The sequence below is a fragment of the Nymphalis io genome, chromosome 17 (assembly GCF_905147045.1).
Source record: "Nymphalis io chromosome 17, ilAglIoxx1.1, whole genome shotgun sequence".
Lineage (NCBI taxonomy): Eukaryota > Metazoa > Arthropoda > Insecta > Lepidoptera > Nymphalidae > Nymphalis > Nymphalis io.
In genome coordinates, this window is record NC_065904.1 from 6,211,934 (window position 1) to 6,272,881 (window position 60,948).

At 31.4% G+C, this 60,948-nt stretch overlaps 1 protein-coding gene across 2 annotated transcripts; it reads left to right on the forward strand.

Moving 5' to 3' along the window:
• The first annotated feature begins 32,678 nt into the window (after positions 1–32,678).
• On the forward strand, positions 32,679–53,939 carry LOC126775120 (diuretic hormone receptor). Of its 2 annotated transcripts, XM_050496897.1 has the most exons (10): positions 32,679–32,813; positions 38,569–38,662; positions 39,003–39,105; positions 39,899–39,979; positions 42,630–42,709; positions 45,942–46,073; positions 47,303–47,491; positions 50,451–50,617; positions 52,237–52,351; positions 53,443–53,939. In XM_050496897.1, the coding sequence occupies exons 2-10, from the start codon at positions 38,609–38,611 to the stop codon at positions 53,488–53,490; spliced, it is 969 nt and encodes a 322-aa protein (XP_050352854.1). In that variant the 5' UTR covers positions 32,679–32,813; positions 38,569–38,608; the 3' UTR covers positions 53,491–53,939. The 2 variants fall into 2 exon arrangements, with proteins under 2 accessions (XP_050352854.1, XP_050352855.1); XM_050496898.1 differs by lacking the exons at positions 52,237–52,351; positions 53,443–53,939 and adding an exon at positions 51,680–51,866.
• The last annotated feature ends 7,009 nt before the right edge of the window (positions 53,940–60,948 follow it).

A 60,948-nucleotide genomic window follows, 5' to 3' on the forward strand; every position in this document is an offset into this window, starting at 1 on the left:
ATTACAAAATACTAATGAGTAGGCTTATATTGTTCACATTTGTACATATATATTATTTATTTATACATACTTATATCAAAGCATATTTAACGTATAATAAGGTAAGTTTGTTTTGTCGTATTTATTTGTTATTAGTTTTAAAATTACTAATTACAATCTATTTATATAAGGTTTTATATATTAACAACATATTTTATATATATTTTTTTGAATTTTGAAAGTGCGATTATATTGGGGTTGATATCTGTACTAAAACAAATTAAATGTTGTATTTGGCCCCAATAAAAGTTAAATTAAGGTTTCTAAAAAATTATTTTAATAATTACTCCTAAATTATTCATTTATCGCACGCTTTCTATTTTTTTTAAGTTAGATAAAAATTAACGGTGAATTGATTGAACTCGTTATACCGAGTACAGGTTATGACATTGAAGACAAATTATGATGGATATAGTGACTCAGCGCCCTGGGATGGGCCGAAGATTAACGATACAATACCGGTTTCCGGTTTTAATGCTACCGATTTATTTTATGAAAATATTCTTCACTCATTAGAATGAGTTTTGAAAATAAAAGATAATTCAGGTATTATAAAAATGATGTTTATATTTTTATGATTATTTATAAAAAATACGTTATTTATAGAACAATTGTATTCTGAAAGGAACATTTTCTGTATGTGTAATATTTATATATATGTATAAATCTTAACAAATAGCATTGTTTATTTGGTTTTCTGTTCAAACAATGTCCCTCTTGGGGACAACAGGTATTAGAGATAAGTCGTAAGATGATTGTTTCAGCTGCAACTACAACACTAAGGCTATGTGATATTCCCGTACTTAAAATCCTAAAATTGCATTAACAAATGTTTCCACTTAAAATTTCTAAAATTCTTAAATTACCTTAATAGATGATTACATTTTAAGTACATATATTATTTATTATGCTGATGCTTACTACCTGGATCTATAACAGAAAAGCATAAATGGTTCCCATCAAGTTATGTTATTACCTTCTCATAGAGCTGACTTCCACCATCACTGTAATATAAATCATTTTTTAAGGTACCGTCAATGCACCACCAATAACGAACGAGATCTTAGATAGCATGTCCCTTGTGCCTGTAATTACACTGGCCCACATACCAATAAAATCGATACGTATAAAACAATATATATTATTGTGTTAGAACAAAGCAGCAAATGAATGGGTGGTACCCAAACAGACCTGCACAAAGTTTTTTTTTGTAGAATAAGTAAGACCCACTAAAACCATAATACTACTTGCTAATTGCCTTCTACTACCAATTTTGGATTATGCGGATGCGTATTACCCTGATTTGTCAGAGGAACTAATTAACAAGTTGGAGCGCCTGCAAAATATTTGCATAAGGTTTATATTTGGACTGAAGAAATTTGACCGTATTTCAGAGTATCGTTCTACCCTTAGGTGGCTTACAATCAAAGATCGCCGCAACTTATATGTTCTTTCGCTCCTCTATTCTATTCTATTTCACCCCTGTACTCCTCCCTCTCTGAAGGATCGCTTTAATTTTCTTGGTTCGGACTCAACTTTTCAACTTAATCTTCGCTCCCAGAGTGACAACAAATTAAGTTTGCCTATATGTCACTCAAAGCTATATGCTAACTCATTCACGGCTAAGGCAGTAAGACTGTGGAATACAATTCCATCAGATATCCGTCAATCCTCTTCAATTTTTATCTTCAAAATTCGTACTAAAAACTATTACCTATCTCTGTAACTTATCTACTACCTTTTTACCTTTCACACTTCATCTGTCCACTCTTAATGTTATAAATGTTTCTATTGTAAATAGATATAAAATGTATATATTGTAATAGATGTATGTATGTATTTATGTATATTATATTGATATATGTTTTATAAATGTATATATGTATCTTTGTGTATGTATTGTTTACATTTATATATATATGTATGTACAATGCACTCGCCCGTTAGGTCCTGCCAGCATCTTAATGCAGGGTTGTCTAGAAGAGATCACTACTTGAGTGATAAGACCGCCTTTGCACGCATCATGTAGAGGTCTACAATTTTTTTTTATATAACATTGCTTCTCTTGAACTTTTGTTTTTCTTTTTTTTTTACTTGTGTTTGTCTTTTCTTTTTTCGTTGTGAGTGTGTAATAAAGTTATTTAATAATAATACGACTTCATCTATCTCATCTTCCTATACAATCACCTAGACCCTACTCGCGCTTGGCTACGGCCCGTGTGTTTAGGTTTTTGTTACCTCATACGAGAGGAAATGTAAAATAAAAATATGATAATAATAATAAGACGAGAGGGACGAACATATGGGTTATCTGAAGGTAAGTGTTCACCAACGCCCATAGACATTGGTATTGATAGAAATGTTAACCATCGCTTACATAGCCAATGCACCACCAACCTTGGGAACTAAGATGTTATGTCCCATGTGCCTGTAATTACACTGGTTCACTCAACCTTCAAACCGGAACACAATAATACCAATATCAAGAATAGCTACTTGCCTACTATACATAGAAAAAAAATTAAATTTCTTAATAATTTCTAGAAGCGATACCTTTGTTTTGTTCTTGAGTTGATTCGCACTTTGTAAGTCTTATTTCATTTGAATTGAATTTGAATTTATTAGCATAAGGCGTGCACAGTTATTTACAGGTTAAAAAATAATTTCTTACTATTCAATCTTTATCTAGTGTATTTTTTAGTGTTAGTTTTTATAATATTTAATGTACTTTTGTGTGTTCTAATTTGTTATAATATTTCGGATAATTTATTTATTTATTTCGTAACATTACTCTATTTCATACCGTTTCTTCTCACTAGAAGCTGCTTTTCGAAATCTTTCGTGGTAGAATTAAAATTATGATGATATAAAAATTCGGGGAAATTAAAGTAGTTCTACTTTTACTTAATTAAATTAGTATGGTAGATTTTATTTTTGTTCGGGGTATGTATTGTGACTGTGACTTTGACTGCGTAATATTTAAACAGATTAAATAAAATACATTCTAAAAAAAAAAAAACAATATGGTACGTTGATTAAGGTAGTTTTTTGCAAGAGTATGTATATATTTTTATTATTAATTAGACTGCCTCGTTGATCTTGATGTAAGGCCGCAGACCCGGAGTTCCTGGGTTCAACTTCCAGGTCGGGCCAATAAAAGTTATTGGGTTTTTCTGTCAGAAAATTTTCAGTAGCATCCCGGAATCTGGAAGTTGGAAGTGTGTACGCTCCCGTGCCTCGGAAAGCACGTTAAGCCGTTGGTCCTGCGCCTGAACTCTTTCCGGTCGTGTCGGATTGCCGTCTCATTATGAGAGTGAGGGAAAAGAGAGTGCACCTGTATTTGCGCACACACTTGTGTACTGTAATATATCCTGCGCAGTTGGCTAATCTCTCTTGAGATTGGCAGCTGTGGCCGAAAACGGTCTGAAGGTCATTATATTTTTAATTAGGAGGTTAAATGGATTATGTGATTGATTTTGTTGTGTGACTATCGAAATAACTCTATGTACTCAAAAATAATTTAGTTTATTTTCTTGAGAAGACATAAATGTTTATGATTGCTCATATCGGTCGACGGTAGTAAGCTGTGTAGAATGTGGGAATTTCAGGAACAGTTTCCGAAGTATATTGATAATACGGTAGTGTGGACGTGTAGTCTTTTCAAAATACATATATGCCTTTTAAGTAGATTTTTGACAATAATTAAGAAAGTATAATGTAGACATTGATTAATGATTTTGACTTTTAAATAAAGAACAGTGTATCAGTGTAAAAATATAATGTAATAATTATCAAAAGTATTTTAAATGTATTTGTCAGTAAATTCAATTCGCTTTTTTAAAGTCTTTAAAGGAGCTTACTTAACAGAGATATTCGTCTTCTTTTATTCTTTTAATTACAAAACTTGTTAAATTTTTAATCTCAGAATAAACTCAAACCAGATTAAAAATAAATTTTATGCAGACTACAAAATTTGTGTTTCTATTATTCATGATTGTTTTTTTTTATTATTCTATTGCGATCTATTAAAAGACTTAAGCCTTTCGTACGTTCTTATATCTTGATTGGAAGAAATAAAACATTTTCAATCACACCTCTTCAGTTTTATTGCTGTTAGTAACGTATTTTATTTCTATTTTACGATATTGAAGATTTAATCTGAAGAGCCGGTTGGCGTGGTAGACAATTGCTTTTCGCCCCGCAGGTCGTTGGTTCGAATCCCACCCAGGACAGTCATTTGTGTGTATAAACTTGCATGTTTGTCCTGAGTCTAGGTGTAATTATGTATATAAGTATGTATTTATAAAAGAAAAGTATTTATTTTTTATTTTATTTTATTTATATTTGGGAAACATACAGTGTGTTATTACATAGAATTAAGGAATTATTACTAAATCATAAACCAATAAAGTTTCCACTTAAAAATAGTACAAATGTTAGAGTATGCATGTAAAAAAGACAACAGAAAGAGACAAAAATACAATGCAATCTACGAGTACAATCAAATCGACTAATTACAAAGTTAAAAAAAAAAAATCAAGAAGTTAAATTACAATAATATTAATGAACATAAATATAAACAATGTCATTAAAAATATTTAAATTTGATTTCAACAATTAAAGTAACATCATAAATCATCAATTTATGGCAAGTAATTGATTCAATATACATACACATTATTAATTTACAAAAAAATATCAATTTTATTAATTATTTATTAAACAAGTATTCTTTCAATAATTTTCTTATTTTATTAACATTCTCTGTTGTAAAAAAATCAATTTCGCTAAATCGTTTATTGTAATCGGTGCAGGCTCTGTATACAAATATATTTTGCGCATACTTGCTTCGGGTGAGTGACGGATTAAAAAGTAAGCACTTACGTGTGGTGATTCGAGAGCATCGGAAACTAATACAACCTAAGAGAAACGGGGAATCAACTAAATTATTAATTAATTTAAATAAGAATATTTGATCTCTGATCGCTCTTCTGTCAGCGAGTGATAACGTAATTAAGCATTCATTATTATGTATAAATTCCTTAAAACGCACAAATCTTATAAATTTATTTTGGACTCTTTCCAATCGGTGTATGTATGTTTTGTAATGCGGATTCCAAACAGTGGAAGCGTATTCGAGGATAGGTCGTACAAAGGAATTATATAGAAGAGTTAGGGTACTAGTTTTCTTGAAATCTTTCGACGTTCTAAACACAAAACCAAGCATTCGACAAGCTTTAGCCACTGTCTTACTTATATGCAAACCGAAGGTCAACTTATTGTCCAGATGTATACCCAGGTCTCTCACCTCGGTCACTTTATTAATCTCAACACCGTCTAGACGATAATCATATATAGTAAGATCGCGTTTCCGTGAAAAAGGAATGACGCTACATTTATTTATATTTAAATATAGAGAATTGTGTTTACAATATAGACACAATCTGTCTAGATCCTCTTGCAAAAGTGAGCAATCCAACGGAGTCGCAATCTCTCTACAAATTTTCATATCGTCTGCGTATAACAGAATACATGAGTTTTTAATTATGCCATTGACGTCATTAATATATAAATTGAAAAGCAGGGGGCCAAGGTGAGATCCCTGAGGTACACCTGAAGAGACAGGAAAGAAGGATGAGCAATAACCTTTGATTGTCACAGCCTGGCTACGGTTTCGAAGGTATGAACTTATCCACCGAAGCAAATCGCCGTGTATACCGACTTCTTTCAATTTTTTAAGTAATATGTTATGTGAAATTTTATCAAAAGCCTTGGAGAAGTCGGTATAAACTACATCTACCTGGTTGCCCTTATCCATAGATGAAGAAACACGGTGCACTAACTCACAGAGGTTGGACTCTGTCGATCTACAGTTAACAAATCCATGTTGTTGTTCAAGAATAACTGGACGTAATAAAGGAAAGATAGAATCATAGATAATTTTCTCAAAAGTTTTCGCTATGACGCATAATTTAGAAATAGGTCTATAATTCTTTATGTCGTGCTTATTACCTGATTTGAATATTGGTACTATATATGATCGCTTCCATACAGAAGGCATATTACCAGTAGTCAACGATTTATTGAATAACAAATAGATCGGATATGATAGAGTAGCGCGACATGATTTTAAAAATAAAGGAGGAATGCCATCAGGCCCGTATCCCTTTCTGATATCAAGACCTTTAAGATAGCATTCGACCATCTCTTGTGTAATAGTTATAGAGCAAATACTTAAATGCGTCTTGGATGATACATTATCTAAATCATGATCAGAAATGCCAGAAACTGTCGCTTCATAGACCGAATTAAAGTATTGGCTGAAAAGTTGACAAACATCATTGCCACCAGTAGCAACTGAATCATTATAAAACATAGTTTCAGGGAAGCAATTAGAAGCATGTTTCGATTTAACAAAAGTCCAGAAAAATTTACTGTTCTTTTTAATTTGAATTTCGGAATAATTAATGTAACTGTCGTAGCAATAAATCTGAACCCTTTTTTGTCTTTCCCGCAATAAACAAAAAGTATCATAGTCCATATTTCTGTTGTACATTTTCCATTTTTTGTGATATTTAAGTTTTTCAGCAATAATCTTTACTAAGGATTTTGAGTACCAGAATGGATAATGACGGTTGCATACAACAGTTTTTGTTGGCACCATTTCACGTATAACATTGTTAACCGTTTCATAAAATAAATCTACTGCTTTTGTAATATCTGATTCACTAAGGAGATCAAACCAATCAATGTCACCCAGAGCTCTATTAACTGCTGTATAATCGGCTATATGAAACATGCGTATGGTGCGAGAAGCCTTAGAAATTGCACGCGGTACGGTTATCTTAGGTAAAATGAGTAATGTAGGATGATGTGAGTCTTCGGGTACAAGTGGGTCGCTGTGTCTTACTATTGAACAATCACAATTACTTATAACTAAGTCGAGAAATCTATTATTAATATTAGGTACTGTATTGTATTGCTTTAAGTTATTAAAATTCAGAAAATGGTATATAGAGTCAATAAGAATGTCATTGTCAGAAATATTCTGAAGATCCATACTATTCTGGCAGTAACTCCATTTAGCATTTGAAATGTTAAAATCTCCCAATATTAAAAAAATGTCGTCAGGATTATAAATGAGTTCTGACGATACTAATTCAAAAAACTCGCATAATGTTTCATAGTGGTATTTACCATGAGGAAAATAACAACAGTATATATGCACTAATCTAGATGTTGGTAGCAAGTTAATTGATAAGCTAACTTTGATCACTTCAGACGCAGAATTTGTCAAATTTATTTTAGATGAGGAGTGAATATTGAGATGAAATCTTATAGCTATCAGAACTCCGCCACCTAAGCTATTTCCTCGTAAAGTGTAATCACGATCGCTTCTGTATACAGAATACCGTGTGTCGAAGAATTCCGAATCAAATAGAGACTCATTCAGCCAGGTTTCGCTAAGACATATAATATCACAGTCAACATGAATAAGGTTCCTATAAAAAATATTAGTTTTAGATCTGAGTCCACGAACGTTTTGATAAATAATACTAAGATCCCTAGCCATTATAAGCGGAAAAGGCAATTGTGCACAATAAAATATCATTTAAAATATTTGCTAATTGTTAAGCAAATGTACTAGTAACACCTGATAAGTGATTACCGCTCTCTTGCAAATAATATAATTGAATAATGTAGCTGCGAAGTGCCCAATACGCTCTTAGCAATATAAGCATTAAGTATATTATTCTAGAAGCAAGTACAGCGAAATACACTTGGAATAAACATAACAAATAAGGATAATGATACATAAATAAAATGCAGTATAAGAATATTGAATAGCCATACAGAGCCTGCCTTATAACATACAAAATAACAACAAGAGAATACAACAAAACGTAGGAAATACTTTTTTTGCAATATACGATAGTACTTAAACAATTTTTTTTACATCACAAGAATTAACTATATGTAAAACCGGACTGGTATCATTTCGGCGTACCATTATGCAACAATTTTTAACCCATACGTATCTATAGGATTTTTCTTTACAAGTCTTCTTTACCAATTGTAGCAGTAACTTATTTGTACTTGTAAGATGATCATTGAAATAAATATTCTTGTTATTTGATAAGAAGCCGATGTCATGGCATTTCAATTTAAGTTTTCTCACTCGAGACAGAAAGTCATCTTTTTTCCAGCGACAAAGGAATTTTACAATAATAGGTTTAGCTCTTTTAACATCTTTGTCCTTAGAAGCAACTCTTGTGATGAAATCTATGTCTGTATTAACATTGAGGTTGAAGTCGGCCTTGCCAGCGATGTCCTGTAAAATGGTGAATAGGTTTTCGTTTTTTTTTTCGGGTATTCCATATATCTCTACGTTGGATCTACGGGACCATTGCTCGCGGCTATTGTTTTCGACTTCGATGGCTTCTACCTTTGACTTAAGAGAATTGACTTCCAGACACTGCTCAGATATACGTTTGATTTCAGTCTCGCTGTTATTTATTCTTTTATTAAATTCTTCAAATTTGTTATTTAAGAATTCTAAGCAGTTTTTAAAGCTGGAAACCTCTTCTCGTAGATTTTTTAAGTCATTTTGCAAAGGAGCAATGGTAGATTTAAGCTCGGTTCTGAGGATAGCGATTTCTGAGGATATTATTAATTTCACTTGATCCAAAAATGAAGCATTGTAATCATCGGGTTGGTAGGATATATCCATAGTAGAGGTCGAACCACCTCTGCGCAGTGTGATGTTCTCGTTGTAGTTTAATGTTGTATTTTGTTTGTGACCGCGTACAGGTGTATTATCACTGTTTATTTGTCTGGGTAAGGTACGCAAGCAATCCGGGCATATCCATTTGTTTCTATTTTGCGTTAAGTTTTTATTTGTACCCGTAGGATTAAGACAATTGTAGTGATAATTTTGACCGCAACTGTCGCATGTAACTACCTCGGTGGCGCCCCCTGACGTTGATTTGCAGCAGGCGTACTTCATTTAGATAAATAATTATTCACAAATAAATATGAAAATATTTTTTTGCGCTTGGCTGAGGTTTGAACCTAGAACGCACGAGATGCGTTCAAAGGGCGAGCGCAAAAAGCAGTCACAGTTGCCACAGGGCCATGCGGTGTTTGAGTAAACGGGCGAAATTGTAGACCTCATGTGACGTAGAGACCCACACCAACAGGGTTCAATGACCAAGACCGTATGATTGCAATCAAAGTCAATTCAATGTCACTGATTTGTTACCACTTGCCGTTTTTACTCGTAAATAAGTAAAGAATCCTTTCACAAAGCACTTTGGATTGATTATCAAGGTTCAAGTTAACACTAAATAATATAATTAACGAAAAAACATTAAGAATTAATTACGAAAATACTGGATTAAAATTTTTAAACGGGGAACAAAAAACACAGCACCAGCTCTAACAGACAGCGCGCGCGCAACTGTATATGTAGTATATCAGTTGTCTGGTTTCCATAGCACGAGCTCTGCTTAGTTTGGGATCAGATAGCCTTATGTGAATAATGTCCCAGGATATTAATTAAAACGAGTTTTAATCTTTTTTCTTACTTTATACCTGTGATCGATTGAAATCCCTCCGTCTAATATAGATGACACATATTAAAGAATTCAGTTCGTTTTAATTTTAAATATGTATTACATGCAAAAAAACAATACCGCCGATCGTTGTAGATATAAAAAGCATAGAAATAAGATCACGTATCGTGGAGGGGGGCGTGTTAAGGGGATGAAATCTGAAATTCCAGAAAGGAGAAAAAAATAAAACACTAATTGTCGCGGACTTCTCAATACTAGCTTACCTATTTAATATTTATATTATGACAGTGAAATATTCCTATGCGATATTGGGCTTTTTATTTAAAATAATTATAATTTTGGAATTCGGAACTGGAAGCTCCAAACGATCAAAATATTAAAAACAAGAATAAAGATAAAAATCGTAGCATTTCCGTTGTTCAAACGTAATGATGACCACAGTATCGGGCGCCTTTGTTCAGCAATGTCATGTTTATTTTTCGGTGTTATTATTTCATTTTGATTTTTCCTTTGATGATGAAAATGAACTTTCATTTCACAAAAATAATAATAGAAATATATTAAAAACATGACATATATTTTACAATAACAATTATTAAGTATCATTTAACTTAATAAAATAACATAAGTGTTTTAAAGTACTACTCAAATGTACAGTAAAAAATTTCAAATAAAATACATACAAAATTTACATGGAAAGCGATCAACCTTTTCATAATAAAGTTCCGAATGTTCAATCTTTAAACATACAGATATCATATGACAATATTATTATTTCTTTATTTTTTATCTCACACTGTATACAGACCTCCTTTAATTTTTTTTTAATAATGTAATTTATGTAATATTACATAATGTTTACTTACAAATATACTAATATCGTCTGCTCCAACGGCCATCGGTCCTACGACATACGTGACCAGCCCACTGCCACTTCAGCCTGCTAATTTTGCAAGCTATGTCGGTGACTCCGGTCAGAGTCAGACGAGTCCTAGAGTGGAGACCGCGAATCGGCAAGCGCAGCGTAAGGCGCCCTCAAGTCAGGTGGACCGATGACCTTAAAAAGGTGGCGGGCACCAACTGGATGCGGAAAGCGGAGGACAGGGAGCTTTGGCGCACCTTGGGAGAGGCCTATGTTCAGCAGTGGACAATGATTGGCTGTTGATTGATTGATTGATTGATACAAATATCTGTAGACTTGTAGATTTTTATCTACAGAAAATTATATTCTGACGATTTGTATGTAGATATTATACCATAAGTTATGTCGTATTTTAATAAATACTGAATTGAATAACAAGATCTTTCTAGTAAATAAAAACATTTCTCTAAAACGAATTTCTGATTGAAACTTTGTAATTTTGGAAAAGTACTGCACTCACAGACTTAAAAAGATGTTTGAAATAACAGATAAAATAGGAAGTGAACGTACATTAAGATGTATTAGCACTTAGTAAACTAAGCAATTGCTGAGCAGTACCGAGTATACATATATGAAACCACATACAGTACAGTAACAGTGAATGTCCCACTGCTGAGCTAAGGCCTCCTCTCCCTTTTTGAGGAGAAGGTATGGAGCTTATTCCATCACGCTGCTCCAATGCAATAAAACCACATATCAGGGGCTAATTCTACTAACAAATTGTCACTCTATCTATTTTATCTGTTGATAGGGCTTCGCGCACGCCCGTCTGGATGGGTGTCACCCACTCAAATAGTCTGCCGCTAAGCAGCAATACTTAGTATTGTCGCGTTCCGGTTTGAAGGGTGAGTGAGCCAGTGTAACTGCAGGCACAAGGGACATAACATCTCATTTCCCATGGTTGGTGGTGCATTGGCGATGTAAGGAATGGTTATTATATCTTACCATCAGATGGCCCATTTACTCGTCCGCCTACCTATAACATAAAAAAGCGAGTCTAAACGTAATCATATTTATCAGTTTTTTTATTCTACTGATACAACGAACAAACGATTTGTACGAAGTTGAATGGGGTATAATGTTTATATCGTAACCGTAATCAAATATTAGAATTGATTGAGATAAAATAGTAGAGAAAATATCGCAGAGTTGATGCTGAAAACGTGATAATTATTTTACTAGCGAACAATTTTGCTTTGTTTCAATTTCATACAATAAATCGAACTGATTTCATTTTAATTGTAATTTCATTTGACACTTACCTACATTACATTTGGTTGTATATATATTTATAATTAGAATTGAACGATCTTTAAAAACAAGTACCGTGTTTTAAGTTTTAAATAATAATAGATTCAGTTATGAAGCTGTGTTCAGTTAAACGTATGGTGAGCGACTGATAATAATTAACTGATTAAGAGAGTAATAAGTTTTCGTAGATCTTTCATATAAAGTTTAAAAAGCACTCGCTAACAGATAAAGAAAATATTTTTTTTAAATTGAATATTATTCAATTTAAATGATGTAAAATGGTTTACAAAACATTCTATATAATAATAATAATAATATATTTCTTTTAAAGGACATCACTGTTGTACTTTTAGAAATAAATAACTATGATTTAATAATTTTAATTGCATCATTAGAACATAGCCGAATGAAAATTAAATGTATTTGTATTTGAAAATAGAATGTGCTGCGGACTTTACCCTGTTTACTAGGACTCAACTTAGCTCATCTCTAAAGTTCCGTTAGTAAATAGAATGCGTAATGAACTAGCTGACGTATTTTAATAACGAGCTGAAGTGTGGTATTTGTAAACAAAATAAAGATTATAATATTAAAATATATTATATAGTTATACCGGTGGTAGGGCTTTGTGCAAGCCTGTCTGGGTAGGTACCATCAACTCATCAGATATTCTACCGCAAAACAGCAGTACTTGGTATTATTGTGTTCCGGTTTTGAAGGGTGAGTGAGCCAGTGTAATTACAGGCACAAGGGACATTACATTTTAGTTCCCAAGGTTGGTGGCGCATTGGTGATGTAAGCGATGGTTAACATTTCTTACAATGCCAATGTATATGGGCGTTGGTTACGCCCATAGCGTTGGTACGGTTATATGTATATGTTCGTCCACCTTCCTATTCTATAATATATATATACTACTCACCAGGTACATACAATATAATAAGTATCAAACTAAGCAATTTCTCCGCCGCTTTTTACGTTCATTCAAATAACGTGGCATATCTCCGACAGTACTTGCCCAATTAAGATAGCATAAGCGTTAAATGCTTTTTACAAAAACGCTCAAAAATCATACATTTTTTATTTCATGCATATTTATTACATTTGTAGTGTATGAAAAATACATGCATTTCAATAATTGTTTTCCATTTTTTAAAGATAAAAATATTTTATTTGACAATTTATTAAAAATTCACAAATCTTCAACATGAAGCTCATGTGTGTATTATAGTGTGTATGTGTGTGTATGTATATTTTGGTTTTGACAACGTTCGATTGAAAAGCGCCAGACTTTCTCATAGACTGCGTTTTACCATAAAAAGTTACATCTATGCAACATATGAACAGACTGCACAGCCTATATCCGTCATTTATTAATTCACTATCATAACATAACAGTGAACTTTATAATTCGATTAGAAAGTTTTATGTTAATTTGAAAAATTAAAGTTTTGGTCTTAAAATTGAAACGGGTATCTAACTATTAATGTTTCAGGTTTAATCGTAATGTGATAACGAACAGTCATACAGTTATTTTCGAAGAATTATTTTAATATACTAAGTAATTCAAGTCATATAAGCGAGTGGCATATAAGCATGTTTGTATTTTAATTTAGCTAAATCTGAAAACATAAGAGGTTCCTAAGCACCGACGTCTTGAAGCAGTCACGTTTCGCAAAGGAAACTTAACGTTCTCACTGACGTACCCTCAACAAATATGAACTCCCTGAAACATTCTGGAATTGCGCAAATAACTTGTTCAAGTATCGATATTTTTCGTACACAGAAATGAAAATTACATTAAGCATTTTCGAGGAGTAATTTTCGTAGTGAGTATTCGATCGTATTCCGCGAACGTTTCCGTCGCAATACGATCAAATGTTGAGTAGGAGCTTATAACTTTATGACCCAAAAATTTTAAGCGCATTTGTACCCAAACGTTAATTTTTTGCTTGAAGTATTTTAGTAAGAAGTTAGTACGTAGAGGATTTATTAAGGATGCGTAAATTATATGATGATTGTAATTTTACTTGATGGTAGGTGTAAGCTCATTTGGGTAGGTACCACCCACTCATCAGATATTCTGCCGCTAAACACCAGTACTTAGCGTTGTTGTATTCTGATTTGAAGGGTGAGTGAGCCAGTGTAGCTAAAGAAACGAGGAACATAACCTCTTAATTCTCAAGGTTGGTGTTACACTGGCGATTTAAGGGATGGTTAACATTTCTCACAATGTCAATGTCTATGAGCGTTGGTGACCGCTTACCATCAGGTGGCCCATTCGCTCATCCGCCTACCTATGCTATAAAATAATATAATTATATATATTATTTTATATATAAAAAGCAGTAAAGGGGCCTACCGCGTATAGTAAGTACGTAAATAATTCCAACAAATGAAATTGTTCCGACCATTTATTTATTTATTTATTTATTTATTAGGGAAACATACAGCATATCGTATATTACAACTTAATATAATAATCATATTTTAACACTTATGCCAGTTAAGTTTCCACTACTGTTTTAACAGGGAAGTGGACTAATTTTGATGTTACATAAAATATAACTATTTATGACAAAGTAAAATTTTAACGTAAATATGGTTATGGTTAATTACTAATAAGTATTTTTCACAAGATTATAAAATTTACTTAAACTATTTTTAAACAGATCAATGTGGTTGTATTTTCTATTATGACTATTACAAGATCTTAGAATAAAAGAATTTTTGAAATAATTAGTTTTATAAATGGGTATTGAAAAAGTATCCTGAGAGCGAGCGTTAAAACGAGGACACTTAAATAAAATCTCACTGAGCAGATACGGAGAATCAATTAAATTATTTAATATTTTGTAAAGAAACATTTGGTCTCTTTGTTCTCTACGTTCTTCAAGTGGCATAAAAACAGAGTCAGGAAAAGTAAATTTGTATCGCAACCTCCTGATAAATTTGTTTTGTATATTTTCAATTAAGTTGACATATTTTGCATATTGTGGATTCCAAACAGTTGACGCATACTCTAAATGTGATCTAACGAAAGCATTGTACAAAATTACAAAGGTATGAATATTTTTAAAATCTGCCCCTTGCCGAAAGATAAATCCAAGCATTTTATACGACTTCATCACTATTTCCTCAATATGCTTATCGAATATAAGTTTGTTGTCTAGTTGTACCCCAAGGTCTCTCACCTCGGTTACCCTTTTTAATTTAGTATTAAATATGGAATAGTCAAAAATTATTTGTTCTTTTTTTTTCGAAAATGTAATTACACAGCACTTGTCAACATTAAGCTGCAAATTATTAGCAATGCAATATTGTCCTAATTTATTTAAATCCTCTTGTAAATGAAAACAGTCTTGATTATTTTTTATTATCTTAAAAATTTTAGTGTCATCAGCGTATAATAAAACTTGAGAATTTTTGAAACAATTAGTTACGTCATTAATAAAAATGTTAAAAAGTAAAGGGCCAAGGTGAGAACCTTGTGGTACACCCGATGTTACAGGAATAAAACTAGACGTATATCCTTTAATAGCAACGGCTTGAGATCTTTCGCGGAGATAAGATGTAAGCCAACGTAGAAGGTCACCATGTATACCGATGTTGTTAAGTTTTTGTAATAACAAATTGTGCGATATCTTATCAAATGCTTTCGAGTAATCAGTGTATACGACATCTACCTGGAAACCAACTTCCATAGCACTCAATACTGTATGCAAGAACTCACACAGATTGGACTCAGTGGATCGCTTATTAATAAAACCATGTTGGTTACAGGTAAGTAGAGGCCTTAATAATGGAAATATCGTATCATAGACAATCTTTTCAAAAAGTTTTGGAATAACTGACAATTTAGAAATACCGCGATAGTTTTTTATATCGTTTTTATTTCCAGACTTATAAATCGGCGTAATTAAAAATTTTTTCCAAATAGTTGGTAATAATCCGTTGTCCAATGATTTTTTGAAAAGCATTGTTAAAGGCACACATAACACTTTACTGCAGTTTTTTAAGAAAATGGGATGTATTCCATCTGGACCATAACCCTTGGATTTATCTATGTTCGATAAATATCGTTCTACTTTTTTGTCAACAATCTCGATAGAGCTGACTATCAGTCTGATTTGCGCTAGTAGAATAGTGATCCATTGTTTGATTTCCACTATTATCCTCAAAAACTGAATGAAAATAAGAATTAAACATATTTGCTATATCGTGTCCATTGTATCCAACTTGAGAGTTAAAATACATTACATTAGGTACAGATGTATGACCTTTTTTAGTCTTTATATAGTACCAAAACTGTTTTGAGCTAAAACGAATATTATTCTCTGCTCGTTCCAGAAACTCATTATAACACGTTCCTTCTAAGTTTTTTGATTGTAGTCGTAATTCAGAGAACTTGTTATAATCGTTTTGTTGGCCATAAATTTTCCATTTTTTGTGGAATTTTAATTTTTTATTAATTAATTTTATCAAGGGTCGCGTAAACCAGCGTGGATATTTATTGATCTCATTTATACACTTAGACGGGACAAATGTCTCTATAATGTGATTTACGATAAGATAGAACGTATCAACTGCCTGACTAATATCTTTGTTTTTAAATTCGTGTTGCCAGTTAACTTTAGCTAATTCAAAATTAATTTTATCATAATCAGCGCTGTGAAAGCGACGTACAACACGAATAGCTGGATTTAAATTTCGCTCAATGGTATTCATATCAACTTTAATACAAAGGGAAGGATGATGTTCATCTTCAGGTTCTGATAAAGGGTCCACACGAGATATGTTACAATTCAGATTGGAAAGTACTAAGTCTAAGAGCCTGTTATTTAAGTTAAGAATATAATTTAATTGTTGTAATCCAGTAAAATTCATAACAACAAATATTTGATGTACAAGGAGACATTCCGAGGGATTTAAAATATAAATTGAATTATTATTATTTAATGACCAAACAGCATCTCGTATATTAAAATCACCTGTAATAATTATATCATCTTGTGAATTTTCTATAATCAAATCAGATATAAATTCAAAAAAATTAAGCTGTGAATCCGTTTGAGAATTATTCTGTGGAAAGTAACAACAAAAAAGATGCAGAATTTTCCTAATAATACCGCGTTTGGTTATAATTTTTATATAAGTGACTTCAGCACTAGGAAAATTAGGCAACTGAACATTTCTCACATCAACATCAATTTCGCGACGGACCGCTATCAGAGTACCACCTCCCTTTGTCATTTCTAACTGCTCGTAATCACGGTCGTTACGATAAAAATTATATCGAGCATCAAATAATTCACTGTCAAAGATTCCAGGTAAAAGCCAAGTTTCTGTTAGGCAAATAATGTCATAATCGCAATTAAGCACGTTTTTATAAAATTGATTAGTTTTAGTCCGTAAACCTCGGACGTTTTGATAAAAAATATTTAAGAACATGTTGAATACTTAAAACACAAATAATAATTGTAATATATGCTACAACTATCCCTAATGGGATATATGGATATACTAAGTAATCTTAGTTACCGAGTTATTTATTGTGTCACTATTGCTTTGAGTGTTAAGTAGAAACAGAAATTAGTATAATGAAAGTCATAAAACTTGCGTTAGCTCAGCAGTATTTTTTGTTGGCTACCGTAAATATATTTACGTTAATTGAATTAAAGAGTGTGTAGATAGAAGAACACCCGTAAAAGAGAAAATTTATATCGAAAATAAAGGTTTTATGTAAGATTTTGGTTTTATGTATTTGTAAGCGAAAAGGAAACAGTTTTAAAAGCATATTTAAAATAATATATTTAAAATATATAAAAAGTATTTTATACAAGACGAACTTATCTCCAACGTGTCCGAGTACAAAAGCTGTCGCCACCATCTGCGGATGTTGTAGAAATTTTTATAAGCACCAAGAAAACATTTTAAGCACTTTTCATTTTAAAAGCTGTTGAAGCTTTAAAAAAGAAATATTTAATTATTTTCTTTAAACACGACAAATAAATGAAAAACTAAATAATAATTACTTATCATAGCTAAAATATTGAAACGGATTTGCTCTATTATGATTTAATTTATTTGTGTGGGTTTTGCTTTCATTTTTAGCGGCGAGCCTAGCCATTCACTTGTGGTAGAGCATTCCTAGGTAATTCCAACTAATCTATCCCTTATCAAAATTGACTAAGCTTCGGTCAAGAAAGTAGATTCTTCCGAGAAGAAAAAAAAAGTATATTTCTGTTATGAAATATGTACATAGACAATTAAGAAATATAATTTAATTTATTTGTCCTCAACTATTACTAATGCTTATCATTATTACTATATACATATATAATCCTTTAATTGTGTAATTAACCTTAATATACTTTATTTCAACATGAAACTGAAATTGATTTGTTGGCAAAAATAATTGCGAAATATAATTTTACTATTTGCCTACCTGCTTCTTATATTAAATTAATTTAAAAATGTACGCAAACTGACTATATTCAATTTGTATTAACTGTAGTTAAGGTTGCCAACATGATTTGAAATAAGAAGGAATGAGATCAATCAATGGGAAAAATCCACAATTATTTACTTACCCACAACATATTATACCAGTTTCTCGCTGATAAAATCTTCATTGTGAACTAATGGCAACTTCAATTAATCTTAAAGAACATAAAATTCGATTCGATAACATTAATTTATTGTAACTATATGAATAAAATTAATTTCCATTTTGTATTTAATTTAATTTTTACCGTCATTGTTTAAAGCACAAATAATAAGCATAAACAAGTTACTAAAACAGCAGAGAAAACCGCAATCTGGAGTTAATACAGATAAGACTGCGAAGTTTTATAACAACGATTATATATGATGAATTTAGCCAAACGTTGTTTGTAAAATGAATATATATTTTTTTTATGAAATGATTGGTCACCGATAAATAAAGTTATTTAAATGATTTGGTTTTTAAAAATAATAGCTACTATATTATGTGTTTGATAAAGCAAATTAAATTAATTTAAAAATGTACGCAAACTGACTATATTCAATTTGTATTAACTGTAGTTAACATTGCCAACATGAAATAAGAAGGAATGAGATCAATCAATGGGAAAAATCCACAATTATTTACTTACCCACAACATATTATACCAGTTTCTCGCTGATAAAATCTTCAGTGTGAACTAATGGCAACTTCAGTTAATCTTAAAGAACATAAAATTCGATTCGATAACATTAATTTATTAAGTTCGAAAATATTTCACTTACAAATGAATGTAAAAGTTAAACTTTTAAAAAATACAAAAAAAAACTTGAATAGTCTTTATTTATGTCATTTTATTACATAGTAGCACCTGCTGTTTAGAAGCTAAACAAAATAATAACTATAAACTCTTAAAGAGAAAGGATTTCGCAATCCGAATATTTAACGAACTCTGGATTACAACTTGAAAGATTTGAGATATTTTAATACAGATAATTTAAATACATTTTAATGTCATTTTAATCCAATACTTCGTCAACATTTAAATTTTTAAAGTTAAAATAACAGAATTTAAGTGATAAAAAAATAAAAAAGTAAAATAACTTTATTAAGGCCAAAATCTATAGGTATTTATTGGTTTGGTAGAAGTTATTCCGAAACCTCATGGACAGACTATTTTCTCTCCGACTAGATTGACATAATGAATTTTATCTTATAAAATATGCAACATATTAACATACTAAATCGCCTATATTTAAATCGGATTATTACTTTTTACATGAATCGGCAAAACAAAGAAGTTATGTTTCTAACTTACTTTATAATATTAGTTTCATATGCTTCTTAGAAAAATCTACATCTCAAACAGGTAGGTTTATATTTTAATGTGATACATGATGATTCAAAAGCTATTAAGTAAGAGCGTACTTGAATCCTAACTAATATTATTAAGATGTTTGAGAGACAGTTTTCCATGACAACACGAATAACATGAATAATAGAGAGTTTTATCCATAGCAACACACGAATGACATACATCACAAATACAAATCATCATCATCATCATTATCAACCCTTCGTCGTCCACTGTTGGAAATAGGTCTCTCCAATGGCACGCCACTGAACTCGATCTTTAGCTCTCAGTCTCCATCCTATGCCAGCCACTTTGCATATAAATATGGGATTTACGGAAGCAAAACTATCTAACTATCTATATAATCTAACTGCTCCCAGCCAACCTCACCTGTACGTGGTGCATCCTGCCGGTCAACAAACGAGGCTTTGGCAACCGACTAATGGTGGTATAACCATTCAATAATGGCGTAGCTAAATTTCGCAGACCGGGGATGCCTGCCCAGCGTGTCGATTATGAGCAAAAACCTCGATTTTGTCAGCAACTGCAAACCATGAAGGAAGAACTAGCTGCTAAGCAACCGAGATTGGTCAATGGCTCTAGGCCACTGCTGCTTCACGACAACGCAGGACCACACACTGCACAACAAACAACCACTAAGTTAGATGAGCTACAATTGGAATGTCTGCGACATCCACTGTACTCCCCGGATTTTGCTCCAACGGATTACCATTTTTTCTGGAATTTGGACAACTTCTTACAAGGAAAAAAATTCAACTCCGATGCGGCAGTCCAAGCCGCCTTCAAAGAGTTTATTGATTCTCGTCCTCATGGTGTTTTTAGCAAAGGTATCAATGAACTACCTATGATATTGCAAAAGTGCATAGATAACATACTTTGATTAAATATATTTTATAAAAAAAAAAGACTATTATATATATTCCTCCCGTATAAAACGCCAATTTCATATGTAAGGACCTAATATTTAGAATCATTTATACCACCTGACGTGTAAGAGAGTTAACTTAGTAAACTATCTTCAATTTATATTGATAAGGACAAACTTAGTTAAGTCTAAAGTAAATCTTATATCTACACTAAAAGCTGTAGAATCTAACTTTATTACGATAGCTTTGAACCTTGAGTGTACATAGTAAAGGTTATTTAATAACGGATTACGTCTAAGCTTACACATTGATATAAATATATATGTATATAAATATATATGTAGACATTAGATCCTATTTGTAGTAAGCCTTTATTTACTAAAAGAGATCAAAGGGTTCCTTGGACTGGTAATCTCAGATGACATATCCAGCCATCATACAGCCATTTACAATTAAATTTATAGCAGCTCCTAATACTTATGTATCTTTTTCATTTTAATGTTAAAATTATATATGTTTTAATTATTTTTTACACATAATGATAATAATACTAATAATTTGTTTGTTGTTTTTATAATAATTTTAATTGTTCTGTTGTTGATGTGGCTTTGTGCAAGTCCATCAGATATTCTACCGGTTTGAAGTTTTGCATTTCGGTTTGAAGGTTGAGTGAGCCAGTATAATTATAGAGTAGTTACACTGGCTCACTTACAACACAAAGGCCATAACATTTCCCAAAGTTAGTGGCGTATTGGTGATATAAGGAATGATTATTAGTTACCATACCACTTACCATCAGGTAGCTAATCAGCATAACAAAAAATAATCATAATATTGGAACCTAATACAAGTGTACACAATCAAAGAAGCACTCTCTGTTTCCTCAATCATAATCTGAAGGCGAATTCCACACGACCGGAAAAAGTTCAGGCGCAGAGATAACGGCTTTAAGTGCTAAACTCTGCCAACTTTGGGCAATTATGGAGAGTTTCTCGAGAAAAAAATACTCATAACTTTAACGGATTCGATGCGGCGTTTGAATCCAGGACTTCGGGATTTGCGGCTTTATAAGATAGCCACTTAACTAAATCTTTACTTAACTAAGAAACTTTAATAAGAATTACTTTATTAAAACACCATATTTAAACGATTGTAACAAGTCTAAATGCGATTTAAAACTCAATTTAAAATCGTGGTTAAAAACACGTTGAACAGCTGTCTTTTACCTGTCGAATACGTACATATGTAAAAACAATTAACTGAAATTAAAATAAACATGTGATTCTGCACGAAATATACACGATATATTAAATATATAAATTTATGTCATATTTATAGATAAATGATTTTTTATTGTTTAAAATAAAGGGACTTATATTTTGACTGAAATTATATAAAATGAATACAAAAGGTATAAATATAAATAGAATTAAAACTGTTGACTTAAAACCTTGATTATTGTACTTTTTTGGTGGTATTTTATTTACATGCACTCGACACAAATGACCGCCCTTACAAAATTAGGTCAAGAGTCGCATATTCTCTCGTTATTAAATTATGGGGTTGTTTATATACACATTGCTGCTTAATACTGCCAGCAACTTCACCCGCTTGTCAGGTCAGGATAGGTGCTAGGTAAAAGTAGCCTATGTCCGTCCTAGGGTTTAAGGTGCTGTGTACCAAATTTCATTAACATCGGTTCAGTGGTTTTGTTTGGAAAGCGTAAGACAGAAAGTTATTTTTGCATTTATAATATTAAATATAGATATTGTTAAAAATAAAACTCGCCCTTTGTAAGTAGCTTCAGTAATATATACCAATAAATAAAATTGATGTGTGTGTCTGTGATTTCAAAATAACCAAAACAATCTTTTTTTTATTTTTGTTTGCCTGTCTGTCTGTTTGTCCGGGGTAATCTTAAATTGGGCTTAAAATTAAAAATTAAAATGATTTAATTACTGACGTATTTCAAGGTGCTAATAGTAATAGTGATAGTTTGCATTAAATTATTTAGTTTTCCTAAATTATTCTAATTTGTAATGTAATTAGATTAGAAGGATTGTATTTTTTTTCTATAACTTTTAAGAACATTTTTTTCACCACTAGTTATATAAGGTTATATTTTAGTTTTAAATTTTAATAGTTAGCTTGCATACATTATAGGTTTTATTGAAGTTTACATAAAATTGTTTACTTATTAGTAATTTAATCGCCCTAAAATCATAAATACGAAAGATTGTTGTTGTGTGTTGTGAATATTTGTTAATTTTTCACGTGTTATCACAGCTAATTTATGATATAATTAACGAATTATCGCCTTTTTATTCAGCTTAACTGGATTTTCGATATTGACGCGGGCGAAGCCACATGCGATGCGCTAGTCTATATAAAAACAGGCAAAGCAAAACAGTCTTGTATCTTTTTCTCCCTTTTTTTCAACCAATTTTCGTTTTTGTTGTTTATGCGCTATTTGACGAGCTTAAGTGTACAAGGTCTTAATTTTACACACAATTCTATTTGCCAAACAACAACGATACCAAAATAATACAATTTAACCTTTATTTTATATATATTTTTAATCAAAGCAAATCTTTAACAAAATTTTGGCTAAATTATGTTTTACCAACGAATATTTCCAAGCCATTGTTTAATACCTACGCAAAAAAGAAAATTGTGTTAAAAAGAAATTTGTCTTACCAGTATTTCCAATTTTTCGTTCCATTGTTTAATTAAAATACCAAAATGTTACTTCAATAATATAATATACTATCTCAGACAAACAGCTTAGATGTTTGTTCGTGATGATTAGTTATTACTTTTTTAATAAACATGACGTGAGCTATTTAAAATGAATTTCAAATCACCAACTTTTATAAAATTCGGAGCCTGAATTTAATATAATTAATTTACGATAAGTTAGTCGTTTTACTTGTAATATTTAAATTCTAACCATATTTAAAATTAATGCAATCCAAAAATCCAAAATTAAAAATAAAAACATAACGTGAATGCCCCGCTGCTGGGCTAAGCCGTCCTCCTCTCTCTTTGAGGAGGTTTGGAGTTTATTCCACTACGATGCTTCAATGCGAGTGATGGATACACATGCAGCAGAATTTCAGTGAAATTAGACAAATGGATGTTTCTTCACTCGAGCATGAGATGAATCTCACACAAATTACCACATGAAACTTTAGTGATGCTTGCCTGGTTTTGATCAATTTAAAATGATAGAACAAATATTTACCTAATCGAAAATAATGAATGGATTCAAATATTTTCCTTTTGTTATGTTATGAACATTTAAGCCACTTATTGTTATAAGTCATTGTTTACAGTTGTGTTATAAAATATACTTGTTATTTATACAAATATTTAATTTATTTCGTGCTAATTAACAACGACAAATACGCAATGGCAATATTTTTAATTGAATTGAACATATTTGCATGTATACATCTGTGGAAGTTGTATTAACATTTCCTATATAGTTTTATGTGGTTGCCTGAATCGCGCTATTTCTGTGACAATTGCTACATATACGATCAACCACTTCTATTTAGAAAAGACTTTCAATAAGTTCTGCTACTTCAATATGATGCATATTCCTGATTTCTATAGATGATCCAAGTAGTAGATCTACTGATATGTACGTAATTTGTATTAATTGTTAATGTTTAAAAGGATGCCACAGTATTTTCAAGACATTACAAAATTCCATACCTTTCCCCTACAATTCGGTATACCAACTATTAAAGCAGCGTATATAGTAGAACGAAATAAATAAATAATAAACAGAACTGCTAACTTACAATGACATAATTAGTGAGCAGAGTTGACTGAGGCCGAATTAAGCATCCGTATATATAAGATTGCTCGTACCGAATTCAAATAACAATAAAATGCGATAACTAACCGACACACTTAACACCTGTCCGTTTTATAAATTCAGGTAAGCAATGCTTTTATAAAACTCATTCAAAGTCACGTTCACGTATAATATCATCATTTATATTACGTCGGAGCAATACTGACTGGTGAGTGTCTTTCTTGGAAAATACTATTTGCTGAAAGTCAAAATGTAAATGTTTAATGTAAATGCTTTTCAAAACAACACTTTGAAAACATTTAACTGGAACTATTTAATTTTAGGTTAAAAAGTGTGTTTAAAGTTTAATAAAAAAAAAGCTTAGAAGTTTTGGAGCGAACTCCTTCAGCCTAATCCAGTGTAATTCGTGCATACACATGTGATAGAATTTTATCTTTTTTCTTGACAGCTGATATGTAATAAATAAAATGGTGGAAAGCAAACGTGTATATTTATTGAATATAACCTTCTTTGAGAATATTCGAAAAAATAGGTTCATATTCTCAAATAAAATATAAAATTATATAATTCATATTTCAATTTATAGAAATATCTCCTATTTAACACGTGGGGCATGTCACGCTGATATTAACATTAATAATAAACATCTTTATTGCACACTCACAAGGAAAAAAAAACAAATACAAGTAAAAAATAAAACAAAAGCTTAAGAATAGTCATGTCACATGTGTATGAATACTATATAAACACAATTGCGGACTGTAATATGACGCATGCGATGGGCGGTCTTATCACTCAAGTAGTGATATTTTTATGTCGTTGTTATACAGTATTCAGATGAATAAAATATTGCAACCATCTGAATTGTATCTAATTTTGTTAACATAAGTTTTTAGTGTAGACTTCTCTTACTAATAATACAAATTCCATAACAATATATATTTATTTTGTTATTACAAAAAATAATTGTACATATATAATGTATAATTTATATAATCAAAGTTTTCAGACTACTGTTTTTAAATATCCTTAAATTCGTAGTTACAAAGAAAATTCAATGTTCTGATGACAATTAAAGTTTAATTATTAAAATGATACAATAAAGACACCATTACTTGACTTATTTATTAAATACCATTACAAGTGAAAAAACGTCTCAAAAATATGTAAATATATTATTTCATTTAATAAAACAAATAGAAATATAGTAGATGAAAATATTTAAATTTTTTTATTTTAATTTAACGTTTGCTTATATAAGAATTATTTACATTAAAGCCTTGAATATATATTTAATTATATTATAAAAGAATCTGATACAAAATATCTCCTAATCAAACAACCCAAAGGGCTAGAAATAACAAAATGTTCTTCAACGAAATACTAAATCAAAAGATCTTTGCTCGAGTCTTTCATAAATTAAGTTTCATTTGAAACGGCGCCTGAATGCTTGAAGCTGAATGATGATTGTTTTGTTTCCATTATACCTTTCTCTTATTGTCAACTGAATAATGCATTTAAGTGTTGCATTCTCCTTAATAACGATGTCAATCGCCATTGCTCGTCCGAACTATAATATTATAAATGTGTGCGTTTGTTTGTGTGTGTGCGTAACACGTTCATGTCTCAACTACTGGACCGATCATTATTAAATGTTGTATACACGTTGTCAGGGGTATAGAAAACGACATAGAGTACCTAACACGTCCCCCTCCCCTCACAGGCGGGTGAAGCCGCGGACGGAAACACTTTTACTGGTGGTAGGGCTTTGTGCAAACTCGTCTGGGTAGGTACAACCCACTCATAAGATATTCTACCGCAAAACAGCAGTACTTGGTGTTGTTGTGTTCCGGTTTAAAGAGTGAGTGAGCCAATGTAATTACAGGCATAAAGGACATAACATCTTAGTTCCCAAGGTTGGTGGCCTAGTGGCGATGTATGCGATGGTTAACATTTCCTACAATGCCAATGTCCATGGGCGTTGGTGACAACTTACCATCAGGTGACCCAAAAGCTCGTCCGCCTACCTATTTTATAAAATAAAATTAATAAAAACATATATAATAACAATATTTCATATTTAACACTAGAATATAATAAAGACAATCGTACATATTATTCACAATATCGTTATACTCTTTTTATTTCAGTATTTTTTATTATTTCAGTTTTAACTTCATCAAGAGATCAGCTTTATAGAATGAATCTGTAGCAAGACTGATTGTGAGTTATTTGTGCATTTATTATAACTGTATATAATATAATAATAATAATATCCTAGGACATTTTTCACACACGGCCATCTGATCCCAAATTAAGCTTGTACAAAGCTTGTGCTATGGAAACCAGACAACTGATATACTACATATACTACTTTTCTTTTGTAAATACATACTTATATAGATAATTACACCCAGACTAAGGACAAACAGACATGTTCATGCACACAAATGTCTGTACTGGGTGGGAATCGAACCCACAACCTATTAAATATATATGTAATAATATTATTTATTATTATATATAAATTATATATAAATATAATATTATTTATTATATTTATATATATATATATATATATATATATATATATATGTAATAATATTATTTATTAGACACCTTTATTAGTTTTTTCGCCTAATTATTTACGTGCTATTGACAAGTGACCTACCAATATACATATTATATGAATTCATTTTACTGATAGTACCGCGAACCAGGTACTGCACCTGGTTCGCTGTTTAAATGTTTTTGCGACCAATTATCCGATAGGACTTGCGAGCCATCTACAACTCATTGATTGCACTATATCACATAATTCAACGCAAATGTCGACATCTATGTATCTATACAAAGTTTTATGTATGGTTTAATAAGAAACATAAATTTTTAATATAATTTACATACAATGATTAATTTTTATAAATATATTACTATTAAGAGTATTTTTCGAACGTCGCCATCGGCTTCCCACGCTTCTAGCCGGCCGCAATATTAATTTGTTTTATGTTTGCGAATATTAATGCGAACAAACATCATCTCTTTACATTATTAATTGACGCCGCGTAAAACTTATATACGGTCACGTTTTCATTTTATCTTACGTTTTAAATATAAGCTGTAATGGCTTTGACTAAAATGACTGTATGATCCTTATGACCTTTATTCATAGAATTAGGTCGAGGCATATTTAAGAGAGAAACCTTCTCCTCAAAAGGGAGAGGAGGCCTTAGCCTCCTCTCCCTTTTGAGGAGAAGGTTTGGAGCTTATTCCACCACGCTGCTCCAATGCGGGTTGGTAGAATACACATGTGGCAGAATTTCAATGAAATTAGACACATGCAGGTTTCCTCACGATGTTTTCCTTCACCGTTAAGCACGAGATGAATTATAAACACAAATTAAGCACATGAAAATTCAGTGGTGCCTGCCCGGGTTTGATCATCGGTTAAGATTCACGCGTTCTTACCACTAGGCCATCTCGGCCTATATATATAGATAATAAATACCCAACTAATAATATAAAAGGTTACTCTAACCTGAAAATTACATACCCAATTAAGCAATGCATTACACGCTGTATGGAACAAGTAGTGAAGCAAGAAAGCCGTGTACTTTACTAATTAATGACTTAGATCTTCAGCATCGTTATACTCATCGCTCTAACTACTCATCAGTATTATAGCTATTTTATATACATGGTGTATACAGCTATACATTATCAGAACAGAGAGATGGCCAACTAAAAGTTCTTAAGAGTTTTGTATCAAGAAATTAGGAAGATGGCAGTGTAACACTCTGTATCTCCGAAAGCACGAAAAGTTGTTGGTCCAGTATCTGATTTCTCTTCAGTTGTGTGAGTAAGTTAATTAAATAATGCACCTGTATTTACGCACACACTTGTAACCTATTTCACCTACTATTACTGATGATTCCTCCTCGTTGGCTATGGAAGCAGTGGCTGAAAGCAAACGTCTCCTTGACCGATTACATGACCTTGAAAACGTTATAATTTGTATTCATAAGATTTTGTATGTTCTGTAACGTCATCGCGTTTTTATAGGTTAAGGAAAGTCAATAGAAGACGCCTAATAAAGATAATTGCACACTGTATAAATAAGATATTTCGTTATTATTACGATAAGAGTTTTGTAGTACTTTTTAACGTTAGTGTGACCAAGTGAATATAGAACGCGGCTTGCAAACAAAGGTCACGTGTACAAAGACAGCCGACCTTGCAACAGTTAAATTTTGCTTATGAATCATCTTCGCTAGATTATCTTACATCGTGAGGAAAACCTATATGGCTATCATGACAGGAGCGTGGGACAACCATTAGGTGTAGGATGTATTATAATTGGATTTGGAAATTGAAAGGTATTCGAAAAATACATTTCTATTAATAAATTATACATATACGTCTATTATTCTTAGATTCGCAGAATGGATAAATATTATATAGATTATATAACCTACTGGCTGACCATTTCAACGAGTAGAGATAAACTTAGAACTTTATCCCGTCCTACTTTTTGAACTAATATGGTATAAACATTTATCAACCAATCTTTTCGATCGTATTGTTCTGTGAAAAAAAGATAAACTGGCAAACTATTAGGAAAAACTATGACAACGCTGAAAATTAAACACTAAAGTAATTATTTAGTGTGGAGTAAAAATACCTGAGGTACGCGCATTAAAATATTTTGAAATTATAGATAAACTTACAATCTTGATGCTTTTAAAGTGTACAATATATAATAAATAGTATTTAAGATACTTACAAATATATAAGGAAGGATTTCCATTATTTAACTCATTATAAAATCAAAAATCTCTCCTATGTTCCTATCAAAAACTTTTTTTTAAATAAAAGCCGAGATGGTCCAGTGGTAAAAACGCGTGATTCTTAACCGATGATCGTGGGTTCAAACCCGGGCAAGCACCACTGAATTTTCATGTGCTTAATTTGTGATTATAATTCATCTCGTGCTTTACGGTGAAGGAAAACATCGTGAGGAAACCTGCATGTGTCTATTTTCACTGAAATTCTGCCACATGTGTATTCCACCAACCCGCATTGGAGCAGCGTGGTGGAATAAGCTCCAAACCTTCTCCTCAAAAAGAGGAGAGGAGGCCTTTAGCCCAGCAGTGGGACATTCACAGGCTGTTACGGTTACGATATTACATTACATTGATTACATTACATTACTATGTCTTACAAAATAACTATGAGTGCTTTATATTTTTTAAAACAATCTGTTCTACCTGTGACTTAAAAATGTTAAGTGCATACCTTTGTCTACATTTAACCAGATATATCTTGAAATACTTTTATGCCGAATGATAAAACCAAATCTAGTATTAGGTATGTTTACACCGAATATATCCCGTCGCATTTATTAAATAACTATTTCGTCATAATAATTATAGAGCACAGATAAACAATGTAACGTAAAAACAATGCAGTTGCTATTACATACATAAAATGTAGCACGAACATATATTTTACTATATAATAAGCTGTCATGTCTCTTGTGCCGAAAATAACTTTGGCTTATACACCACTCAAACCGGTACACATTAATGGGTTTCCCCATTCGGCTTCACCCACTACCGATAAAAATGTAATTAAAATTTGCATTTATTTCCTATTTGGACTATGTGTGTAAACGATAACCCTCTTAGACATCAATCCTTATTTTCATCAAAAACTATGAAAGAAAATAAATATACTCGTAAACAAAACATTTACAAGTAGTTCATATTATCTATTTACTGGTGGTAGGACTTTGTGCAAGCTCGTCTGGGTAGGTACCACCCACTTATCAGATATTCTACCGCAAAACAGCAATACTTGATATTGTTGTGTTCCGGTTTGAAGGGTGAGTGAGCCAGTGTAATTACAGGCACAATGGACATAAAATCTTAGTTCCCAAGGTTGGTGGCGCATTGGCTATGTAAGCGATAGTTGACATTTCTTACAATGCCAACGTCTAAGGGCGTTTGGTGACCACTTACCATCAGGTGGTTCCTATGCTCGTCCGCCTTCCTATTCTATAAAAAAATACTTATATTTAGCATAACATTTCCGACTATGGCGCCAGATCATTGCCATCCAAGAAACCTAATTTCGCCTCTACTTAGTTATTACTATCCCCATCAAAATTGTTTTAATGATGGTTACGGAAATACATGCTTATATAAAGTTTTTATGTGTACTCACCAATCCCAACTGCGATTATTTATACTTTTAAAAGAAAAAAAAGTTTTATAAATCAATTATATTAATTATTATTTTTTTAAAACGAAAAATTTAATTTGTTATGTTCAGTCACACATTATCAAAGTTTGTTTTATAATCGCATTAGTGTATTTTATATTATATTTATTATAATAGTGTATTTTATATTATACATATTATATTTATTTTTATAAATAATATATAATGCCATAATAAAACACATTAATCGTATGCATCCTGTTCGTTAAATTTATCTGACAAGTACATTATCAGTTTGTTTTCATTTCAGGTTAAACGGACGAGTTGAAAAGCAATTAAAAGAATAACTAGAGTTCCTTGCACGATCCATAAATACTCTTATAGACTGCCGATGTTTGTTCTGAGAGTCTTATCACTTGATAAGTTAGAAAACAAGCCGCGTTCAAACAATCTTATCATGGTAACATTCTTACTGGAGACGCTAGAGAGCTCCGCAGAATCCAATGCAATAAGGCGTGGTGCGCAAAATACATGAATATCCCCGCAATGGAAGAACATACTTCCCAAAACAACAGATAGGAAGTTATTGAAAAGTGACAGTGACGTAACCAAAGAACAAACCAAAGTTAAATATATTTCTAGTCCGAGGCGAGATATAAGTTCAGCAAACTGGAGGATCTACAGACTTTGGACGCTGCTGAGGGTGTGGGGGAGGACGCTAGCGAGGACTGCTTGGCGAAGAACTTTAATTTATCTCTAAACTTCTGTCCTGCGTACTATGATGGCTTGTTATGCTGGGACCCGACTCCATGGAACACTTTGGCGATTCAGAAGTGTTTTAGTGAATTCCACGGAGTCCAATATGATGACACGCGTAAGTAGATATAGTCACTTATGTTATATATACATATATATAGTATAATTCTAAAAAAAATTAAGTTGCGTTTATATTTTAGTTCTTTTTTTAAATATAGAATGAAATCAAATAGGACAACCTGTTGTAATTTAATCGTTTTCCCTTTCAAGTGTTTTATTCGCTAAATGCATTTGTACATGGAAATGTCGAAAATAAAAGCGAAGAACGTATTTACTTTGTACTTACATATACAGATCAAATATAACGCAATTTTTCTATGACGTCAATGGATAAGTTTTTGCATAAGATTGATGAGAATAATTCTGTTTCTAAAATATAAGTAACACTTTCATGATATGTTTTGTATTTTTTTTTTACAAACAAGAAGGTACACATACATATAAAAAAGAAAGATATTACTTGGTAACTCGTTCTCTATCAAAAGTTACAAATAATTTAGAGTCATTGGACTATTTTGATATTGAATTTCAAACAACTAATTAGACAATTTTACGGTTAGTGATCGCTGCAAGCATGAACCACTCCTTACGAAGTCATTACGATTCCAAACACGGGATCTTCTTATATTCCATGTGCTTGTAATTATACTGGTTTACTCGCCCTTTAATATAACAATATAGAGTATTATAGTTTACTGGTAGAATAATTCAATTAATAGATCAGTCGGCTCCAACCTGGTGAGGTTCAACCATCGCCAACTACCAACGTTTAAAAATATAAAATATTTTATATAAAATTTGTTGTCTGAGTATTTCCTTAATAAATAAAAGGTTTGATTAATTATATTTCGAACATTTTATAATATCACATGCTATGTATATCGTTCGAATTATATTTGTTAACGACTAAATATTAAAAATTATATTATTTTGCTTGTGGCAAACAACAACTTATTTAAAAAATGTTTTTATTGTGATATTGATATTATTATAGGTACCAGTTCATAAATTATTTAAATTTTAAAGGAGCTTAAGTATTTTAAATGTTTTGTAAAAAAATTTTAGACTTATTATTGTTGACTTATTATTTGTATCAACAAAATTTTGTAACGGTGTATTTTATTTATCTATTTTTAGGATACAATTATCGCAATTAAATCAAATTACAAAAATATTACTAAATCTTGAATTTTTTACTCGAGTAATTGCTTTTTTCTTGATTCTGTAATATATATATCACGTTCGTATTTTTACAGAAAACGCTTCAAGATTGTGTCTTCAGGGCGAATGGCATAATTACTCAAATTACGTCAACTGCACGGAACGAATAGCGAACGTGTCGCCGACGGACGTCGCTAGTTTAATATACTTGGCCGGATACTCTCTCAGCCTGGCCGTCTTATCTCTCGCTGTATTTGTTTTCCTCTATTTCAAGTAAGTAGCTTAATATTTTTAATTATGAAGATATTATATGTGATAATTAATTTATATCAAAGACATGCAATATTCATATTAGGCAAAAGAATGTGGTCATTAAATCTTTATTTGATTGTGCAATTACTTTCGCTTAATTCAAGACGCTTGAAGAAACTTCGTCCGATTTTGATTTCGCTAATTCGCTTAAACTACTTTGATTAGGGGTCAATTTACCGTCACCTGATTGACCCCGATCAAATTCAAGTCAATGGGCTGGACAAGAGGCTACATCCTACGAATGGTGTTCACATTACGAGATATACATATTTAATCAATTCAATTGATGTCGTATAGTCATAAAGTCGCGTCGAACGAGAAGCTAGGAATATATTGTGGCCCATAATAAAAACTAGACTTAATTTCTGAACGTGAAAAATTCATTCATTTTTTCTTTTATAAAATTTTATAAAAGTTATATTTGAAGCAGTTAAACAGATACATTGGACATTAATTTCGCAAATAAGGATTAGTTAATATAATAAACAATTCGAACCAATAAAATGAACTCAAATTTTAATGTAACAAACGTGTTAAGGAGAAGGAAGTGTCATTCAAAACCTAATACACGAATACAATGCTTATGATGTCCTCCTAATTGACTTCGATAACGGCGGCCAACTCAAGAGCAAATGTGGCCAATCTGACTCGACCGGAAAGAGTTCAGGCGCCGGACCAACGGCTTTAAGTAATTTCCAAGGCACAGAAGTGTGTACTTCCAAACTCCGGACTATAACCGAGAATTTTTCGAGATAAAAACCTAATAAATTTTTTAGGGTTATCTACCTGGGTTTTGAATCCTGAACCTCTGGATATGCAGCCCTTCATCTAGCCACTAGACCAATGAGGCAGTTATAAATACAATAGAAATTACGCGACTCGTAATAAAATTGTTATACCTCGAAAGTGTATGAAAGAAAATATAATCACATACATACTAACAAATAAAACGATGTAATAACACTTCCACGGCGTTTTATTATACCATAATATATGGTGCTAGTATTCTTGCCACCATTCCACGCGATCATTATATACCTTTTGTGAATAACACTTATACAATATATAAAACCCAATAAACAGTTATAATAAACGATACAGCTTGGTGGAATAATGTGGATAGGCACACGTGACAGAATATCACCCGACACATGCAGGTTTCTTCATGATATGTACAAAATGAATTACAAACACAAATGAAACACATGAGAATTACGTCTTACTCACCTGTTCTTAGTACTTCCCCCCTCAAACTAGTGTTGTATATTTTTTGTTAGATTCACTGTTTTTAGCCACTAGATTACCTGAGCGTAATAGCGGCATATAATAATAAGGATTATTTTATAAATCCAAAGAGTGTTTTACATTAATAAGGCCAGCAAACGTTAAATGAATAACTTGACTCGGTTCCAACACAAGCCGTAAGTAATGTAAATTTGTTTGCATAACATCACTAGAAAGTTTTCGTATCATGGACATATCACAACTAGAAAGATTTCGTCCAATATAACTTTAGTTTATTTTAAATGTACTTGCATTTAATTATGAATGTCACGATAATAAAACTCGACAGTACTTTATTGAAGTGTAAAATGACTATTTTAAAACTTTATTGAAATAAATTTAGCTTTAAAAAGTATTGATGAGAAATAACTGGAAAAATATTGCAAAATTTAATAAATCGTTATTGTATATCGGTAAATATTGAGTTAAGTCGATTGACGAGCCGTCTAAGACGTTCCTAGAAGTTTTTACGTAACATACATAAGACTTCCAAGCTTACAAAACGTTTTGTATACATCCGTATGTCAATTTAATAATTTCTTGTTTATATACCGTAACCGTATATAATTCTTCCTACAAATATGTCGGAGATCATAGTAGAAATTATTAATTATATAATATATTTAGGTAATTATTAAAAAAAGTTAGGTGGTTACTAAGATGAAATCAATAGAGGGTAGATGTAAATGATTCAGTAACGTCATTACAGAAAACGTAAAGTGGTGTTATTGAGAGGAACTTCCAAACTTATGATTATTATTGTTGTGAGGGACTATGACTGGCGGTGTGCCACAAAATGGAATTGGAGGACAGAACACTGATAGAGATGAGATAAATCTTCTAATATTATAATCTTCTATTATGATGCATTCTAATGTCAGGACGGACATAATGTGTATACTAATATTATTAATGCGAAAGTGAGTTTGTTTACGTATTGTTACGCTTTCACGTCTTATCTAATAGTGATTACCTCGTTGGTCTAGTGGCTTGATGTAAGGCCGCAGACGCAGAGGTAATGGGTTCAATTCCCAGGTCGGGCCAATAGAAGGTTATTGGGTTTTTCTGTCAGAAAATTTTCAGTAGTTATACAGAATCTATCTATCTATATAATCACAGAAGTTGAAACTGTGGACTCCCGTGCCTCGGAAAGCACGTTAAGCCATTGGTCCTGTGCCTGAACTCTTTCCGGTCTTGTCGGATTGCCGTCCCATCGGATTATGAGAGTTAGGGAATAGAGAGTACACCTGTGTTTGCGCACACGCTTGTACACTATAATATCTCCTGCGTAGTTGCCTAATCTCTCTTGAGATTGGCCGCCGTGGCCGAAATCGTTCTGGAGGACATTATTATTATTATTATGATCTAATAGTAATGTTAAATATATATAGAATATTATAATTATTATTATTATCTTATAGTTAAGTGATCATTATTACGTTTTGCATGTACGTTGTCAAGAGTACAGAAAAGTATAGGATACCTAACACTTTCCCCCTCAAACTAGTATTGTATATTTTTTAAGATAATAAAGTTTTTATGTCAACTTTATCGAAGCGAAAACGCACCGGACTCTTCAAAAACTGCCAGAACTAAAATACATTTACGAAAACTTTGTGTAACATTTGTAGATCTCTAAAATGTCTTCAGAAAAGTGAACAACAGTGTATCTAAAACTAAATCGTCGTCGCAATTTGGACCGGTCTTAAAGTTGTACAAGATATTTGAAAAGAAGCGTGGAAAATAGATCGGATTATTTACATTTCTGTATGACGAGTACACTTGGTGTCATTATAAAAATGAGTCTATTTAAATAAAAAAAAAATCTAATTTTACTTTAATGTTGTGTTTGTTTAATAAATTAAAAATTTTACCCAAGTAAAGTCAGCACGAATAATAATAATCTTTATTTATTTTCTGTTTTACATTATATTTTGTACAGTAAAATTAAATAGGAAGATTTCTACCTATGCTAAGTAATACTTGTATTACGGTTGTGAAAGACGCAGATGGAGCTGTTCCACAAATTTTAAATCATCATAATGAATATTTTACAAACCATTTGTCTTTTATGTATTGTTTTACTTTCCGGTATCATAATAAGAGTCAACAGAATTCAACATACAACATTATGCGGCAAATAATGACAATCTTTGCATTATCCACAAACAATGAACGTTGAGCACAAAAGTTGCAAGACTCTTATTGAGGCCGTTCTCGTTTATCTAAGGTTTTATTATTATGAGGAAACTTCTAGAATGGAATTCTTATACAGCTGAACATGCGAATCGAAAGTAATTGTTAAGAATTGAATAAATTTGTCTATATTTACAAGGAAATTATTTTGTTTTGATTTAAGTAGTAGACTGAATAGCATATCAAGAGTCTGGCCCGCATAGATTATAGTTTGTTACGGAGTCCGTATTTTGAATAGTAACCGATAAACATGCAAGAAATGGTTCATCTATTTAATCCATATATGTCCAGAACATGTTTCGACCGATTTTTATAAATTCTCAGATTATATTTGTTTATTAAAAACCTTAAACTAGGATTGAAATAGTAGTCGGAGCACGGTAGCATGCGCAAGCGATCCCATGGCGCTCCTCTTTAAAACGGTAAGGGTACCGCTGGTTTTTTAGTGAGCATTCTGATATTCGGGGCGTACTCAGTGCCTTGGACACCGACGAGCCCCACATACCCCCCCCCCACACACTGTTCCCGTGGGGGAAACGAGTAATGTGTTTATCTAGCGTTAAAAAAATTAAAAAAGGGATTGTAATTGTAGTTTATAGTTTTCTCTTCTGACAGTTTTTTTATTTTGGGTAAAAACGACTATTTAGCTTTATAATCTATTAATCTCAAATGGCTTCGTTTGATCCAGCATAACTAATTTTTCAACCAATACAATGTATGTATTTATATTGTATGTGAGAACATGATTTATAAAAATTTACTCAACAGAAAAAACACAAACACCTCTAAATTAAAGTGAATACTTTACAAACACCATTAAAGAAATAATAGTAATAATATATAAAGTAAAATTAATAAAGAACGGCCACTATGTAAGTTATATTAAAAAAAGGCTTTTATTTCGTATTTAATTAAATTCTGAAAAAATACTTGTACGCTTAATTCTTCCTATCGTCCGATACGCGCCACCGAACCGACTCATTAGCGCCCCGGACTTTGAACGAAGAACTTGTGTCGTTTGCGTATACATATTTATACATCCAACATATAATAATTGTATAAAAACCGGAATCAGCGAAAAAAGTGATTGTTTATAGATGTAGTAAACTTTTTTGAACTGGCGTACTAGCCATAAGTAAATATTTAAAATTCTTGCTTGCATGGTGCCAGCGAGATAGCTACTATTGTTTGGCGTTTATAGACTATATATGTATAGTAAATGATACTATGAACTGAAAATGTTTCAACATAGATCAATAATCATCATCATACTTTTAATTTTATAGGTCTATCTCTAACAAGCTCCTGTCATCGTAGCGTATACCAGGATTTAGACATAATCATAAGATTTATCATAATCAGCTTCGTAGTTTTTGTATATAGTTCGAACTAACAGACAGTTTACAGTATAAACACAAAAGTTATTTATACAAAGACTTCTATGTAATAATTTTATTAATGAACCTAAACATTGCCTTTGTCTAGCTTCAGAAGCTTATTTTTATATTAAGCATTATGTAAAAAGGTGTGATCCATTTAGATAACGATAAGTCTACATAGCGGGAAATTAAATCGTGTACCGACTAATTAAAATGATTATTCAATTAGTTATTATTTTTTTCTTGTTCTATTGTTTAAGGAAAATATATTACGAAGATAAAATTTTATCGTAAGTTAAACGAAATTTTATAAAACTACAAAGTAAGATTTGATTTCACCTCGGATTCCAATGCAGGACTGTTTAAGATTAATAATTGTTAACACCTCATTCTAAATTTGATTTATTTTTAAATTTCAACTAAGCGAGTTTCTTATCGTTTTTTCTCGCTAGAAAGCGACTTTCCGAGACGATGGAACAGTTAAAATATTGGCGATTCAAATGAATAAAAACACATTTCATTTGAAGAAAAAAATATAATTACGTGTCATTCATGATCATTTAATAACTTATAGATTGCTGTACATAAGTACTTATTAGTAAAACCATTAATGTGCTAATATAATTTAACCACCCGTCTCATATATTACAAACTATATTATATTATATAACCGTCACGGTTGACTGCCTGTTGCCAATCCTCCTTGAAATAGTATGTGGAAACATACAGTTGCGTAAAGCATCTCAACTGTCTTAGATAATAACCATATATCTTCATATTGATTATCGAATCCCGCTTGACTATAATTATATGTAACTCACTGCCTGTAATTATCTGATTAATATTGTTTGTTTCAGAGACCTGAGATGTCTTCGTAATACAATACACACTAATCTTATGTCCACTTATATATTATCGGCATGTAGTTGGATGTTGAATTTAGCTCTACAAGTAAGTATGGTTTCATTAATCTGTTATTAAAATTATTTAATCATCTGTGGCAAAGTAACCAGTAGGACGGCCTTTGCCTTTGTAATTTAAAAAGAAGATTTTACTTTTTTCTGAATTCATTTATTTATAAATAGAACTTCTTCACTTTTGTTTGTTGTGAAACATGATGAACATGTCGATAAATAAATAGTCGGAAATGATTATTGAATCTGTGACCGACTATAGTAAGTTCAATCAACGTTTAGATAAATATAATATATAAGATTTTGACTTAAATAAAACAAACGAGTCCATACTATAAAGGAGATTTCGTTATTAATTTGTTCCAACTTTCTTCCAGAACTGGTCCGAAGAGGCGCAAAAAGATCAAACATCTTGCATGATATTAGTCATATGTATGCATTATTTCTATTTGACGAACTTCTTTTGGATGTTAGTCGAAGGTAAGTTGCTATGCTATAATCATAAGCTTCTCTAAAACAGTTATTTCAAAATATTAAATTTTTAACTAAATATTATATAATGGGATATTCAAAAATACATGTTCCTATTAGATAGAAACCAATAAATGCAATAAAATATACACAATAAGGAATTTCTTAGTTAAAAAACCCTTCTAATAACGATTAGTTGTGAAATACTAGTTCAAAAACAATATAGATTAGTGTTAAGCAAACAGCAAATAACTGCTTTCCTGTAGAAAATTTATTTAACTAGATTTTTTATTTTATTTACTATATTATAATATAATATATTAATTCTTAAATTCAAGCGATATGTTAAATAGGTTCTCTGAATCCCAATAAATACTATAGAGATTTGTTTATTTAATCACTGAAATAAAACATGTGTAAAACACAAAGGACTACCTTTACTTCATCCCTCTTGAATATTCCATGAGAACGATATTTTTTATCAATACCCTGAATTAGGATTCAGCGCCCTTACTGAATTCAACCCTTTACATAAATACTTATCTCTTTTATTGATATCCAAGTATTTTGCTTACAATTTATCCTGAAGGTAAACGATTATTGCGCATAACATTTACGTGTATAATATTATCTAGAGATTTTTGTATTTTTGCTTATTTCCGAAACAAATAATCTTGCAACTTTATAGAAAATAATCACTTTATACTTAAATTGTGCAGTATTTTTTTTTGCAATTTATACTACGTAATACATATAAATATATTTATTTGTAAAACATGTTAATTATTTTTAATTCTTCTAGGTCTGTATTTGTACATGTTGGTCGTCGAAACATTCACCGCGGAAAATATAAAGCTGAAAGTCTACACAACAATTGGCTGGGGTGAGTTCGCCACAACAATTCGTTTAAAGTCAATTAAAAGCAACATTAGCGATATTATTATTCAAAACCACAACGTGGTTTGTTTTTAATAAAATTGTTATAGAGATTTAACCTTTTGTTAACTGAATTCAAAAGAGTAGGCTGTTATGTTTTCCTCCTATGCTGTTTGTTTGTGTGAGTTTTACAGTAACTACACGAAAGATTGTTACAATTCTTTTTTTGGGGAACGATTTCGGCCAAGGGATATATTATAGTGTACACGTGTGTCTGCAAATACAGGTGCACTCTATATACTCACACTATTATAAACCGAGGTAACGTAAAATCCGACATGATTGGAAAGACCGAAGAAATCGGCATTCTGTGCTTGCCGAGACACTGAAGTGTAACACTACCAACTGACAGACTTCATGCTACTTCTGAGAATTACCCGAAAGAAAAACCTATTAATATATATATTGGCCCGACACGGGCTTTGACCCAGGACCTCGGATTCTGCGGCCTTCTAATTTAACCACTTATAACGCCAAGCACAAACACTCACGCAAAACACAAAATACGTATATTTGATTGGCTTTAACCATCAGACGTAACATTTTATATATGACGTATCGCACTTCATTACACATTACTTACTTGTCAACTGCAACTTGCCAACTTAACATCAGAGTAAACTGCTAAAGACTAATTGACGAATTTGATTGAAAATTCAATATGTATCCGAAGATACACCACTAGACCAACGGTTAAAAGATTCTGACAATATTCAATTCTTAATATTCAGAAGCTTTAAAGTTACGTCAATTTATCTTTGATGTCATTCAATTGAAACCAAAAAAATAGTTTTTTTTTGTAGGTATATTTATTAAGTTATAAACTATATATATTACGCTCAGTGAAGCAAGTTAGTCTTACAATTAGGCTGACTAGAATTACAGAGGGGTTCCAGGATATAAAATTTTAACTACTATAATAAACTAATGCGCTAATCTCTGCGTCTACCAGCCGAATTTGTAAATATCTTTTTGCATTTGATAAAAGCAAATGGAGCAAAGCTTAACACGGGTGAAACCCTATTTAACATTTTAGTTTTTTTTTTTTTAATTTAGTATCCTTTTAAAAAAGAACACTTGTTTAATCTCAACTGTATTTTGAGTTCATATTATCTAAATATATTTTAATTAATATATTTGTAAAAATTGCCCGTACATCATCAATAAACAAAATTAATTTTGACAATATTGAAGACATTTAACAACGTGTTCAATTTGCAGTTGTATATTTCAGGTTGTGTCATAGTTTAGGATTATACAACATTTTTATACATTTATTTCGAAATATATAGGTATATTCACTGGAATGTAGTCGAAAATAAGAAATAACGAATCCCTTTCAAAAATATTTTTCTATTTTCTAATCGTATCCTCTCTACAGACTGTCTGGATAATCTTACATAAGCTCCGATTAGGAGTTGAAATGTTTGAAAATATTATTGGATATAGATCCAGCTTACAATATTTTGTATTACAATAAAATCTTCTTACTGATATATGACTATCAGCTCTGCGTGATAACAATACAAGAAACACTCTTCAGATTTATATATTTAAGTAGTAACAGTCCATAATTGTCTTGTCAATTGGACATAGCTCTCCACCAAAAAAAGCATTTTTTGAGGAGAATTTTTTAGAGGATTCACCACAGGTTAGATATATATGCAGCAGATTATATTCGACACATCCAGTTTTCCTCTCGATGTATTCCTTAGCCGCCTAGCACGAGATGAATAAATACAAACTAAGCACGTGAAAAATCAGTGTTTGCCCGGGCTTGAACCCGCACTTATCGGATGAGATACATACATGTGTCCTATCCACGGCTCTCTCAGTATATATATAATTTAATATTCATGTAATTGGATTATAAATTGCTCAAATTTTAATAAGTGAGCTCCTTTACATTTTCTAAGAGACCCATGACGGACTTTTTTTAAAATTATAATAATAGAATTTAAATATTCTAAATTTTGATATTTTAATTAAGTATTTCAATATTAAAAGCTACAACAACAACAAAATTCCATTCAACCATGTCAGCTTTTGATACCAAAAAGTCAAAGGGTGAAATTAAAATTGAATATTTCATCAACCGCTATTAGAGAGCTCTTAGTTGAGTAAAATCTCCAAAATTTATGTATAACTTTATAGTAATAAAATAATAAACATATTAAAATTTCGATATGTTAAAGCATTCTTTTTATCAAAATACAAAGACATGAAATTCACGCTTGTCAAGTCAATCAATCTTTTAAAGCGGGCGAAATTGCAAAGTGATGACCGATATAGTAGTGTGATAAACTTATCCTGAAACGGGCTGCATCTTCTTGCTTAAGTTTAATGTATATTGGTTTAGCAGTTTTTTTAATTAAGCATTCAAAAACGTCTCCTCATTTATTAATGTAGATTATAGAATATGTTTAATTTTAATTTAGCGTCCTGATATGTCCCATTTGAATGGCGAAGAAAATTTCTTTAATTGGTATAGAAAACTTAGATTGAATTTATCTTCTAAATTAAAATCAATTATATAAACTCCACGCGAAAGGCAACAAATAGAAAAACTAAAAGATTATCAATTTTCCATTGCATAGGAGCTCCAGCCATTTTCATCACAATATGGGTGATATCCCGATGCTTCGTAACGGTTGTGCCGTCCACGGGACCTGATGAGGTAAGATATTTTATCTATATTTTGAATAGAACTTCATAATAAATATTATTTATTTTATATATATATTTTTTATTATTTATATATTATTATATTATTTATGCTTATAATTTGAATGATCCGCTCTGTACTGTCTGTAAAAAGGTAAGATGAAAAATGATTCTTACTTGTCATTTTTATGCAACGAAAATGGTGAGAAAAGATTTCTCTCGAAATATATACCTGCCTCTCTAGATATATATACGTAGCTGCGTTTGTAGCCATTATATTTTATAGGCTTATTTTAATTAATATACGTTAACATTGGCGCTGTAAAAAATTTTATCCATCAGTTATAAACTGATAAATAATTACGTTTTATATTTTTGCATGCTGTGTTTGAATCTAGGCGACAATTAATTTAATGAATGAACCAATTATGTAATTGTATGTATGATTAAAAAAATGAATCTACAGTCAATACAGACATATGGATATAAACATATACCTCATGTATATATACATCTGTCTGTGAGTTAAATTATATATACATTTCTTTAAAATCTCGCCAGTAATGACGCTTACATTCTTTTACATTAATTAATTAGCTACATATAACATTTTAAGTACATAATTTTGATTGTTTCATTATTTAATATCGATAATCTCCCACAAAGAGCCCGCTTCCAATAATATTTTGAGAATGTTATTAAGCTAATATTGATATATTAAAATTAAATCGGTTGACCTCCGTCCAGACCTTGTGTATTTTTTTTTTCATAAAATGTAATAAATAATTTTAGATAATGCCGTTTTTATATTTTTAATTATTCTGTGTAAATTCATCTTTACTTTGTAACGTTATATAAAACCTTTTTGCGGTGTGCAAACCTGCCTACAAAGTTAAAGTAAATTTTTGATGGGAATTTTCCCCCAATCCGCTTTCAGAAAGTTCATCTCCCTTTTATAATTAACGTGGTTAAAATAAACGTTTTTTTTCTCAAACACTAACCTTTTATTTATATAACTTTAAACAGTTTTCAAATAAGCGTTCTAAAATTTTAGTTCAATTATAGAATCAATAATATACTCAAATTTGATTAGTAGTACAACAAAATATAATATAATAATATTAGCGCTTTACCCGCGGCTTCGATCGCGTCATAATTCAGACTTTCTAAATACCAATTTCCATTACTCTCTTTAAAAAAATAAAGATTTTCATAAACTTAGAATGAAACTAGTAGTCTAACTTTTCTAACCACATATGCTGTGAACTGAGTGTCCTTGTCAAGGACGACAACTGAGAATTCCACTAAAGTTTTAAGGCTAAAGTAATTCCTACATATACTGTAGTATCAGCTACATGGAGACCGATATTGTTTACAGTTAGCTTTTAGTTTTGCTTTTTACTTATGTAATTGCAAACAGTACGCGTTTTGTTTTTATGCCATTCCGAATTTGTAAAACGAAAACGAAACAAAATTATTTTTGTAAGCCGTATCAGTTATAATGCATTGTTTATGTCATAATAATTAACTTTTTTGAATAATTATAGTTATCACAATAAACCACGCTTCTAATTGCAATAAAAATAAGAATGTTACTTAAATCATACGTTATTAATATTATAATAATTATTAATATATTATATTATCTTAAAAGATAAAAAAGACAAAGTTATTTCAGTTTTAATTTGCTTAAAAACAATGAATATTATTTACTGCTAGTAGAGTAAAAATAAATAAAAATAAATGACATATATGTGTTATTCGTAAACTATGAATATGATTTTATTGGTGGTAAGGCTTTGTGCAAGCTCGTCTTTGTGATTTAAAGCGTGAATAAGCCAGTGTAATTACAGGTACAAGGGACATAACATCAAAGTTTTTAAGGTTAGTGGCGCATTGGCGACGTAAGCGATGGTTATCATTTCTTACAATGCCAATGTCTATGGGCGTTGGTAACCATTAGGTAGAATATCTGATGAGTAGGTGGTGCCTACCTAGACGAACTTGCACAAAGCTTTATAATAATATACTGCGATATACTTTCATGTGCCTAAATAAAAATAAGGATAAGAGAAGAATAATAAAATTAATTACGCTTAAAACTATGTACAATACGTTAAAAATGGTAGAATAAATGTCAGTCATATGCATGTAAAAAGTCAAGCAGAATAAAATTATTTTGTAATTTCCAACATAGGCAGTATTCTTATAACGTTACCTATTTCCCAGTACTCTAAGAAACCGGAAATACTTAATCAATAAAGCGTTAAAACAAAATCTAAAAGGATTTTTACGCGACCGAGCTTCTTGATAAATCAATTACTGTTAATTGCATTTCAGCTGACAATTCAATAAAAGATCAGACAATAAAATTATAACAGAGCTTCGCAATATCAGTGAAACTTAATAGCAATTTTAAGAACTTATTAATAATATCAAACGAAATTAAATGTCATAAATGAATAATCAATTCATTATTATGTATAACTGAAACTCATTTAAGAAAACAACAGTCACAGCCTGTGAAGTCCTCTCCCTTTTTGAGGAGAAGGTTTGGAGCTTATTCCAACAACAATCTAATTATTACTATCAACCGAAAATTATTAATCTAGCCTCGAATCTATCTTAACAAAAATGAAACACAAATTCAAGTAAATTACTCACTTAGTTTACTTAAAATACAAATTAACATTGAACACTTAAAAAATCGTAAATTGCGTTAAATACGATCTTACTATTCGAGAGCGCAAAATAAAAAATGTTGGTTCTGATATTGGCAAATAGGCATCTGATGTTAAATGGTCATCACCGCCGATAAACGTTGGCACTGTAAGAAATATTAACCATTCTCTACTAACCTCGGAAATTAAGAAGTTATATCTATTGTGCCTATAATTATACTGGCTCACTCACGTATGGTTATGATACAAGTGGGTACAAGTGGGTACCTACCCAGACGGGGCTTGCACAAAGCCCTACCCACCACGTAAAATAAGCGCACGTCTGTGTTTCATAAATATAGAGATAAAGAAAATCCTAACTCAATTATTAAATATAAGATAAATTTCTAGCGTTTTAATTAAAATTTAAAAATACCACACGTAAAATTGAGGTTAAGAGGCTATAAGCCTTTATGGTAATCAAAGTGGCGCTCTGTTATAGTTGTATAATAGTTGTTAGATATTCTCGTTGAAATCAGTGTTACTCACTGTAATATATTAACTCAAATACTTTGTATCAAACAGTTGGCGATCACAGGTGAAGCTAATGATGAGATGTGCCAATGGATCCACGAACACCAGGTAGACTGGATACATAAAGCTCCAGCTCTCGTTGGACTTGCTCTCAACCTGTTCTTCCTTATAAGGATAATGTGGGTGAGTATCTCTCGTGTTAAGCTGTGATGTATATTTATGGATCTTTAGCCATTCCTATTTCAAAGTCAAGTAGGTCGATAGAGGTGTTCTTTTTTATTTCCGCTACCTATGAATAGCAAAGGAACTTTTACATATTTATACATTCCGTATACCATTACCATTCTTTATGTTAAAATTGATTTGGTTTATTTCAATAACTATTACAGTAACAGCCTGTTAATGGCCCACTGCTAGGCTAAGGCCTCCTCTCCCTTTTGAGGAGAAGGTTTTGAGCTTATTCCACCACGCTGCTCCAATGCGGTTTGGTAGAATACACATTTGGCATAATTTCAATGAAATTAGACACATGCAGGTTTCCTCACGATGTTCAAGCATGAGATGAATTATAAACACAAATTAAGCACATGAAAATTCAGTTGTGCTTGCCCGGACTTGAACCCACGATCATCGGTTAAGATTCACGCGTTCTAACCACTATGCCTATTAAGTAACACTTTCTTCATATTTGTACATAATATGTATATTTCCGAAATATATAAGAATAGATAATTCATTAAAACAAAAATACAACAAACTTTCGATAAACGTTGATTCGGACTTTGATGAAGTTTCCTATAAAACTCGATTACGTTGTGAAATGGGATTTTTCATTAATTTTTAATTAATATATATGTATATAGAGATATGTTCGCTTACGAAGTGGGAACGAAACAGTTTTAAATAGATGACCACTTCAGAGTTGTCTTTTGAAGTCAAGCGAGGTCGTAACTTTTAGTGATCGTTTTACTTTGCAATTTAAAACAATAATTGTTATGTGAATATTCAAGTGCTCAGAAAAACTCAGTTGAATACATCACTGTTGTACATACTTATGTACATGTTTCTACTGGTGGTAGGGCTTTGTCAGATATTTTACCACAAAACAGCAGTACTTGGTATTGTTGTGTTCTGATTTGAAGGGTGAATAAGAAAGTGTAATTACAGGTACAAGGACCATAACATTTTAGTTTTCAAAATTGGTGGCGCATTGGCGTTATAAGCGATGGATAACATTTCTTACAGTGCCAAGACATTGGCATTTCACATTTCTTACAGTGCCAATGTCTATGGCCGTTGGTAAACACTTACCATCAAATGGCCCATTTATAAAAAAATGGTTTTACAAACTATAGAATTTAAGCACATATAATCATTTGTTTCTTTAATTCAATTGATATAATTTAATTCAGGTGTTAATAACGAAGTTACGGTCAGCGAACACATTAGAGACGGAACAATACAGGAAAGCAACAAAGGCATTACTCGTCCTGATTCCTTTGTTGGGCATCACAAACTTGCTGGTGCTCTGCGGTCCAAATGATGACTCCTGGTTCGCACACGCCTTCGACTATATAAGAGCATTGATGCTATCTACACAGGTTAGTTACTACATGAATGTCATACGCACAAATTAAAATTAGGCACAGTCACACATTCAACTTAGAGAAAATATTTATATATATATTTATTTTTATTTTGATTTATCGATTTAATCAGCTTAATCAAGTTTTCATTATACAATACTGTTGGTAGGGCTTTGTGCAAGCTCGTCTGGGCAGGTACCACCCACTCATCAGATATTCTACCGCAAAACAGCAGTACTTGATATTGTTGTGTTCCGGTTTGAAGGGTGAGTGAGCCAGTGTAATTACAGGCACAAGGGGCATAAAATCTTAGTTCCAAAGGTTGGTGGCGCATTGGATATGTAAGCGATGGTTGACATTTCTTACAATGCCAATGTCTAATTGCGTTGGTGACCACTTACCATCAGGTGGCCCACATGCTCGTCCCGCCTTCCTATTCTATAAAAAAAACAAGCTATAATTATGCTATATAAAAATACGAAATCATAATTTATTTTCAATTTAAAATACACTAAGTAAACATACATGAACCATATACATATACGAGCACGTATTATATAAAGTACACACATAAATCCAAAAATGACGTGTGCCTTCGTTAGGCATTTTTTTGCATTAGCTGATATCGGAACCGGTACTTATGGGTGCAGAGGAATGTGTTTATTCTGCACTCGAACTTGTGCAGCACAATGACTAGCAATAGCAATAATTACACTAATTGTCAACCAGAAATACACTTACTAATATAATACAAAAATAATGATGAAAGAATTTCAAAAAAAATTAAAATCTACTCCGATTTCAGTTGTAAGCGGTCCCAAGATAAAAGGGTAGCGCCTCCACTAACAATAATGAAACATAATTAAATGTATTCCATACGTTACCGAACGTATTAAATTTCTATCGTGCTGTCAGTGTCGCTGAATAGAACACCCTTCGATGTTAAATAGAGTGAAAGAGATACTCATTAAATCAGATCATCTATCTTAAATGTCAGAATAAACAACAAGAAACTCCATCTATTTTCTGACATAGTAAGATTTATAATCTGCTCATAATGCTTTTTAAATAGATGGTTTATAGTAAAAATTAAATTGTTTGTTTGATTTATTCATTATGAAAAAGTATTTTTCTTTTAAATTACTTTATTTAAATAACGCATAGTGTTTTTTATTTGGTTTTATCTTTTGTATACCTTAATTTGACCCATACTAAAATTCCAAAAAAGGGTGATAAACCCTCGGCCACAATAACGATCCCAGTATTAATAAAATAATCCAATAATCCAATAATAAAAGTAAATTTTTTTAATTACTTTATATATTATATTTTTTTTTAATTTTTTTAATACAATAAATGTCAAATCGATGTGAATATATTGCTTGCAAGGCTCTTGTTCAGGTCTTATAGGATTGTTACCACCCACCAATCACTTATTCCGTTACTAACAAGAACAGCTATGAAAATCTATGGCTAAATGTTTTGAAAGGTGAACTAGCCTTTATAATTATTACAGGCATAAGATATTTCTTATTATAACACATTAAATGCATTATACTTACAATGCCAATCTTTATTGGTGGAAGTACTTGTGTAGTATCATAATGTGGTATTCTTAGATTGCAAATATTACTGTTCCCTGAGAAATCTTGCAGTGATTATACAAAATAGGTGAAAAATCTTTTCAGGTATATTAAATAATTACGAAGACCAGCGTACAAAAGTGGTACATATTTAATTTATTTCATACAGAACGATAAATTCAAAAGAAATACCTTATCGATATACAAATACTAAAATATAAATACCGAAACATTTTTGTAATTTACTTTCTTCACGTAAAAAGTCGGTCCGAACTTTGTAAGAAACAAATTTGCTTCAACGAAACTCGACGATTCTAATCCCCTTTTAGCCTAAAACAAGCTTTAAGAAACCACGACACGACGACGTAATGTGTTGTAACAAAGTTTGCTTTTATTTAAAATTTTATATAAGTTGGAGAATTGTTTGACCTCACGTAATCAATACGTTAGTTAAAATTTACATAAGGTGTAATAATTTATATAAACCTTGCAAATTTATCAGTCGTTCCCGCCTATAGGAAAGTTCAGAGAACTTCATTAATGATCTAGAACGTTTCGGTGAATAGACGCACTAAAATGTTCCAAGGTTATAACGATAACGTAGGTCATTTAAAAGTTAGATATGTAATGTATTTATGTCGTTTATATAACATATGTAATATAATTAATATTAAAATGTCTCATATGTTTTAAACATTTAAGGTTAGTTTGAAAATTGAATAATTGATAACTCAACCACAACACCATATATTCCTAATGAATGGGACATATTTGGGACCAAAGCATTGATGGTTAAAGGTGTATAACGTTTCACGCGACAATGGTTTTATTTATCGAATATGACATTAAATGATTATTTTTAATATTCGTCCTCAGTTAAGTTTCGAATAAAAAATAACGGATATTTCATGTTCAGAAACAAAAGACTATATTTTGTCATAATCGATCTCTTATCTTAGTTTAAGCCGTATTTTGTAGTTTTCAAATAAATATGAAAATTCACGTTTATCACGCTCTATTTCGTTGGCTTTGTGCAAGTTCCAAACAGCAATACTTAGTTTTGTTGTGTTCCCTTCGAAATAGTGAGTGAAACAGTGTAACCACAGGCACGAAGGAGATAACATCTTAGTTCACAAGGTTGGTGGCGCGGTGGCAATGTAAGAAATAGTTAATATCTCTTACGGCACCAATGTATATGGACGGAGGTGATCACAAATCAGGTAGCCCCCCTCGTCCGTGTGCCTTTTCATGGTATAAAAAATACATTAACCTTAAGAAATGACACTTAGTAAATTATTTACACCATAACAAGTATGTTATATGGAATGTGTTTTGTGGTTTTTTAGGGTTTTTGAATTTTTTCCATTTTTAATATTACCATTTTCCTCCAGGGTTTCACGGTAGCTCTATTCTACTGCTTCATGAACACAGAGGTGCGACACGCGATACGGTACCACGTGGAGAGGTGGAAAACCGGACGGACAATTGGTGGCGGAAGACGAAGAGGTGCCTCCTATTCGAAGGATTGGTCTCCGAGATCAAGAACAGAGAGCATACGGTAAATTGATATGTTTCCTATTGTTTTATTTATATTTGACGTATTGCATGAACCACTACTGCCATGGCTATGTTTTTTTTTAATTTTGTTCAATTTTTAGATTACTTTAAATGCACCTTAAAAACTAGTTTCTTTTTTTTTTAAACATTGTAATAAAATTTAGTTACTTATTTAAAAAAGTCTCGACGAACATAATTTTCTAATAAATTCTTTTAATAACGAAACATTAATAAATCTCGGATCTCGGATAACGGTTTGGACATGCTTTTAAGCTTTTACTTGCGGTAATTAAATAATCTTTAAATTCTTGAAAAATAATTCTAAAATCTATTCTGTAATAATAACCTTACAGTTTTCTAAGACGTAGTAAAAAAATAGTCCATATAAACGATTAGAATCCACCTAAGCTTGTTTTCACAACACATGCTGATAAATGCTTCTAATAACTATTCCATAATTGTTAGAACTATCGCCTTCTGTAGATATTGTATCTGCTTATCTTCTATTGTTTAATCTCTATATATAATGGAGAGACGAGATGGAGCAGTGGTTAGAACACACAAATCTCCAGCAACACTGTTTCTCGATATACCTGATTTCTGTTTATAATTCATCTCGTGCATAGTGAAGAGAAACATCGTGAGACAAACTGCATGTGTTCGATGAAAATGTGTCGCATGTTTATACACCAACGTGCATTGAAGCAACGTATAAGCAAACCTTCTTCTCAAAGGGAGAGGAGATAAGATCTCCTCATTAACATGTTTACCATTACCACTTAGCCTAGCATAGCTATCAATAGCCAATCGTTTGTGAGTTATGTGTAACATGCAAGTCATTCCAATAAGTCGTCACATACGAGCAACTTTGTAACCGACGAAACATTTTTGTATATAGAGGGTAGAAGTAGACAGTTCTACCATCTGTAAGCAAAATCTATCGTTTCTTGAATATAGTAACTGGACATTAATGTTTCCAGAATTTTTATTCGATACTAACAGTTGTGGAGATTTATACGTCCATTTCCAAATCCATATTTGATCAGCCATTTTTTCTTATTAGGCTCACGGTATGAAGATTCATGGACCCCATTCCAGCTAACTTCACCGATGCTTACGAAAACGGGCTTTTTGCATTTAAGAAGATAATAATTTAGGATGGACATAATGTGGATTTGGAGAGAAATTTCTTTTTATTTTGTTACACTTTACAATTAATATACAAAATAAATATATATTATATGCTTTTATATCTGACTTTTTTTCTGCCTGCGCTTCTCTCTACTTTCGCAACACGGAATATTGCATGCAAGACTTTCATTTCAGGTAAGCATGTTACGTATTCAACTTTGCTTGTAGCTGCTTCAATAATCGAATTTAAAATAACTTTAACCCTTTTAGATTATAACCAAAGAAACGATTTATTTTAATTTAAAAAAGAATCAATATTATATAAATTGTAACACATAGAAAATACTTAATAATATTACAAATAAATTAAATTCACAAGATAATGAAATAGTCGGGTAATGTTGTTTGATAATTTTAAATGTCATTTATTAATAGCTTGGTATGGTATAAAGTATATTATATGTTTTTAATAATAATAGTATGGAACAGGTTATATAGTCACCCTTCAAAGCGCGAATCTGCTGCTTCGGAAACCACAACGACTACACTTCTGGTACCAAGGATGTCGCTTGCACCTCACCACGACGGAAGACATCTTCATGCTGTTAGTACACAGTTTTAACTAAAGTCGATTATTTTCGGATATATCATGAGTTACAAAAAAACTGATTCAGTTAATAAAGTATTGTAATAGCGATAAGCGAACGTAACGTGGTCCCATTTCAAAACTACCAGTGTACTTAGCTTACATATTTATTTAAAGCCTATTGCCTTGAATGTCGATATGGCCCAGTGGTAAGAACGCGTGAATCTTAACCGATGATCGTGGGTTCAAACCCGGGCAAGCATCACTGAATTTTGTTGATTGAATTGTGCTTAATTTGTGGTTATAATTCATATAACCCGGTTCCACCCCCATAGGACCCAGGTACCTTTCTGAAGGTTTCCACTGCGAGAAAAAAAGGGCCAGTGGTAAGAACGCGTGAATCTTAACCGATGATCGTGGGTTCAAACCCGGGCAAGCATCACTGAATTTTGTTGATTGAATTGTGCTTAATTTTTGGTTATAATTCATCTCGTGCTTGACGGTGAAGGAAAACATCGTGAGGAAACCTGCATGTGTCTAATTTCACTGAAATTCTGCCACATGTGTATTCCGCCAACCCGCATTGGAGCAGCGTGGTGGAATAAGCTCCAAACCTTCTCCTCAAAAAGGGAGAGGAGGCCTTAGCCCAGCAGTGGGACATTCACAGGATGTTACTGTACTGCCTTGAATGTGGTATGATAAATAATTGATAAATAAGCAAAGAAAGTATCTTCAGACTCATGCTCATGGCTTATTCTGCATTGGTAATGTCAATAGCAAACTAATGCCATTTTGACATGTACTTTGATGTATCTATTTATGTAAGGATAAATTAATTTATTTTTTATTTTAAATAGTTAGATGGACTGGCAAATAAGCCACCTGATGTTAAGTGGTCACCATCGCCCATTGATTGGACTGTAAGAAACATTGAACATCCTTGGGAACTTAGTAGCAACTACGGGCACAGGGGACTTAACATCATAGTAGTAGGAATTTATATATGCTTAAGAGAAGGGACTGTATTACTATTAAAATTCTACAATTCATAAGTTTATTTATTTGGCGTATAATTATATCCATATTCACTTGAATAAAAATGTGCGCAGGATTACATAACGAGCGGGAGCGCGAGCGGAGAGCAGTCTCCCGTGTGAGGCGGGGGGCGGGGGAGGCTCTCGCGCCTGCGCACTCTGCCCGAGGAAGACGCACCTCCCGCCTCTCCCGCCTTCTCCCTCCCGCATCTATTAACTATTAAAACTTCACCGATTTCATCAACCAGCGACTCATCAGCTAACACGCCGACCTTTCAAAATTCTGCCCATATCGAAGCTCTTACGTTTCACAATGCGAATGCTGACGTCTCCTGTGATATTAAATCGCCGAATGACTTCTCTACTATGAATGGACCTTTAATGAATGTTGATCGAATATAATGTGAATTAAAAAGTTATAATAAAATTTGTGCTAAGAATTAAATTACATGGTACATTAAGTTTATATTATAACTCATAAAATATCATATTTTATTGGCTTTAAATATAATTTTGAATTTATTATTATTGTTTTCAAAAACAATTAAATAAAGAATTATGAGCTTGGGATATTTACTTTGTACACATATATCTAAACTAAATATTTGTAAATACTGTTAACAAAGAGATTTTATTTCAAATGATCTATTTTTAATTTTGGGTAATTATATTTTTTCTATTAAATTTTGTAATACCTTAACGAAATAAATAGCATTCAACATTAATAAAATATAACTAAATTATTATACTGAGCTGTCTTTTAGGATCAACATTATTTTTTGACTATAAATTGCTTATTATTTTAATCTCATTCATTATTGAAAAATAATCAAAAAAATATAATGTAAATATTTAAGAAATAAGAATATAAGTAAATCTTATAAAAATACTTGACAAAGTTCTTATATACGTATCGTCGTTAAGGCAAATATCATTATGCCAACATATAAATGTGTATTTAGAAAAAAAAATCTAGCATTAGATTAATATTGTAAGAATTTTAAAAAGTTTCATATTTCATATTTATGTTTAGCTAAATATCGTCAAATAATATATTATCTGTTATTTTAGTACTACTTTGCTGTCCTAACACAAAGATATATTATTGCTCTTATTACTAATAGTATAATAATATCCTTATTAATATTATAAATGCGAAAGTTAGATTGTCTGTGTGTTTGTTTGCAAATGGACAATATTAGTACTAAAATTTAAATACTACTTACACCGTCAATGTGCCGCGAGCCACTTGATCGAACCGCTCACCATTCAAACCGGTTTACACCAGTATAACGTACTTTTTGACGATATAATAGAGAGCGAGAAAAATAATCAATCATATTATTCGTAAGAAAGTTAGTAACAGCCTGTAAATGTCCCACTGCTGGGCTAAGGCCACATTATTCGTATCAGTATATAATTGTAGTCAGGAGAAATCGACTATTCGTTGACAAATGCATTAGCTCTTAAAATTTTTCCTAAGCAATTTTATTTACAATAACGACATTTACTTTGAACTTAAAGATAACATTGAGATGTTCATCAGTTTGTATTTGATGATGATATATTTTGCCTTATCTAATGTGAAGTAAATAAATTTTGAACAACTTCATGTTTTTCGCTAAGAATGTTATAAGAGATGTCTGGTTACCTATGTATGTAAATAATGTTTTAAAATAATTATTCTAATGGTATAAAACATTAATGTTAAAGTGTTTATTATTACATATTGTAATAGTCATAACTAAGACATGTTTTCTAAGCAAAATTTTGAAAATTGCAACGATTTTAGTTCATTATTTTATTTAATGAAGTTTTATAATACGTTTAAAATACGTCCGATGGCATTTATTTTGAGTACAAATAAAGAAAAATGATATTATGTCCTTTATAGTGCAGAAAAAAATAGGAAATATATTATTATTATATTATGTCGAAAATAATTTTTCGCCACGTTCTTGCATTTGCCTGTGCCGTTTAATTTCTCTATCGCACCGTATTAAAAGAAGTTTTCATAGCCCTTATATTAATTGTTAAAAATTTAAGAAATTAATGTATTTTGGGTCATCGTTAATCGAAACCTTATTTACAATTAGAATATAATATTTTGTATATTAACCTGAGTAATCTTGTCACAGAATATTCTTAATAATGATACCAATAAATTCATATACCTCTATTACTCTTCCGTATAGAAAAAAATATATTTACATTTTAAGTATTTATAAGCAATGAATTATATAAGCACTTGGAGTATTTAAAATATTTGAATACAATAAATAAATACATAATATATTTTCAGTAAAATATATATTATGAAAATTATATTATTTTAATGAGTTAAATATTTTACGGGTACTTGTGGATCTTACTGGTATATAATCACAAATATAACTTATAAACGTTACTTAGCGGATTATTTAAACACTGATTCCTCTTTCTGTCATAGTTGATTTGAAATTCGAAAAAAGGAGACGGCAATGTTTAATTAATTCCCTTTAAGCAACATTTATAGATAAAGCCGTATATTTTTAATTAAATACATATTATAAACTATTTAGATATATAAGCTTATCTATATCTGTCATTAAATGCCAAAGCTTTGTATATTTATACGTAGCATTTAACGTTATAATAGATAATAAATAAGAAAATCGGGAAACAAAACGCTATTATACGAAATTCGTATAAAATATATACTTATATGTTATATTAATACGCGTGTAATTTTAATTGTCTTGTGTAAATACATATTTAAGACATGTAATTTTTTTTTTTCTTAAACGTGTTTCAATGTAATCTGTGCAATTTAGACAAAATGTTTCATGTCATTGTAAAATCTAAACGTTTACGTGTACCCGAATATCTGAATGTATCTATTATATAATTAATAAATTATTTGATGGTCCGTTTCCGTTTTTATTTTGAAACCAACGATTTTTTTAACGAAACTAAATAATGTATTGGTAATTAATACATATTTTTGAAATTTATATAAACATTTTACTTTCAATTATTATAAAATATGAATATAGCCAACGTGCAAGTCTTTTTTTTTTAACGTAGTGGAAATCTTCAGAAAGGTACCCGGCTCCCATGGGGAAGGGACTGTGTTTTGTGGGATTCTTACCACTGCGATGGCCGTCCTTGGCACGGATCGGAAAGGCTGCGGCATCGTGATGATACAACGCACCCACGGCCCCTTCCGTGCTGTGACTCGTGGCTCGGAGGAGTGCTTCACAAGGGGCGTAGGTAATCTCGCCCTCCACACCTCGCTAGTTCGTACGGCAGCACGAGGCCATCCCGGCAGCCGTCCACCTCCGGGCCGTCTGAAATAGGAAATATAAGGCCCCCACCTCACGCATCCACGGGCGTCGGGGCTGTAACGTGCAAGTCTGCTGTAACATACCTATTTTAAAGTAACATTTCTATGTATATGTATATATAGAAATACGTAGTGCCTAGGCCCCTTTCACAATCTTTACCCATTTTTTTTGTTACTCTTTGATTTGACTTTTATAAAGGAAGTAGGAGAACCTACATAATCAACATGACACAAGTACTCTGAAACCCTTTGTTAGTTGCCTTCCTACTCTTAATTAATCAATATTTAATAACATATTAACTATATAATATGTATTTTTTCTTAAATACACATACACACATACGTAATACATAACACACATATATAATACATAGTAAAAGTGTCGTGACAATCGAGAATTTTGTTTCCGAAACTTTTTACAGTGAATTTATTGTTGATACCAACGTGTAGCTTTCTGAAATAGTCCAATCAACGTAAAATATGCGGTGAGCGAGTCGTATCGGATTGCTTACGACGAAATAAAAAATAAAGAGGCTATGCAACGTGGACCAGCATTAGCTAGGGTGAAATATAGCAGCGGAAACTTTGCATTTGATTCACTGTAATACTCAATCATTCGATTTTAAGTCACAATTATACCATTTAGATACTTATTTATTTAATTAAGTAAAATAATTACGATAACTAATTTATTGTTTCGCAAGAACTCGTAAATCTTATTTATGCCATCGTCATAGCTCAATATTTATAACAATAGTTACAACGTACTAAATATCTCAATATTTCATAACTCAAAGAGGACCTGGTAAAATTGACCCGTCTGCGGATGCGATTCTTGCCCCGAGTCTGGGTGTATTATAATTATATATATGTAAGTATTTATATCAGTTGGCTGTTATCAATAATACAGACATTAAATTGCCTACCTTAGGAACAAACGCCTGTGTGTGTAAAAATATATATATGACCTGTATAGTTATTTATTAAGACTTACGTGGAGGTAGAGCTTTGTGCGAGCTCGCCTAGGTAAGTAGAGGAACAATATTTATTAGTATTTTATTATATTTGTGTTGTTATTTATGTAAATATGTTCCTAGTAATCATACTAGGAACCTATCTTTATGCCTATCAAGGTAATACAAACCTTACCAAAACTGAATACTAATAAGAAAATAAATAATTAAATATAAACGAAATTGCTTTCTTTATGTTACCATACTCGATGTAGTCAGGCACAGATAATGAAATGACTATAAAGTACGAATAAATATAACATTGTACAATTTATGTACGATGTACGTATGTAATTCGAATATGACTATAATATTTTTGTAATACTTTAATAATAATATTATATATATTTATTTAATTTCATTATTGAATATCTGCGAAATACTCATCACGAGATCTCCTAAACTATCCGCCCGATTGACCTGAAACTTGTCATAGTTACTCCTTCCCCGACGTAGGCGCTCTGTAAGAACGAGTTTTATGCAAATCCTATACAAAATACGTTTTTATTTCTATGTACATGTGCAAAGCCGGGGCGATCAGCTAGTATTATATATTATCGATAGAATTGTTTTGCTCGTAAAATATTATATACTGTTATTACTATTCTTATTGTACGTTGACATAATTGATGAACGTTTTTCGAGTAAGCAATGATTAATGAGACAAAGGAAGACTCATCTAGCCCCTCTTTAATAATCAGAACAAGAACAATACTTAATCAAAATGTCTAAAATATCGTAACTTTATACACAATCAATATATTCAATGCTTAATTATTATATATCTTGTAATAATAATAATATCCAGAAGCACAAAAATTGTCCGTTGAGAATGATCAAATTTTAAGAAGATACGTATTATAGTGCTCAAGCGGAACACAAACAAAAGTGCACTTTCTATTTCCGATCTAATCTGATAGGGCAGTAATCCGATACGTTCGAAAAGAATACAGATGCAATACCAAAGGCTTACCAATTTTTAAAACAAACTGGATGTTTGAAAAATTGGTACGGTACTGAAAATATCCGACAGTACCTAAATCTTTTTTTTTGCCCCGATATGGTTTACAATTGCTGGTAGGCTCCAACAATTGTTAACTCTATCCAATACATTTAACATTTTCATTTTGAAGCTATACTGAAACGAATGTAAAAATAAAATTATTAAAATATATTTATATTATTTTTAATTATTTAAGGAGGAAATTCTCAATTCGTCACCGGTATCAGTCATTCGTCGATTCAATACCGGTAAAGCGGTATATTCATTGGTAAAAAGCATATTTCTTATACTTTGCTGTTTTTAGGTGTATAATTTGAAATACACATTTCTGTGAAAAGAAAGTTTTTTCACAAAGTGCCGGATAAAATCCTATCCTTCTTTTTAGACTATCAAAGTGAACAAGGTTACGCGCTCAGTAGCTTGTACACACTCAACGACCGCACATGTATAACTAAATATAGTCCATTCTAAGAGCGGGAGACAAAAAAACAAAGAAAACAATGACATTCATTGTCCATACAGCAGCATCAATATTTGCAGATAACTCTGTTATATGATAGTACTAGAAACGATGACAAAGTAATTTAACTTTGTTTTTAATACACAAATTCGCTTAAAACGGTACGTAGACCGAAACCGTAACAGCCTGTGAATGTCCCACTGCTTGGCTAAAGGCATCCTCTCTTCTTTTTGAGGAGAAGTTTGGAGCTTATTCCACCACGCTGCTCCAATGCGGGTTGGTGGAATACACATGTGGCAGAATTTCAGGGACATTTTGCATACAAATGCAGGTTTTCTCACGATGTTTTCCTTCACCGTAAAGTACGAGATTATAAGCACAAATTAAGCACATGAAAATTCAGTGGTGCTTGCCCGGGTTTGAACCCACGATCATCGGTTAAGATTCACGCGTTCTTACCACTGGACCATCTCGGCTCTTCGACTACATAAATTCACTTTAATTTCGAAGTCACTTCTAAACTTCTGATAACAATTTCGGCGCTGCCGCTATTAAAGACGCCATTTTTTTCAGAAGTACTAATAAACATCGTAGATTAATTACACAACAACGTTATTTATGTAAACCAAGTAAAGGTGAAGATGATCTTAAAGTAAATGAATGAATTAACTTAATCATTAAAAAATAATTACACTTAAATTATATACACGTGAATATTAAATATATGATTGAGGAAATATATGCCTCGCCCCCGAGTTTTTTTTTTTCAAACAAGCTAAAGGTTGGTAAGCTAAACTATAAATGTGTAAAAGCGCGCCTAAAGCTAACAAAATTTCAGATTTCAACCGCGCGTCCCTTACTCGCCGCTTTCAACACGTGTCTGATTTATATTCTTTTCTTATCTAAAACGACCGGGGCCCTATTTTTTTTTTCTTGTTGCCTGTATTTTACAAATCATTATACAGAGTATTGTGTATAATAAATAAAAAGTGAGAGTTGCAAGCTATAAATCTTAACCTGAAGTACGGAGCAGGTGTGTTTTCAACGTTTAGTGATTTTGGTAATATTTATGTATTGCTACTTATAATAATGTAAATTTATAAAATTTCGAAGGATCACTCGAATCTTTTATTATAAATATTTTAAATTTTGGTTAAAATTGCTTTCTTACAAAAGAGATAAATTTAAAAATTATGGAAAATTTTAAAAAAAGAAATGTTCCTTCGGGGTACACTAATTTAAATTTTATAAAGAGATATGTAAATAAATGAATATTAGCAAAATGAGTAAATATTCGAGAAAATCATTTTATAAATGAAGAGCTATAATTTGCACTCCGCAAACAGACAGGCAACAATTCTTAATGCTGTTTTTTTATACGAATAGCGTTTTTATGTATGGATAATATGAAAATTATGAATACCACATAATAATTATTTTAGCTTTCTATTATTTCTATTAAAATGTTATTTGCTGAAACATAATATTATCTTTACAAATAAAATTGAAGGATCTTCTACCAAACATCAATAATAAACTGGTTTTTTTAATTTTTTTATTTCGAAAAAAAAATTGTACATGTGTTAAGAAACAATAATATATAAACATAACTTTAAATATTAATTCGGAGGCTATGCACCCGACTTCTGACGTTATATCAATCACTTTTAAAAATAGTAAAATATGAGTATAAAATGAATCACCGAGTATAATTTAAGTTAATTAATGTTAAGTTATAACTAAGTATAACATATATAATGCGTAGCCAGGTAAAATCTTC

Coding starts and splice junctions, on each gene's coding strand:
- LOC126775120 (XM_050496897.1), top strand. CDS start 38,609: ATGTCCACTTATATATTATCGGCATGTAGTTGGATGTTGAATTTAGCT. Junction 50,618..52,236: donor TCAAGAACAGAGAGCATACG/GTAAATTGATAT, acceptor AGTATGGAACAG/GTTATATAGTCACCCTTCAA. Junction 52,352..53,442: donor ACGGAAGACATCTTCATGCT/GTTAGTACACAG, acceptor AAATGTGCGCAG/GATTACATAACGAGCGGGAG.